Source organism: Arachis ipaensis, chromosome B6, assembly GCF_059453495.1.
Source record: "Arachis ipaensis isolate K30076 ecotype BB chromosome B6, ASM5945349v1, whole genome shotgun sequence".
Lineage (NCBI taxonomy): Eukaryota > Viridiplantae > Streptophyta > Magnoliopsida > Fabales > Fabaceae > Arachis > Arachis ipaensis.
Window position 1 is genome coordinate 115,139,933 of NC_142441.1, and position 72,089 is coordinate 115,212,021.

Genomic DNA, 72,089 nt, shown 5'->3' on the forward strand with positions numbered 1-72,089 from the left:
ACGCCCACCTGAGACCCTTTTCTGGAGTAAAACGCCCAAACTGGCACCAGAACTGGAGTTAAGTGCCCAAACTGGCACCCAAGCTGGTTTTTAACTCCAAGGATGGCCTATGCACGTGTAAAGCTCAATGCTCAGCCCAAGCACACACCAAGTGGGCCCCAAAAGTGGATTTCTGCACTATCTGCACTTAGTTACTCATTTTCTGTAAACCTAAGTTACTAGTTTAGTATAAATAGCACTTTTTACTATTGTATTCAAAGATCTGGATCCAGTTTTCATACTTTGGAGCTGAGACCATTCTTCACATTTGGGAGGCTAGCCATTCGGTCATGCCTAAACTATTTTCACTTATGTATTTTCTACGGTGGAGTTTCTACACCCCATAGATTAAGGTGTGGAGCTCTGCTGTTCTTCATGAATTAATGCAATTACTACTATTTTTTATTCAATCACGCTTGATTCTATTCTAAGATACTCACTCGTACTTCAATCTGGAGAATGATATGATCCGTGACACTCATCATTATTCTCAATTCTATGAACGCGTGCCTGACAACCACTTCCGTTCTATCTGAGCTCAACGTAGTCATTGGGCGATAGCTTGAGTGCGTATTTCTTGGGTATCTAATACACGGACCAAGTCTGTGAGATTAGTATCTTCGTGGTATAGGCTAGAACCATTGGCAGCCATTCCTGAGATCCGGAAAGTCTAAACCTTGTCTGTGGTATTCCGAGTAGGATCTGGGAAGGGATGACTGTGACGAGCTTCAAACTTGCGAATGTTGGGCGCAGTGACAGTGTGCAAAAGGATGAGGGTCCTATTCCGACGCTAGCGGGAATCGACAGATGATTAGCCGTGCGGTAGCTGTACTTGGTATTTTTCATCCGAGACGAGAAATCCGACAGTTGATTAGCCGTGCAGAGATCGTACCTGGTATTTTTCATCCGAGAGGATCATACTGCTTGCCATGGAAGGGAGCACGCATGATTGGAAGAAGGCAATAGGAAAGCAGAGGTTCAGAAGCAACAAAGCATCTCCAAACGCTTATCTGAAATTCCCACCAATGAATCACATAAGTATCTCTATTTTATTTTATGTTTTATTTATCTTTTAATTATCAAAACCTCAAAACCATGACTGAGATTTACAAGATGACCTTAGCTTGCTTCAAGCCGACAATCTTCGTGGGATCGACCCTTACTCACGTAAGGTTTATTACTTGGACGACCCAGTGCACTTGCTGGTTAGTTGTGCGGAGTTGTGAAAAGTGTGAATCACGATTTCCCACACCAGAGCATCAAGGAATTGATCACTCTTTTTGGCAACAATGATGGTGGCGGAAATCGACCAGTTAAGAAATTTAATAAATGAATTGCGTTGCAAGTACAGTTCTTAACCAACTAAGATCCGCCTTCTCAATTTAAAAGGGGTTGTCACAAAAATTAAAATTAAAAATACTGGGAGTATGAGTCCCAGGTCGTCTCCCAACGAGTTGCAGGAAAGAGTGCTAATTTATTAATTAAAAATTTTCCAGAAGGTTTGAATTGGATAATGAGTAATTAAAATAATTATAAATTAAAGTAATAAAACTAAGAATTATTATTAATATAAAAAGCCTTGACTGTGGAGTTAATTAATTAGAAGTTCTATCCTTGTTGGAATCTTCTCATGTGTAATGTGAAGCGGTTGTTGTTTTTACTTAGTTAACCCTTACTGAGTAAAGGAAAGTCAAGTGACTGGACTGATTCTTATCCGCAGATCCTAGTCCTTTCCCTTGGGAAGGTCTAGCGTTAGTAGATATAGAATTAGCCAACAATGTTCAAATCAACTAATCACTTGAGCATTCCAACTCAAGTGTCTCCTCTTAATCAACCCCCATGTCAAGTAGAAAATCTACTCCATTGACATGGAATTAATATTCATAAAAATATAAGAAGACATAATAAATTAAATAAAATAAAATAGAGAATTAAAATTAATTAAAATTAAAAGTAACTCTATATATTAATAAATTCAAAATGCAACATACTTAATTGAATAGGGTCAATGAGCAATGAATAAAAGTAAAGGAATAAGGAAACAAACTAAAGTAATGTCTTCACGGAGGTAACGATTCTTCAGCATCCAAAATCCAAAGAAAAAGCATAAATTATCAATGTAAAACTAATCTAGATTTAGATCTAAAACTAAGAGTAATCCTAATCTCGATGTATCTGAATGTGTCTGGATGCCTGTTGAGTTTTTGCATGTTCCCTAGCTTTAGTATGTGTTTCTGGGCCGAAAACTGGGTCAAAATGTGGCCCGAAATCGCCCCCAGCATATTCTGTTATTTTTGCAGATCGGGCAGGTCACGCGTACGCGTCATGCACGCGTTCGCGTCATTCAGCGATTTTCCTTGTCACGCGTTCGCGTCGTCCACACGTTCGCGTCATTCGTGCAGACTTCAATCCACGCGTTTGTGTCAGGCACGCGTTCGCGTCGCTGCGATTTCTTCTTTTCGCGTGCTCGCGTGAGCCATGCGCTTGTGTCATTGTTCGCTGGTCATCTCCTTGGTTTCTTGTGTTCCTTCCATTTTTGCAAGCTTCCTCTCCATTCTCTAAGCCATTCCTGCCTTATGAAGCCTGAAATACTTAACACACGGATCACGGCATCGAATGGGATAAAGGAGAGTTAAAATACATAATTAAAAGATCTCTAGGAAGCAAGTTTTCAACCATGGAATAATTTTGGGAAGGAATTGTAATATCATGCTAATTATATGAATAAGTGGGTAAAGACTTGATAAAACCACTCAATTAAACACAATATAAATCATAAAATAATGGTTTATCAACCTCCCCACACTTAAACATTAGAATGTCCTCATGCTTAGTTTTAAGGAGATAAAATGAATGAGTAGGGAAATGTAAAAATCATGCTATGCAATGCAATCTATATATATGGATGCAACTATATGATTCTTGTCTACTTGGTTAAAAGGGAAACAAGCTCTTCAAGACAAATGTAAATTAGATTTCACTAATTCAAATTATATAGTAAAAACATGTAACATTGTAAGAAGACATCTCATGAAAGCAGGAAACATAGAATTAAGCACTGAACCCTCACTGATGGTGTATATGCACTCTAGTCTCTCAAGTGTATAGGGTAATCACTCTACTCTTCTCTAATCATGCTTTCTAAACTTTGTTTTTCACCTAACCCATCAACAATATTTAATGTACCAATGCAACATGATGAGGTCTTTTTCAAGGTTGTAATGGGGCTAAGGTAAGGGTAAGGGTATACATATGGCTAAGTGAGCTATAAATTGAATCTTTGACTAACCTAAGCTCTTATCTAGCATACATACACTCTATATAACTCTAGAATCATGCCTAGCTACCTATAATTTTCACTTTTGCATTATATACTTATGTATTAACTTTTCCTTAAATTTTTATCACATATGCATTGATCTTTGAACTTAACTTAACTTATAATTGGGGTAATTTTGCCCCCTTATTTATTTACTTAATTACTACTTTTTTTTTACTAAGAAAATGAACATAGCTTATTAATGCACATGGATTTTTAATTTTTTTGTAGTTTCACATGAGTAGGTACCCAAATTTCCATTATTTTATTAAGGTAAGAAAATAACATATTCCTTTATTAACCCATGTTCCCACAATTTTCCCATGCTTAATTAACACACAATTTCTATCTTAAGCTAACCAAAGATTCAATTGAGATATTTAATTGTTTTTCTACTTAAGGCTAGTAATGTGGTAAAATATAGAACAAATGGGATTAAAAGGCTCAAAGTGGCTGACAAGGATGATTAAAAGGCTAGACTTATTTGGGATAAGTGAGCTAAACAGTTAATGGCCTCAATCATATGCATGCATATAAATACATTAAACATTGGACATATAGGATGAAACAAAATAAAGATTACAATCATAAAGAAGTAAACACACAAGAATAAAATATTTATGGTTAAATAGTGTAACCATGTAATTAGGCTCAAAATCTCACGGGTTGTGTGTTCTTAGCTTTTTAAACTATGTTCCAATTACAACTTCTAACAAGTTTAACACAAAAGATTTATTTTAAATTAGTGAAAATTTTCAAAAATAGGGTCTTAAAAAGAAACTTATTATTTTTTTCAATCAAGTAGAACATGCATGCAACTAATTATTACTATACAATTTATCCTATCCTAAACAAAAAAAAAAAATTAACTAAATATCCTATATTATTGGTGTTTAAAGGAAAAGAAATTACCTCCGGAAGTCAGGTATTGACCGACCTCCCCACACTTAAGGCTTTGCACCGTCCTCGGTGCTGTCTGTCAGGAACAGAGGGGGGCTGGTAGCAGTATCTCCACCATTGGGACCGTCATGGCTCCCTGTGCTGGTAAATGATGTGGAGTCCGGGGTGGGTCTTCTCTAGGTGGTTGGTTACCAACAAGAAGCTCCTTGAGGTATGTAAATCTGCGCTTGTTACGGCACTCTCTTTGCTTTCCTTTCTGTTCAAGCCGGTCTAGCTTCTCAAGGATCTTGTGGAGCAGTTGGTTTGTTGAAGGTGCTTGTGGTGTGGAAGAAGAAGGAATATCTTCTGCTGGTTCTGTGGTCTGGTTGATAGTTGCTGCTGGAGGTCTGATATACTTCCCGTTAGGGACGTATTGATCATCTCGTGGAATCAAGGCCTTGGTGTCCCCATCTCTGTAGGAGACTCCGGCTGCTGAGATGATATCTGAAACCAAGGTGGGAAAAGGTAAGTTGCCCGCAATCTGTACGTGTCCCATAGCATGCCGAATGTGTCTTGGTAAATTGAGGTGCTGGTCTGTAAGGATACACCAGAGTAAAACAGCCATGTCTGCAGTGAAGGAGGACTCGTGAGTGCTCGGAAAGACGTAATGGGACATGATTTGTGCCCATACTCGAGCTTCCAAAGTAAGTGCTGAAGCCAATATGCCCTTAGGTCGGGAACGATGGTATCCGTAGATCCACATGCTGCCAGGTTGTGTGATAACTCTGAGAACGGCGTCCCAGTCAAATTGGTATGTCTGGCGCTTGAGTAAAGCTTCTTGGAATGCGTCCAATCCTTCTGGAGTAGGGAGAAGATCTAAAGCCTCTTGAATGGCCTCTTCAGTTATGGGGACTTGCTTCTGACGGACATAGATAGACTGCATGGTTGGCAAGAAAAAATTTGAGTAGAACTCTACTACCCATGATAGATTAACCTGCCGTGGCTGTCTCTGTAGGAATCTCCATTGTCTTCGCTCTATGCAGGGCTCAACAAATTCAGCAATGTTGGTTGGGAGGATAAGAAGATACTCATTGTTATAATTCCTTTTAGCCAGGATGGAGAACATCTGCTCACAGTAGCGGTTAGTGAACCGTGCAGTCTCCTTTGCTGAAAGGCTTTCTCTTTTTCATTGACCTTGATGATCCTCTTGATTCGTTTTGTTGAGGGTTTCACCGCTGTTGAAGATGGCTCTGCCATTAGTGTCCTTTTTGTTCCTTTCCTTGCTGGTGGTTTGGGAGTAGCTTTCTCTTTACCCTTTTTGGTGGCCATCCTGAAAGGGAAAAGGTAAGTACTTTTAAAACTTTAAGGGTTAGAGCAAGGAAGAGCAGGATGCGTGATAATCAATGCACGGTAAAGAAGGATATCGTTAACACATGGTCATGACTACATGTGAAAAGTTCATCACTAGAAATAAAGCAAGTGCAGGTGATGACAATTAAATGCAAGATGTTTATTGGCATGCTGGCAAAGGCATGAGTAGCATAGATCAAGCATTAAATGTCCAAGTTAGATTATCAACTCTTTCAAACTAACAACCTATTTGTATTGACAATTATATTTAATCAATAAAATATAAAAGGAGTTTTATGAAAAACAGGCATTAGAGTAGTAGAATGACATAAAAGTAATGCATGATGCCATACGGGATTTTTCACAAGCACTTAGCATGCATGGTAAATATGTTATGGAAAATATTAAATTGAATATGCAAGCAACCGTTTAAGAAGTAATATTTAATTGTAAAACAATTCTACAATAATCCACAAGCAAAATATAGAAGAAAACAATCACCCAAATAAATTTCTAATACCAATTATAGGAATAAAAAGAAAAGAAAAAGAAAGAAAAGAAAAATATAGATAATGAAAGTGAAAAGAAAAAGAAGAAGAAAACATAAATAAAAATAATAAAGGAAAAGTAAAAAGTAAAGAAAGAAAGAAAAGAACCTTGATAATGGATGAGAAAAATAAGGGAGGAGAAATTAAAAAGTGAAAATGAGTAGAGAAGGAAGAAGGGGGAAGAAAGAAATAATAAGGGAAAAGAAAAATTAGGATTTGGGGAAGAAAAGATAAGATATTTTGGCTGATGTGGATAATTTGTGCGCCGCATGTGACGCGGACGCGTGAGTCACGCGGTCGCGTGGTGTGTGATATTTGTCAAGTGACGCGGACGCGTGGGTCATGCGGTCGCGTGACTTGATTTATGCGAATGGTGCGAGGGCAGCCATGCGTTCGTGCAACTCTCTGTTTAAAACCCATTTTGCCAAATTTTAGGGTGACGCGATCGCGTGGTTGACGCGATCGCGTGAATGGCCATGTTTTGAGGACGACGCGGCCGTGTGGGGAACGCAGTCGCGTGATGGGGTTGGTGCTTCCAGCATCATTCCAGCCCAGCTCCATCATAACTTGCTGCCATACACCTCTTTTACGTCGATTTTTAGGGGCACGCGTTCGCGTGAGTGACACGGATGCATGGGAGGCTCGTTTCCAAAATGACGCGATCGCACGGGCATGATTGTGCCTAAGGCACGCCTCCAGCCACGCTTTCGCGTGACTCTCTGTTCAATTTTTTTTTCTTCAGAACGCACATATGACGCGGACGCGTCAGCGACGCTTACGCGTCGCGTGCGTGTGTGTGTGTGTGTTTTTTTTAAGATATGCAGAATGCTAATGCAAATGTGAATGCAGGCTATATGCAGAAATTATGAGAAGAGTCATTAACACCATAAAAATAGAAATGAAGTGAAATAAATCTAAGACTGAAACGGAACGATCATACCATGGTGGGTTGTCTCCCACCTAGCACTTTGCTTTTACGTCCTTAAGTTGGACGCTCATTAGGCTCATTCTGCTTCTGTTGGTGGGTCTTCCAAGAGGAAAACCTCTAGTTCTTTGTTATTTTTCATCTTCTCACCATGATAAAGCTTCAGGCGATGTCCATTGACCTTTAAGAATTTGGAGCTAGAAGGATGACGCAGGGGGAAAACTCCGTATGGCTCTGCTTTTTCTACTCTGTATGGACCTTCCCATCTTGATCTCAGTTTACCTGGCATAAGCCTCAGTCTGGAGTTATAAAGAAGAACTAACTCCCCTGGTCTGAATTCTTTCCTTTTTATGTGCTTGTCATGGACAGCCTTCATCTTTTCTTTGTATCTCCTGGAGTTGTCATATGCTTCTAGGCGAAGATTCTCCAGTTCTGCTAGTTACAGCTTTCTTTTAGCACCAGCTTTCTCAAGATTCATGTTGCACTCCCTCACAGCCCAAAAAGCCTTGTGTTCCACCTCTACTGGAAGGTGGCAAGCCTTTTCGTATACTAGGCGGAAGGGGCTCATCCCAATAGGTGTCTTGTATGCTATTCTATATGCCCAGAGTGCATCTTGTAGCCTGGCACTCCAGTCCTTCCTGTGAGGTTTTACTATCTTCTCCAGAATACGCTTTATCTCTCTGTTAGAGACTTCTGCTTGCCTATTGGTTTGGGGATGGTATGCTGTTGCTACTTTGTGAATTATCCCATGCCTCTTCAGTAATCCTGTTAGTCTCCTGTTACAAAAGTGAGTGCCTTGATCGCTCACGATTGCTCGTGGTGATCCAAAGCGGCAAATAATATGATTTCTAACAAAAGAAACAACAGTGTTAGCATCATCATTACAGGTAGGAATTGCTTCCACCCATTTAGAAACATAATCTACAGCTAACAGTATATAAAAGTAACCATTAGAATTTGGAAATGGACCCATGAAGTCAATGCCCCAAACATAAAAAATTTCACAAAAAAGCATAATCTTTTGAGGCATCTCATCCCTCTTGGATATATTACCGAACCTTTGGCATAGGGAAAAGGATTTACAAAATTCAGCAGCGTCTTTAAAAAGAGTAGGCCACCAGAATCCACAGTCTAGAATTTTTCTAGCTGTTCTTTGAGGGCCAAAATGTCCTCCACTCTCAAATGAGTGGCAGGCCTCCAAAATGGACTGGAATTCTGATCGAGACACACACCATCTAATTACCTGGTCAGCACCACACCTCCATAAATATGGATCATCCCATATAAAATATTTAGACTCGCTTTTCAGCTTGTCTCTTTGATGCTTAGTGAAGTTTGGAGGAAAAGTGTGGCTAACTAGATAATTAGCTATATGTGCATACCAAGGAACTATCTCAGATACTGCATGCAAACTATCAAATAGGAAATTATCATTTATAAGAGTGGAATCATCCTTAATGTGCTCAAGGCAACTCAAGTGGTCTGCCACTAGATTCTGGTTACCACTCCTATCCTTAATTTCTAAATTAAATTCCTGCAGCAGCAGTATCCAACGTATTAGCCTTGGTTTGGATTCTTTTTTAACTAATAAATATTTTAGAGCTGCATGGTCTGAGTACACTACTACCTTAGTACCAAGTAAATAGGCTCAGAATTTATCCAGAACAAAAACAATAGCAAGAAACTCTTTTTCAGTAGTAGTATAGTTAGATTGAGCAGCATCTAAAGTCTTAGATGCATAAGCAATTACAAAAGGCCTATTGCATGGTTGGAAGCATTATACATAATTTCAAATAGCTGGCTCTAGTATGGTCCTCTTACAATTGGAGCTTAAGTCAAAGTGATCTTCAACTTATCAAATGCCTGCATACAATACTCACTGAACTCGAACTCAATATCTTTCTGCAGCAATCTGGATAAAGGCAATGCTACCTTACTGAAGTCCTTAATGAATCTCCTGTAAAAACCTGCATGGCCAAGGAACGAACAGACTTCCCTCACGGAGGAGGGGTAAGGTAAACTAGAAATAACATCCACTTTTGCTGGATCTACAGAAATGCCAGTATTAGACACAACATATCCTAGTACAATTTCTTGTTTTACCACAAAGTGACATTTTTCAAAATTTAACACAAGGTTTGTACTAATACACCTGTCTAATACTCTAGATAAACTATCCAAGAAAAGACTAAATGAATCACCATATATGCTAAAATCATCCATAAAAACTTCCATACAGTTCTCAATAAGATCTGAAAAGATACTCATCATACATCTTTGGAAAGTAGCAGGTGCATTACACAAGCCAAAAGGCATTCTCTTATAAGCATACGTTCCAAAGGAACATGTAAAAGTGGTCTTCTCTTGGTCTTCAGGAGCTATATGAATTTGAAAATATCCTGTATAACCATCTAAAAAACAATAATGAGATTTACCTGACAGGCGATCAAGCATCTGATCAATGAACGACAAGGGGTAATGATCCTTGTGAGTGGCTTGGTTGAGATGCCTATAGTCAATGAAAACTCTCCATGAATTCTGCACCGTAGTTGTCAGGAGCTCTCCGTGCTCATTCTTTATTGTTGTGACTCCAGACTTCTTGGGTACTACTTGTACTGGGCTGACCCATTCACTGTCTGATATGGGGTAAATGATATCTGCTTCAAGTAGCCTGGTCACTTCCTTCTTGACAACTTCTAAGATGGTGGGATTCAATCTTCTTTGAGGCTGACGGATAGGCTTTGCTCCCTCTTCTAAGAATATTCTATGCTCACAAACTTGGGGACTGATGCCTACTATATCCGCCAAGCTCCATCCAATTGCTTTCTTATGTTTTTTCAACACACTGAGCAGTTGCTCCTCTTGTTGAGAGGTAAGTTCCCTTGCAATGATAACTGGGAACTTCTGATTATCCTCAAGGTAAGCATACTTGAGGTGTGGAGGGAGGGGATTTAATTCTAATTTCTGCTCGTAGCTAGGCTCTGGATCATCTGGGGCTGGTGATAATGGTAAAGGGTCTTTATTGTTTTCAGAAAGTGTCCCCATACTTGGACCTTGCTCCATGTCCTTCTCTTCCATTTCTTCTTGGTGAACTTCAACTACAGTTTCATCAATAATGTCGCACTGGAAGATAGAATGATCTTCTGGAGGGTGCTTCATAGCTTTATTTAAACTGAAACTCACTGTTCTTCCATCTATCTCAAAGGAGTAAGTTCCTGGGAATGCATCTAGCTTGAACTTTGAAGTCTTCAGGAATGGTCTTCCAAGCAGGATTGATGATGGTCTTCTTGAGTCATTAGGGGGCATTTCCAGGATATAGAAGTCAATGGGAAATGTGAGCCCCTTAATGCTCACTAATACATATTCAGCAATTTCAACTACTGTAATAATGCTTTTATCTGCTAATACAAAATGAGCTGCCGACCTTTTTAAGGGAGGGAGCCTCAAAGTATCATATAGACAAAGGCATTATACTAACACACGCTCCTAAGTCACACATGCAGTCAGAAAATATTACACCTCCAATGGTACAGTTAACCATACATGGACCTGGATCACTACATTTTTCAGGTATACCCCCCATTAAAGCAGATATAGAATTACCTAAAGGAATAGTTTCTAATTCATTAATTATATCTTTATGTATGCATAAATCTTTTAGAAACTTTACATATTTAGGTACCTGCTGAATAACATCAAAAAGGGGAACAGTTACCTCGATATTTTTGAATATCTCTACCATCTTGGAATCAAGTTCCACCTATTTTCTGGGCTTCCTTGCAAGGTGTGGAAATGGGATAGGGGTGGTATTACTTGCAGCTTCTGCATCCTTTGATGTTTCATTCTGTGGTTGAGCTGCTTCTTCTTTAACTATGTTTTGCACGTCATCTTCTTCTTCAGCATCTTCCACTTCCACCACATCCTCAGCTGGGACGTGTTCTGGTGAGCTTGGCTCCTCATGGTTCCTCTCTTGTAATGTGGTTCCAGACCTTAAAGTGATGGCATTGATGCCACCCTTTGGATTAGGTAGGGGTTGAGAAGGAATCCCACTAGAGCTTGAAGGTTGGTTAGTGGAATTATGTGATGAATCTAATCGGGAGACGAGAGCTTGTAAAGTGGCAGTCATACCATTCAAAGTAGAGTTCAGCTGCGCTTGCATGTCTTGTTGCCCTTGTGCAAGAGAACGGAGCATCTCGTCATTTGATGAGGAATTGGAGTAAGTGATCTGAGGAACCTGCTGTTGGTTGTGCTGGGGTCCTTGGGGCTGTCTTAAGTGAGGTGCTCTGTAAGGTTGGTTCTGATTCTGCTGTCTGTTGTTATTATTGTTATTCCACCTCTGGTTGTAGTTGCTACCCTGTTGATTGTATCCTTGATTTGGGCGGTCATAGAAGTTATGAGTGGCTGCCACAGTGTTATCTTTCTGTTGGAGCTACGGACATTCATCGGTATAATAACTATAATCAACACAGATCCTACACACTCTTTGTGGAACCAACTGTTGGCTTTGATGTGGTGGGGAAGGCTGAGCTTTATGTGTTTATTGTTAGTTTAACTGCATCTGTTTTAGTAGGTTGGTCATTTCACATATACTCTGGGTAAGAGTAGTAGTTTCAACACTAGAGGAGATCTCTGCAACAGCTTTTGAGTGGTTACACCTCTGCCTGTGATTCCTAGTGGACTCAGCTAAGTCGCTGATCAGTTGCCATGCTTCATCTGTGGTCTTGTGCTTTTTTAGGAAACCATTACTAGCACCATCCAGTGTAGTCTTATCCTGGGGGTTCATGCCTTGAGTAAAGTAGCTGATCAATACCAGTCTATCAATCATGTGATGGGGCATGCGTCCAGTAGATTATTGAAGCGCTCCCAATATTCATAGAGGGTCTCAGATTCACCCTGAACAATCATTGAAATCTCTTTCCTCAATCTATCAGTAACTTCAGCTGGAAAGTATTTTTCCAAAAATTCTCTTCTAAGCGTATCCCAGTTAGTAACAGTTGCTTCAGGTTGGGTGTAGTACCATTCCCTCGCTTTTCCCTAAAGAGAAAATGGGAAAGCGATTAACAGAATAAAAGTTTCATCTGCACCATGACGCCTAACAGTAGAGCAGGCTGTTTGGAAATCCCTAAGGTGCTTAATAGGCTCTTGAGCAGATAAGCCATGAAACTTGGGCATCAAGTTTATTAGTGCAGTCTTCAGTTCAAAATCTGCAGCCAGATTTGGATGACGCACTTGATACGATTGCAGTGTAAAATCTGGGGCTCCAGCTTCTTGGAGAGTAATCCTTCTAGGTGCTGCCATGTTACCTGCACGTGAATCAACTGAATCAGTAGTAAATGAGCTTGTCTCGCTCTCAGATGGCGGTTCAGATTCGCCCTCAGATGAGACTGGTGAATCGATAACAATCACTTCACCACCCTTAGAGGCTAACCGACGTCGAGCTCGCCTAATACGTGAAAGAGTTCTTTCAATTTCAGGAACAAAAGCGGCTAAGCTTGGATCAGGCAATGAACGCGTCATTCAATGAGAAAGACATATAGCTCATGGTAACAAAATAAAAACAAAATATGCGAATAAAATAAAATATGTACACTAATTAATAATCTAGCACACTATTGCAACTCCACGGCAACGGTGCCAAAAATTGATGGTGGCGGAAATCGACCAGTTAAGAAATTTAATAAATGAATTGCGTTACAAGTACAGTTCTTAACCAACTAAGATCCGCCTTCTCAATTTAAAAGGGGTTGTCACAAAAATTAAAATTAAAAATACTAGGAGTATGAGTCCCAGGTCATCTTCCAACAAGTTGCAGGAAAGAGTGCTAATTTATTAATTAGAAATTTTCCAGAAGGTTTGAATTGGATAATGAGTAATTAAAATAATTGTAAATTAAATTAATAAAACTAAGAATTATTATTAATATAAAAAGCCTTGACTGGGGAGTTAATTAATTGGAAGTTCTATCCTTGTTGATATCTTCTCAAGTGTAATGTGAAGCGGTTGTTGTTTTTACTTAGTTAACCCTTACTGAGTAAAGGAAAATCAAGTGACTGGATTGATTCTTATCCGCAGATTCTAGTCCTTTCCCTTGGGAAGGTCTAGCGTTAGTAGATATAGAATTAGCCAACAATGTTCAAATTAACTAAGCACTTGAGCGTTCCAACTCAAGTGTCTCCTCTTAATCAACCCCCATGTCAAGTAGAAAATCTACTCCATTGACATGGAATTAATATTCATAAAAATATAAGAAGACATAATAAACTAAATAAAATAAAATAGAGAATTAAAATTAAAAGTAACTCTATATATTAATAAATACAAAATGCAACATACTTAATTGAATAGGGTCAATGAGCAATGAATAAAAGTAAAGGAATAAGGAAACAAACTAAAGTAATGTCTTCACGGAGGTAATGATTCTTCAGCATCCAAAATCCAAAGCAAAAGCATAAACTATCAATATAAAACTAATCTAGATTCAGATCTAAAACTAAGAGTAATCCTAATCTCGATGTATCTGAATGTGTCTGGATGCTTGTTGAGTTTTTGCATGTTCCCTAGCTTTAGTCTGTGTTTGTGGGCTGAAAACTGGGTCAAAATGTGGCCCGAAATCGCCCCCAGCGTATTCTGTTATTTTTGTAGATCGCGCAGGTCACGCATACGCGTCATTCAGCGGTTTTTCTTGTCACGCGTTCGCGTCATCCACGCATTCGCGTCATTTGTGCAGACTTCAATCCACGCATTTGCGTTAGGCACGCGTTCGCGTCGCTGCGATTTCTTCTTTTCGCGCGCTCGCGTGAGCCATGCGCTCGCGTCATTGTTCGCTGGTCATCTCCTTGGTTTCTTGTGTTCCTTCCATTTTTGCAAGCTTCCTCTCCATTCTCTAAGCCATTCCTGCCTTATGAAGCCTGAAACACTTAACACACAGATCACGGCATCGAATGGGATAAAGGAGAGTTAAAATACATAATTAAAAGATCTCTAAGAAGCAAGTTTTCAACCATGGAATAATTTTGGGAAGGAATTGTAATATCATGCTAATCATATGAATAAGTGGGTAAATTCTTGATAAAACCAATCAATTAAACACAATATAAATCATAAAATATAAATCATAAAATAATGGTTTATCAAACAACCTCCTCCGGTTTCTTATATGTTTAATCCAACTCCTAATGCATATCAACCTAATGGATGTGGTGACCCTCATTGTGGGTGTCAACGACAATCACCATATGCATATGACTATTTCCCTCAACATTGCCCTCAACAACCCTACTCACAAGCCTCATACCACCATTCACCTCCATATGATCCTAATCCATATTCATCATACCAACCACCATATGAACCATACCTAGAATCACCACATGTCCAACACCAATACTCCGTTCCAAGAACCACAATTTCCATATACACCACCTCAAGACTTTCACCAAGATGAACCACCTTCCAACTACAATACCTTTCCCTCAAACAATGAACCCTCTCTTCCACCACTACCTTCATTGGACCAATCTCTCCCACCCCCTAATGCAAGAACAATAAGAACTTCTAACACGTTGCCAAAAGCAAGGGAGAAATCGTGGCTAGCTTAACCGAAGTGATGAGCCAATTAGCATCATTGTGCTCAACTATCCAAGACACCCTTATTATTAAATGTGGAGGATTAGTTGATAAGCAGAATGAGAAGGAGAATTTGGAGCTTCAAGGTGGAGAAGAGGAGTTGAAGCAAGAAGTGCAACAAGAGGAGGAAGCCGAGATTGTTGAAAAAGAGGAAGAAGTGGTTGAGGATTTAGGAGATGTTGAATGCAAATAGGAATCTCAAGTTGAAGAACTTCCATGGAGTTTGGAAGTGATGTTAAGGAGGCTAGTGCACAACCTCTAAGGCATAATATGATTGAAGAATTGGAAGAAGTGGGACAAGCAATAATTCCCCCTATTTATGATAATTCTGCATCAACATATGATCCTTTTGAGGTTGATGAATCCTTCCCCATTGAACTTGGAATTGATGTTGAGGTAGAGTTCACTCAACCTCCTATTTATGACTTGAGTGATGGGGAGGAGCTATAAGAAATTGGTGAGGAAGAATGTGAACTTGAGGAAGCTTGGCAAGAGATAGAGTATGAAGCACCTTGTCAAGTGGTGAAAGCCCCTAGAAGAGGATGGACGAGAGTGGAATTCGCCTTGTCAAGATCATTAGAAACTCCTTCACCTAAGTTACCATATAATCCTTCATTTGAGTGGGTGAAAATCATAACACTTAGCTTTATTATCCCACTTGAGTTTAGCTTGCTTGAAACGGATGGCCAACTTAGGACGCTTTGTGGAATGAAGCGTAAGAGAAGGATGTTTAGTGGTTGGCATTGTAAATCTAGGCTCATTATGGTGGGAAGCTCAACACTGAAGAGCAAGGGTTGGACTAGTGCTCAATTGAATGGGTCTAGGAGAGTAGTTTAGTGCCTAAGTGAGAATTCGGCTTTCTTACCACCCGAATGAAACTATGATGATCAATTTGAAGATGGGTGTGAAAACAAAGTTTGGGATCCTGGATTACAAGATGTGGATCAATTTTGGGAGCTCATGGTTTGTGAAGAACTCCATCAAAGTTTAGAGCTATTAATTTTGAATGATGGAGCCTATTGGAGATTCAAGCATTGGTGGATGTTCAAGGATAAATTCAAGCACAAGCCACCTTGATGAGAGCTTCCCATAAGTCCAACTTAAGGACAATAAATAAAAGTGTTAGGTGGGAGACACCCCATCATGGTAAAATCTTTTTCTTTTTTCTTTTTTGTACATAATGGTAAATTAGTTTAATTTCATGTTTATTTTAGTTTGTTGAGTTTAGTTGGTAGTCTAGTATGTTAAATAAGATTTTATGGTGTTTTGGTAGCTGTTTGGAGGTTTGGAATGCTTGGTTTGGTGCTAGAAATTGGAAAATTTTGAAAAACAGAGCACCTAGCCACGCGTACGAGTCACCCACGCGTATGCGTGACTCCAAGAATTTCAACCCCTCACGCATACGCGTGATCCCCAAATTTTCCATGCCCAGTACAAAAACCAGAGAGTTGCACGCATAGTGTGCCGAAATTGTGCCTCTAGCACAATTCTGGCCCACGCGTACGCGTCACCTATCTCTCTCTTCACTCACACGTACGCATCGCCGATGCATATGCGTCGCACCTCAACCATCATCCACCCCTTTCTTTTCTTCTCTTTTCTCCATTTCTTTCTTTCTTCTCTCTTCTCCTCTTTTCTTTCCACCCTTCAACCATCATCCAACACTACCATCCACCATCTACCATTATTTTCTTTAGTTGGTTAGTTATTAGTTGGTTAGTTAGTTATTTAGTTAGTTTGATTTATGTTTAATTTTCTATTTTTCATGATAAGTGTTGGATTATTAATTTTGTTTACTGTTTATTGCTGCTTATTATTAACTTGATGCTATTTTAGCATAACTTTTTGTGATATTCATTGTTAGATTTTCTTATTGAGGTTATAAATTGTCGCTTGGTTTTGAGTTCTTAATGCTTAATTTTGTTCATACCAAGTACATATGACAATGCCTTCAAGCTTTCTAAATCTTTTGAATCGCATGTTTTGGCCACCATGCGATTTAAATTCATTATACATGATGAGGCAATTGCGTATTGTCAATACATTTTTTGTTAGGTGATGCTTGTTTATGATTGAGTTTTATTGACATCACCTATTTCATGTATTGAGATTGTGGAATTGTGAAATTAGATCAAAAGCTTACCTAGTGACATATTTTTGAGCTTTGTAAAGCTTTATGGACCATGCTTGCTATGTGATTAGTTTTAATTTCCATACCTCTTTTCCTAAGTTCCGTAGCACTCATGTCTTCCACTCTATGTCACTTAGGTGTTGCAAACAAATTTCAATATGTGCCATTGTTTGATGTGTGAGCTCTATATTTCATTTGGTTCACTAAGTTTACTTACACATCAATCAATGTCCATTCATTATCCAATTCACAATTGCTTGATTATTTGCTTGAATGATTTTATGCTTCTTTATTGCTTGTTTGGTTGTCTTAACCTTTAAGTTTTCTTTGAAGTATTTCAAGCACACTAGAATGAGTGAAGTGCATGCTTTTTTTGTGTAGTTGTGACATGGCTCTCTATGCTAGTGTGTGTGTTCTAAACCGCATGCAAATTAGAACTCACACACTATTTTTCCTTAATGTCGCACTAATGCACTCACTCAATTCTAGTGATCATCACCTCATTCCAATAATTTACGCTTCCTTGCTTTTGCATTTTCTCATCTTACTGTGCTATTTTCTATCTTTCATGGGTGAGTCATCATAAGCAAAAACGAAAGCGGGAGAAAGAACACGCAGCAACCGGTTGATCCACCAGCTGAAGGTGGCAATCCAGAAAGTCGCCGTACCCCCTTGCTCATCTTTGAATGCACCGAGGATGGTGCAAACTTTTAAGTGTGGGGAGGTCGTCCGACCGATCAGCCATTTTTGGGTGACAAGTTTCTATTCCCAACACTTTCGCATTTCATTTTTAGGTCTTTTAGGATTTTTGGTTGCATTTTCTTAGTTTGTATATATATATATAATAAATTTAGTCAAAATAATAAAATTTTCCAAGGATTTTATCTATAGGCACCCCAATTGATTTGAGAAAATTTTTTTTTATAACTTGCTTGAACTATACATTGTGGAACATGATGTATGAGCTAAGAACACATAAGCATGTGAGTTTTGAGTCTAATTGTGTGGTTACATCATATAACCACTATTTTCATTCTTGTGTGTATTATTCTCTTTCTTTGATTGCAATCTTTGATTTACTTGATTCTTTATGTCCATTATTTTGTGTATGAATGCACTTATATGATTGAGGCCATCGTTTCAAATAGCTCACTTACCCAAATAGCCTTACCTTTTTATCTTCCATTGTTAGCCAACTTTGAGCTTATGCTAAACCCCTTTTGTTCTTAATTTTAGCACATTACAAGCCTTAAAGTGAAAAATAATAAATGTCCCTTGTTTGGATTTTTGATTAGCTTAGGCTAGTGAAAGTATTTATCATTTAATTATGGAAGAGTTGGAAACATTGGGTAGAGATAAAAGTATGTTTTTATATTTTTGTTGAGATTTTGGAAATTGGGTACATACTCATGCATTAAATGTTTAAACCATATGCATTGGTACCTTTGTATATAATTCATCAAAAAGAAAAAGAGAAAAACAAAAGAAAAAAAAGGAAAAATGTAGAAAAAATAGAAAAATAAAAAGAAAAAGAAAAAGAAACCAATAAAAAGGGGACAAAATTCCCCAAAGTGAAGTTCAATAATAATCAATACATATGGGTTGTGATAAAAAAAGAGAATGCATGAGTGTGTGAAAAAAGTGAAAAAATGGGTAGCTAAGTATTGTATTAGAATTGTATAGGTTGTTACATAGGTTAGGTGGGAAGCTTAGGTTAATCAAAGATTCGAATTTCAAGCTCACTTGACCATATGCATCCTTACCTTTACCCTAGCCCCATTACAACCTATGAGAAAGTCCTCATAATATTTGTATGCATGCATTGAATAATTGTTGATTGTTAGATGAAAACAAATCTTGGAAAGCATGATTAGGGGAGAATTGAGTGAATCAACCTGGTGCACGAAATTGTGATCTCAGGCAACGGCGCCAAACACTATGTAAGCACGTCTTAATAAATTGTTTTTCATTCACAACTTTGATACAACTAACCAGCATGTGCACTGGGTCGTCCAAGTAATAAACCTTACGTGAGTAAGGGTCGATCCCACGGAGATTGTTGGTATGAAGCAAGCTATGGTCACCTTGTAAATCTCAGTCAGGCGGATAATAATTGATTATGGAGTTTTCGAAAATAATACTAATTAAACAGAAAATAAGGATAGAAACACTTATGTATATCATTGGTGAGAATTTCAGATAAGTGTATAGAGATGCTTTCGTTCCTCTGATCCTCTGCTTTCCTGCTATCTTCATCCAGTCAGTCTTACTCCTTTCTATGGCTGGCTTTATGTAAGGACATTACCGTTGTCAATGGCTACTTTTAATCCTCTCTGGAAAATGGTCCGATGCGCTGTCACTGCATGGCTAATCGTCTGGAGGCATCACCCTTGTCAATGGCTGCATCCCATCCTCTTGTGAAATGGTCCAAATGCTCTGTCACAGCACGGCTAATCATCTGAGGTTCTCGATCATACTGGAATAGGATTCACCCTCCTTTTGCGTCTGTCACTACGCCCAGCACTCGTGAGTTTGAAGCTCGTCACAGTCATTCAATCCCAGAGTCCTACTCGGAATACCACAGACAAGGTTTAGACTTTCCGGACTCTCATGAATGCCGCCATCAATCTAGCTTATACCACGAAGATTCTGATTAAGAGATCCAAGAGATACTCATTCAATCTAAGGTAGAACGGTAGTGGTTGTCAGGCACGCGTTCATAGGAAATGATGATGATTGTCACGTTCATCACATTCAGGTTGAAGTGCGAATGAATATCTTAGAAGCGGAATAAGTTGAATTGAATAGAAAAACAGTAGTACTTTGCATTAATCTTTGAGGAACAGCACAGCTCCACACCTTAATCTATGGAGTGCAGAAACTCTACCGTTGAAAATACATAAGTGAATATAAGGTAAGCATGGCCAAGTGGCCAGCCTCCTATGGAGGTCTAGAGATCTAAAAATGATCAAAAGATGTCTAATACAATAGTAAAAAGTCCTGTTTATACTAAACTAGTTACTAGGGTTTATAGAAGTAAGTAATTGATGCATAAATCCACTTCCGGGGCCCACTTGGTGTGTGCTTGAGCTGAGCTTGAATGTTACACGTGCAGAGGCTCTTTCTGGAGTTGAACGCCAGGTTGTAACGTGTTTTTGGCGTTCAACTCTGGTTTGTGACTTGTTTCTGGCGTTTAACTCCAGACAGCAGCGTAGAACTGGCGTTCAATGCCCTTTTACGTCATCTAAACTCAGCCAAAGTATGGACTATTATATATTTCTGGAAAGCCCTGGATGTCTACTTTCCAACGCAATTAAGAGCACGCCATTTTGAGTTCTGTAGCTCCAGAAAATCTACTTTGAGTGAAGAGAGGTCAGAATCCAACAGCATCAGCAGTCCTTCTTCAACCTCTGAATCTGATTTTTGCTCAAGTCCCTCAATTTCAGTCAGAAAATACCTGAAATCACAGAAAAACACACAAAATCATAGTAAAGTCCAGAAATGTGAATTTAACATAAAAACTAATGAAAACATCCCTAAAAGTAACTAGATTCTACTAAAAACATACTAAAAACAGTGCCAAAAAGCGTATAAATTATCCGCTCATCACAACACCAAACTTAAATTGTTGCTTGTTCCCAAGCAACTGAAAATCAAATAGGATAAAAAGAAGAGAATATACTATAAATTCCAAACTATCAATGAAACATAGCTCCAATCAGATGAGCGGGACTTGTAGCTTTTTGCCTCTTGAATAGTTTTGGCATCTCACTTTATCCATTGAGGTTCAGAATGATTGGCATCTATAGGAACTCAGAGTTCAGATAGTGATATTGATTCTCCTAGTTTAGTATGTTGATTCTTGAACACAGCTATTTTATGAGTCTTGGCCGTGGCCCTAAGCACTTTGTTTTCCAGTATTACCACCGGATACATAAATGCCACAGACACATAATTGGGTGAACCTTTTCAGATTGTGACTCAGCTTTGCTAAAGTCCCCAATTAGAGGTGTCCAGGGTTCTTAAGCACACTCTTCTTTTGCTTTGGACCTTGACTTTAACCGCTCAGTCTCAAGTTTTCACTTGACACCTTCACGCCACAAGCACATGGTTAGGGACAGCTTGGTTTAGCCGCTTAGGCCAGGATTTTGTTCCTTTAGGCCCTCCTATCCACTAATGCTTAAAGCCTTGGGATCCTTTTTATTACCCTTGCCTTTTGGTTTTAAGGGTTATTGGCTTTTTGCTCTTGCCTCTTGGTTTTAAGAGCTTTGGCTTTTTCTGCTTGCTTTTTCTCTCTTTATATTTTTTTTTTGCCATTTTTTTTTCTGCAAGCTTTATTCTTTGCTGCTTTTTCTTTCTTCAAGAATCATTTTTATGATTTTTCAGATTATCAAATAACATGTCTCCTTGTCATCATTCTTTCAAGAGCCAACATATTTAACATTCTTAAACAACAACTTCAAAAGACATATGCACTATTCAAGCATTCATTCAGAAAACAAGAAGCATTGTCACCACATCAATATAATTAAACAAAGTTCAAGGATAAATTCGAAACTCATGTACTTCTTGTTCTTTTGAATTAAAATATTTTTCATTTAAGAGAGGTGATGGATTCATAGGACATTCATAACTTTAAGACATAGTTACTAACTACTAATGATCATGTAATAAGACACAAACATAGATAAGCACTTAACAGAGAAAACGAAAAACAGAGAAAGTAAGAACAAGGAATGAGTCCACCTTAGTGATGGTGACGTTTCCTTCTTGAGGAACCAATGATGTCCTTGAGCTCTTCTATGTCTCTTCCTTGTCTTTGTTGCTCCTCCCTCATTGCTTTTTGATCTTCTCTTATTTCATGAAGGATGATGGAGTGCTCTTGATGTTCCACCCTTAATTGTCCTATGTTGGAACTTAATTCTCCTAGGGAGGTGTTGAATTACTCCCAAAAATTCTGTGGAGGAAAGTGCATCCCTTGAGGTATCTCAGGGGTTTCTTGATGATGAGCTTCTTCATGTGCCTGTTGAGATCCATGAATGTGCTCTCTTGTTTGCTCCATCCTTTTCTTAGTGATGGGCTTGTGAGATGAATCTTTCCATCTCCCATGGCTCAGAGGTGGAAGAAATTGTCTTCTCTTTCTTCTTTCTTGAGGTTTCTCTGGCCTTAGGTGCCATTAATGGTAATGGAAAAACAAAAAAAGCTCTATGCTTTTACCACACCAAACTTAGAATGTTGCTCGCCCTCGAGCAAAAGAAGAAAGAATAGAAGAAGAAGAAGAAGATATAGAGGAGATGGAGGGATGTGTGTATGGATGTGAGTGGTGAATGGAAAACAGAAGGGATGACCATGAATGGAGAGAGAGAGGGTGAGGTGGGTGGAGATCCTGTGAGATTCACAGATCCTAAGATGATCCTGTGGTGTCCACAGATCTTGAGGTGTCAAGGATTTACATCCCTGCACCCATTAGGCATGCAAAATGCCCTTGCACACAACTCTGGGCGTTCAGCGCCAGATTGGTGCTTGTTTTGGGCGTTGAACGCCCATTTGTTGCCCATTTCTGGGCGTTCAGCGCCAGCTCTTCTCCAGGGTGCAATTCTGGCGTTCAAACGCCCAGATGCTGCCCATTTTGGGCGTTCAGCGCCAGAACCATGCTCTGTTCTGGCGTTGAACGCCAGCCAGATGCTTCTTACTGGCATTTAAACGCTAGTGAGATCCTCCTCCAGGGTGTGATTTTTCTTCTGCTGTTTTTGATCCCGTTTTTAATTTTTATATTTATTTTGTGACTCCACATGATCATGAACCTAATAAAACATGAAAAACAATGAAAATAAAGATTAGATAAATAAAAATTGGGTTGCCTTCCAACAAGCACTTTTTTAATGTCAATAGCTTGAAAATGGGCTCTCATGGAGCCTCACAGATGTTCAGAGCATTGTTGAGACTCCCCAACACCAAACTTAGAGTTTGGATATGGGAGTTCAACACCAAACTTAGAGTTTGGTTGTGGCCTCCCAACACCAAACTTAGAGTTTGACTGTGGGGGCTCTGGTTGGCTCTGTTTTGAGAGAAGCTTACTGTGCTTCCTTTCCATGTTTACAGAAGGATGACCTTGAGTTGTAAACACAAGGGAGTCCTCATTCAATTGAAGGACTAGTTCACCTCTGTCAACATCAATCACAGCTCTTGCTGTGGCTAGGAAGGGTCTTCCAAGAATGATGGATTCATCCTCATCCCTCCCAATATCTAGGACTATGAAATCAGCAGGGATGTAAAGGCCTTCAACCTTTACTAACACGTCCTCTACTTGTCCATAAGTCTGTTTTCTTGAATTGTCTGCCATATCTAATGAGATATTAGCAGCTTGCACCCCATAGATTCCCAGTTTCTCTATTACAGAGAGGGGCATGAGGTTTATCCCTGAACCAAGGTCACACAGAGTCTTTTCAAAGATCATGTTGCCTATGGTACAAGGTATTACGAACTTTCCAGGATCCTGTTTCTTCTGAGGCAATGTCAGTTGATCCAGATCACTTAGTTCATTAGTGAACAAGGGAGGTTCATCTTCCCAAGTCTCAATACCAAATAATTTGGCATTCAGCTTCATGATTGCACCAAGGTACTTGGTAACTTGCTCTTCAGTAACATCCTCATTCTCTTCAGAAGAGGAATACTCATCAGAGCTCATGAATGGCATAAGGAGGTTTAATGGAATCTCTATGGTCTCTAAATGAGCCTCAGATTCCTTTGGTTCCTCAGAGGGAAACTCCTTATTGATCACTGGACGTCCCAGGAGGTCTTCTTCACTGGGATTCACGTCCTCAACCTCCCTTACTGGTTCAGCCATGGTAATTAATTCAATGGCCTTGCACTCTCCTTTTGGATTTTCTTCTGTATTACTTGGGAGAGTACTAGGAGGGATTTCAGTGATCCTTTTACTGAGCTGGCCCACTTGTGCCTCCAAATTTCTAATGGAGGACCTTGTTTCATTCATGAAACTTACAGTGGCCTTAGATAGATCAGAGACTAAGTTAGCTAAATTAGAAGTATTTTGTTCAGAGTTCTCTGTCTGTTGCTGAGTGGATGATGGAAAAGGCTTGCTATTGCTAAACCTGTTTCTTCCACCATTATTAAAGCCTTGTTGAGGCTTTTGTTGATCCTTCCATGAGAAATTTGGATGATTTCTCCATGATGAGTTATAGGTGTTTCCATAAGGTTCACCTAAGTAATTTACCTCTGCTATTGCAGGGTTCTCAGGATCATAGGCCTCTTCTTCAGAAGATGTCTCTTGAGTACTGTTGGATGCAGCTTGCATTCCATTCAGACTCTTAGAAATCATATTGACTTGCTGAGTCAATATTTTATTCTGAGCCAATATGGCATTCAGAGTATCCATTTCAAGAACTCCCTTCTTCATAGGCGTCCCATTACTCACAGGATTCCTCTCAGAAGTGTACATGAACTGGTTATTAGCAACCATGTCAATGAGTTCTTGAGCTTCTGCAGGCATTTTCTTTAGGTGAATGGATCCACCTGCAGAAGTATCCAATGACATCTTAGCTAATTCAGACATACCATCATAGAATATATCCAGGATTGTCTATTCTAAAAGCATGTCAGAAGGACACTTTTTGGTCAGTTCTTTGTATCTCTCCCAAGCTTCATAGAGGGATTCACCTTCTTTCTGTCTGAAGGTCTAAACATCCACTCTAAGCTTACTCAGCTTTTGAGGAGGAAATAACTTGGCTAAGAAAGCCTTGACTAGCTTATCCCAAGAGTTCAGGCTATCTTTAGGTTGAGAGTCCAACCATATTCTAGCTCTGTCTCTTACAGCAAAAGGGAAAAGCATGAGCCTGTAGACTTCAGGATCTACTCTATTAGTCTTAACAGTATCACATATCTGCAAGAATTCAGTTAAGAACTGAAAAGGATCTTCAGATGGAAGTCCATGAAACTTGCAGTTCTGTTGCATCAAAGAAACTAATTGAGGTTTCAACTCAAAATTGTTTGCTCCAATGGCAGGAATGGAGATTATTCTTCCATGTAAATTGGAATTTGGTGCAGTGAAGTCACCAAGCATTCTCCTTGCATTATTGTTGTTGGGTTCGGCTGCCATCTCCTTTACTTGTTCGAAATTTTCAATAAGGTTGTCTCTGGATTGTTGTAATTTAGCTTCTCCTAGTTTCGTCTTCAGAGTCCTTTCAGGTTTTGGAACAGCTTCAACAAGAATGCCTTTTTCCTTGTTCCTGCTCATAAGAAAGAGAAGAGAACAAGAAAAGAAGAGGAATCCTCTATGTCACAGTAAAGTGGTTCCTTATTGTTAGTAGAAGAAGAAAAGGAATAGAGGTGAAGAAGAATGAAGAATCCAAACACAAGGGTAAGGATAGGAGCAGTGATGTGAGATGAAGAGAAGTGTTAGTAGATGAATAATTAATTAGAAGGAGATGAGGGAGAAGGATTTTCGAAAATTATTTTTGAAAAAGGGTTAGTGATTTTCGAAAATAGTTTTTGAAAAAGGTTAGTAGTTTTCGAAAATTAAAATCAAAAATTAAAATAATTAGTTAATTAAAAAGAAATTTTGAAAAAGAGGGAAGGGATTTTCGAAAATGAGAGAGAGAGAGAGTTAGTTAGGTAGTTTTGAAAAAGATAAGAAACAAACAAAAAGTTAGTTAGTTAGTTGAAACAAATTTTGAAAAGATAAGAAGTTAGGAAGTTAGAAAAGATATTTTGAAATCAAATTTTTGAAAAAGATAAGATAAGAAGATATTTTTTTTTGAAAAGATATGATTGAAATTAGTTTTGAAAAAGATTTGATTTTTAAAATCACAATTAATGACTTGATTCACAAGAAATCACAAGATATGATTCTAGAACTTAAAGTTTGAATCTTTCTTAACAAGCAAGTAACAAACTTGAAATTTTTGAATCAAAACATTAATTGATGATGTTATTTTTGAAAATTATGTGATAAAGATAAGAAAAAGATTTTTGAAAAATATTTCAAAAATTTTCGAAAATAAATAAGAAAAGTGAAAAAGATTTGATTTTTGAAAAAGATTTTGAAAAAGATAAGATTTTTAAATTGAAATTTGATTTGACTCATAAGAAACAACTAAATTTTAAAATTTTTTGAAAAAGTCAAATCCAATTTTCGAAATTTTAAGAGAGAAAAAGGGAAAGATATTTTTTTTTATTTTTGAATTTTTAATGATGAGAGAGAAAAACAAGAAAAATGATGCAATGTATGAAAATTTTGGATCAAAGTATGTGATGCATGCAAGAATGCTATGAATGTCAAGATGAACACCAAGAACACTATGAAGATCATGATGAACATCAAGAACTTATTTTTGAAAATTTTTATATGCAAAGAAAACATGCAAGACACCAAACTTATAAATCTTTCATGTTTAGACACTATGAATGCAAAAATGCACATGAAAAACAAGAGAAGATGCAAAACAAGAAAACATCAAGATCAAACAAGAAGACTTACCAAGAACAACTTGAAGATCATGAAGAATACCATGAATGCATGAATTTTTCAAAAAATGAAAGATGAACATGCAATTGACACAAAACTTTAAATCTGACTCAAGACTCAAACAAGAAATACAAAAAAAAATTTTTGATTTTTATGATTTTATGATTTTTTTTTGTATTTTCGTTTAATTTTTTTCGAAAATCATTTTGAAAAAGAAAAATAAGGATTCCAAAATTTTTAATATGAATTCCAGGAATCTTGCACACTTATTCTAAAGCTCCAATCTGAGGGTTAGGCATGGCTTAATAGCCAGCCAAGCTTTAGTATGTAATATGAGAGTAATTCATTCAATTTTAAGCCAAAACCTCAGTCCAAAAGAATTTAGACATGGCTCTACAGCCAGCCAGGCTTCAACATGCTTCATGAAACACTAGAATTCATTCTTAAAAATTCTGAAGAAAATTATATTTTTGAAAACAATTTTTTTTTCAAAAACAGATGAGAAATTTTTGAAAGGTTTTTGAAAAATTTTTGAAAATAAAACAAAAAGAAAATTACCTAATCTGAGCAACAAGATGAACCGTCAGTTGTTCAAACTCGAACAATCCCCGGCAACGGCGCCAAAAACTTGGTACACGAAATTGTGATCCCAGGTAACGGCGCCAAACACTATGTACACACATCTTAATAAATTGTTTTTCATTCACAACTTTGATACAGCTAACCAGCAAGTGCACTGGGTCGTCCAAGTAATAAACCTTACGTGAGTAAGGGTCGATCCCACGGAGATTGTTGGTATGAAGCAAGCTATGGTCTCCTTGTAAATCTCAGTCAGGCGGATAATAATTGATTATGGAGTTTTCGAAAATAATACTAATTAAACAGAAAATAAGGATAGAAACACTTATGTATATCATTGGTGAGAATTTCAGATAAGTGTATAGAGATGCTTTCGTTCCTCTGAACCTCTGCTTTCTTGCTATCTTCATCTAGTCAGTCTTACTCCTTTCTATGGCTGGCTTTATGTAAGGACATTACCGTTGTCAATGGCTACTTTTAATCCTCTCTGGAAAATGGTCCGATGCGCTGTCACTGCATGGCTAATCGTCTGGAGGCATCACCCTTGTCAATGGCTGCATCCCATCCTCTTGTGAAAATGGTCCAAATGCTCTGTCACAGCACGGCTAATCATCTGAGGTTCTCGATCATACTGGAATAGGATTCACCCTCCTTTTGCGTCTGTCACTACGCCCAGCACTCGCGAGTTTGAAGCTCGTCACAATCATTTAATCCCAGAGTCCTACTCGGAATACCACAGACAAGATTTAGACTTTCCGGACTCTTATGAATGCCGCCATCAACTAAAATATGTGCTTACCTTTGGAGCAACTAAAGCTTTTACTCCGTGCTTCGGCTGTATTTTTTTGGAAGTTGTTTTTCTTGCAGCTTGACGTGATTGGCCTTTAAGGTCTTCACTTTTTTCCTCTCTCGCTATGAGACATCCCTGATTTAAGACATCCAATGAATTAGGAAATTAAAATCTAACTTATAAATAAGAAATAACATCCAGTTTGTTGCTAAAAGAAACAACAAGTACCAATCCTGCATAAAAATAAATTATCCACAACAAACTTTCATGAATGTCAGTTATATTAAGATCCATGCATAAGATACATATGGCAAAACATGTTAAATACCAGAATTATGTTATTGATGTCGGTGGAGAGTTTCACAGTTCAACATAAAGAAACACTCGCATAAGTGAGTACCTTGGAAAGGATATATGTCACCTTCTTTTCTAGTTTTTCGGTAGTTTATGCAGCGATCCATGGTCTGCCTCATAATAGTTATCCAGCAGACCGTGCTTAAGTCGCTGAAAGTATAGTACCTAGACAGAAGATTGATACAAATTATGCTCTGCAACGTAAATAATATGCTCAATCTACTAATACTAATTCAATGCAACCAGCATGACGAACATGCAGCATTTACAGGTTTTGTTTCTTTTAAGCTTATATTTCTCGACTCCCATGTCCAATCACTTTAGAGTATGCAATGGCCAATTGAATGTCCTTGGATAAGAAACATCCAGGACGGGATAAATGTGCCATGGCAAAATTACCTATTGTATTGTTGGGCACAAGAACATTTTTAGGACCACTAGTATGAAATGTTTTCTAAACTCTATCCTATCTGATTCCGTTTCCATAGCGCAGCTGTATACAAAATTGTGGAGTTCAGTGCTTATTCATCTTTGGTACTATTTGTTGATGGCCACGTGTGCTGGATTTTTTTATACAGGGATGAGAATTTATCGCCTACAACATATCCGTGTGACACACTTTTTGAATGCGATAGAGTTTATTTTTTTTAGAAAACCATCTGTTATCTAATGATAGCTGTAACACCCTACCACACAGAGCTTTACACCTAGGATGTAAAACAGAGGTGGTGAGGTGCTACGACTTCTAAAATAAAATGTATACATATAATAGCAGAATGAATATAATAAACTAGGAGCCTTGAAAAGTGAGTAAAACAAAATAACCAGTAACCACTTCGCTCCGGGAGTCCAGAGGCCTAACGAGTTGCCTCTCGACCTGCATCTGAAAAACAACAACATAGTATGGGATGAGAACCAGAGGTTCTCAGTATGGTAAATGTGTCATACACATAATATATAAGGTCCTGGGAATACCACATGCAATCCTAGAACACCGACACTCGGATTATAGAGCTTAAAGTATTAAACAGAAGCCATAAAATGTGGTTTTCTAAGAGTATCTAAGCCTAACTTAACCTTAAAATCTAAGCCCCGTACTGCCATTCCTCTACACCTCCATCTCCGTCAGCATTTCACAGACAAATAAATAGATAAAAGCAAGCACAAGAAAGTAACAAATACTGCAGGTAACAAATATACATTTAGCATGGCAAGTACAGTTAGGCACACCCAGTTAATGCACAAACAAGTAATTCAAGTAGTAAGCATATGATGCATGCCTGTCCTATGGCTGATGAAGCTCATCTGTCGGTTATCCAGCCATCCCGACAAGTCCGAAAACCTTAGACTGTCCCTCGACGTGCATCCCCAAGAGTCTATGCATAGCTTTTTCTCAAATAATCACTATTGCTCAATGGAGGTTAACATTCCCAGTAATTTATAAGTGCCCGGTAACCCTTACGTCGTAGGGTCAACAGAGTATCGAGCTTTCAACCTGGTACACGTGGTGGCAAGCCACGATACTTTACCCAGGGAATCTCGTATCTCAGATCATTTAATCATTCAAGCCAAATATCATACATGCTCATTCATTTGATTATCAAGCCAAGTTTCGTACATGATCATCCGTAACATTTCATAGTCAATTCATCACTTTTCAGCTTTACTTTACCTCCAAGTTATCCCTATTTCCTACCTTCATCTGAATACTAGGTTTAATACTATTATTAATGACTAAAGGAGTAAAAATAGAGGTTTAGAGGTTTGAAATAAAATTTAAACTCCAAAAATAATATTTGCTATAATAGGGGCCACGCGTACACGTAGCTCACGCGTGCGGGCGGGAGTGTGAAATTGCAGCTCGCGTCCGCATGGGTTAAAACTTCATGTCACGCGTGCGCGGGGTCACACGTACGTATTGCCAAAATTCCATGCCACGCATACGCGTGGGTCACGTGTACGCGTGGGCGTACGTTCTTTAAAACAAAGAGATTCAGTGGCAAAGCTGCAGAATTGAAATAAAAATCAGTTTTGAGTTCCAGTCTTCCAACACCTATAATTTCTTCGATTTACAATATTTTTCACCCGTTCTTCAAACGGCATAAACTTCATAGTCCCAATTTTCATTTTAAAACAAGTTAGAAGCAAATTGAGGGCCCGAAAGCCAAGTTATGCCTTGCCAAAGTTTAGCCAAAAACCAAATTTTGCAAAACTCTTTAACCTCCATTTCATTGTTCTCTTTCAATCACAAATTAACCATTTTACACTTGGTATCAACCCTATTACGTGCTACACCCTAGCCACATAATCTCTTGCCATTTCTTATCATCCAACACACAACAACATAGCTCAATTCCACACCTTAACAATCTCTCTATACATTTAATTAATGTAAACATAAACATCATCATCAACTCAATAATTATCATATTATTGTCCATACATTCACAATTACTATCACCTATCTATCTTCCACCATAAATATCAAGAATACTAAACATTATACATTTCCATGGGTTTTCACTTATCCTAAGGTCATCTAGCCTAAGTTTTCACAGAACATTATATATTAAATGCAAGAACCCTAAATCATACCTTGGCCGATTCTCACGTAGCGACCAAAGCAATTTTTCCAACACAAACACAGCTACAAAGCTCAATCAAAATACTAATGTTCAGCCTCCACCAAAATTCCAACGTGCACAATTTCAAGCTCCGATCATTTATTCACAACCTAATACATATTTATAACACATATATACCCACTTTAATATCCAAATCATAAATTTAGTAAAATTAAAATGGAATTATTATATGCTCACCTTATCCAAGCTTCATATAAGAGTGAACGTTTTTCTCAAGCTAATTGGATCCTAAAACATCAAAGAACAAAGAAATTCAATACCTCCACTCAAATTTCTGAAAAATTGGGGAAGAAGAGGCTGATAATAAAAAACAAGTTACCTATAAAATTGTTCTGGTAGAAATGTAGAGCTCGACGCGGTGGTTACGTGGCTGCAAACGGTGCGGCGATCGGAGCTCGGACGGAGGAGCTACGACGTTTTGAAATCACCGTAAGGGTTATGGCATTCTTCTCCTTCCCTGGAGCTTTCAGCAATGTTCAGATGAAATGAAGAAGAGAAGGGCATTGGGCTCATTTAAAAAGGCTGGCCCGGTTGGGCCCACGGCCCAATTTGGGCCCGATTCAACCGGTTTGGTCCGTTCGGTCCATTCTTGGACCGTTTTCTTCGAAATTAGTGTCAAAATTCTCGTTTCGATGAGCTCTATCCTAATTTAATATCATATTTGCATTTCTAATCTTCTTGATTAAAAACTAATTTATTGACTAATTATCTACTAATTTAACAGGGTTTACATCCTACGCACCTAACAAAGAATTTTGCCCTCAAAATTCAGATATAGTTACCTGAAAAGAGTTTTGGGTAGTTCTTCCACATATCTGACTCGAGTTTCCAAGTGTGTTCCTCAATACCAGCTCGACACCAAGCTACTTTTACTAATGACGCTTCCTTTTTGCATAATCGTTTGATGCTGGTGTCATCAATTCTCACTGGAATTACTGGAAGTGTTAGATTTTCTCTCACTTGAATTGGTTTCAGTTCCAGTACATGACTTGCGTCAGGAGTATACTTCCGAAGTTGTGATGCATGAAACAAGTCGTGCAAATTCGAAAGATATGGCGGAAAGGTTATTCTGTAAGCCATTGGTCCAATTCTTTTCAGGATCTCAAACGGTCCAACATAACGGGGATTTAGTTTCTTAGTCTTAATAGCTTTTCCCACTCCCGTAGTTGGTGTAACCTTCAGAAAGACATGCTCTCTTTCTTCATACTCGAAAGGCTTCCGCCTTTGATCAGCATAGCTCTTTTGATGGCTTTGGGCTATAAGCATTCGTCTATGAATCTTCTTTATCTGCTCAGTAGTTTCAGCTATCATCTTAGGCCCTAATAAACTTCTTTCTCCAGTTTCATACCAACATAGCGGAGATTAACATTTCCTGCCATATAGAGCCTCATATGTAGTTATTCTGATGTTCACATGGTAGCTATTATTATAAGCAAACTCCACTAATGGCATATACCGATCTTAGCTTGCCAGCTGGTCTGAAACACAAGCCCTTAACATATCCTCCAAGGTCTGGTAGTTCTCTCTGATTGACTATCTGTTTGAGGGTGATACGCAGTACTTTAACTCAACTGAGTCCCAAATGCATGCTGAAAGGCTCCCTAGAATCTTGATGTGAAATGAGGATCTCTGTCAGATACAATGGTGAAAGGCACGCTATGCAACCTGACAATCTCTTTCTTATACATTCGACCCAATTCTTCCATTGTGCAACTTATTCGGATGGGGAGAAAGTGAGCTGATTTTGTTAATCGGTCAACAACCAGTCCGAGTTCTAGGCAAACCTGTCAAAAAGTCCACTACGATACTCTCCCATTTCCATTATGAAATCTCTAAAGGCTGGAGGGTTCCTGATGGTCTCTAATGCTCAATCTTAACATTCTAACACATTAAACATTTAAATACATCCAATGCTACATCATTCTTCATTCCTGGCCACCAGAACATCACTTTCAAATCTTGGTATATTTTGGTACTTCCTAGATGAATTGAAAGCCCGCTCTTATAAGCTTCCTTTAAGATACTCTGTTGCAGACCTCCAACATCTGGCACAACAATCCGGTTCCTAAACCTCCATAAACCATCCTTATCTTCTGACACTCTCTACTGTCTTCATTGTTCAATTGCTGGCAATACCTTACGTAATGCTTCATCATTTTGATGAGACTTCAGAAGTTTTGATTTAAAATCACTTGAAATTTGCAACTGATTCAAACACGGAATTCCAGATTCTTCCCTAATTTCCAGGTTCAAACCTTGAAATGCCTTTAGTAACTCTTCTTCTTATAACATCATCCAAGCTGCATACAAAGACTCCTGACTCAGGGCATCCGCCACAACATTCGCTTTTCCTGGATGGTAATTCAATTCAAAATCATAATCCTTTAGAAGCTCCATCTACCTTCTCTGACGCATATTCAACTCTTTTTGCCTAAGGAGATACTTCAAACTCTTATCATCTGAGAAGACATGAAACTTCATGCCATAGGGATAATGCCTCCAGGTTTTCAAAGCAAACATAATAGCAGTAAGTTCTAAACCGTGAGTCGGATAGTTTATCTCATGCGGTCTTAATTGCCGTGAGGCGTATGCTACAATATTTTGGTGCTGCATCAGAACGCACCTTAAACCCTTTAATGACGCATCACAGTACACTTCAAATGGTTCACTTGGCTCAGGCAATACCAACACGGGTGCAGAAGTCAACCTTTGCTTCAATGTTTGAAAACTTTCTTCGCACTCCGAAGTCCAGACAAAAGGTGTACCCTTCCTAGTCAACTTAGTTAAAGGTAGAGCAAGCTATGAAAATCCCTTAATAAATCTGTGATAATACCCAGCCAAACCTAGGAAACTTATGATCTTTGTCACTGAAGTTGATCGCTCCGAATTCATTATTGCTTCCACCTTAGCAGGATCCACAGCTATTCCCTGCTTACTCACTACGTGACTAAGAAACTTCACCTCATTCTTCCAAAACTCACATTTAGATAACTTAGCATATAACTTCCTGTCTCTTAGAATTTGTAGCACAGTTTACAAGTGATCAGCATGTTCCTCCTTAGTCTTAGAGTAAACAAGAATATCATCAATAAAGACAATAACAAACTTGTCCAGATACGGCTGGAGAGTCTTGTTCATATAATCCATGAATATTGCTGGAGCATTAGTTAGCCCGAAAGACATCACCGTATACTCATAATGATTATAACGTGTCCTGAATGCAATTTTTGGAACATCTTCATCTCTAATCCTTATCTATTTTAAACCTAACATCACTCTAAACCGATCCCCCTTCTAAGTTAAGTAAACATTACTCCGTCTTAACAACTAATAGCCTTCGATCAGCCATCAACTTGGGCTTTACAATTATCAATGCACGTCATATATTACGAATGAATATCACATATTGATAATATGCAAGGAAGTTCGAAATTCAACTGCTAGTTTATGGTTATCTCGGGTCTGAGAATCGGATTCGGCTGCATCCCAGCGTTTCCTGTGCGAACAGTCTCGAGCCATATGCCCCGGCTTCCTGCACTCGTAGCATTCACCTAACTCGGCTCTATACGGCTCATTTGGAGTAGTCTCTTGACGTGGCGGAAAATTACCGATTAAGAAATTATAATAAGAATAGCGTTGCAAGTACAGTTCTTGACCGACGAAAATTTCGCTTATCAATTTAAAAGGGTTGTCACAATTTAAGAATAAAATACTGGGAGTAGAAATCCTAGGTCGTCTCCCAACGAGTTGACAAAAGAGTGCTATTTTATTATTCAGGAATTATCTGAGAATTTTTAGAGTTGGAGAATGGGAAATTAAAATAATTGCTAATTAAGGCACTGGAAATTAACAAAAGGTTTTATGTATTTAAAATAAAAAGCCTTGACTGAGAGAAGATTAATTGGAAGTTATATCCTTGTTGGATTCTCCCAAGTGTAATGGTAATAGGTTGTTGTTTCTACTTAGTTATCCCTTACCGAATAAAGGAAGGTCAAGTAACTGAACCAGCTCCAATTCACAAGTCCTAGAGAGCCAGCCAACAACTTCCAGTTCCCAATTACACTTGAGTATTCCAACTCAAGGGTCTCCTTTTAATCAACTCCCAAGTCAAGTTGGGAGTCTACTCCATTGACATGAATACCACTTTCACAGGCATATAAAGGGAATAAAAAGAAGACATGATAAACTAAATAAAATAATAACTGAAAATCAATTAAAGATAAAAATAGTTCTTTGCATTAATAAATTCCAAAACCATAAACATCCATATCTGAATAGGGTTAATGGGTGATTAAAAGAGTAAGAGAATAAGGAAACAAACTAGAATAATAGAAACTTCAATGGAGGTAGTAACTCTTCTCAATATCCAAATCAAAAGCATAAAACTCTAAAACTATGAATGTGAAAGAACCTAGAGGAAGTAGTGTTTCTTTCTAAGATTCAAAAACTAAAAACTAAAAACTATACGAATGAGAATGTGTCTCGAGTCTCTGCTTGTCCCCTGGCTCTAGTATGTGTTTCTAGGCCAAAAATTGGGTCCAAACTCAGCCCAAAATCGCCCCCAGCATCTTCTGTGTTTTCTGCACGTAGTGCACGTCACGCGTACGCATCAGGTACGCGCACGCGTCGCTTTGCAAATATCCAATTCACGCGTACGCGTCAGGTACGCGCACGCATCGATCCTCGCTGGTTATCTCCTTTATTTCTTGTGTTCCTTCCATTTTTGCAAGCTTCCTCTCCATCCTCTAAGCCATTTCTGCCCTATATAGCCTGAAAACACTTAGCACACAGATCACGACATCGAATGGTATAAAAAGGGATTAAAATACACAATTTAAAAGCTTAGGAAGCAAGTTTTCAACCATAGAACAAAATTGGGAAGGAATTGTAAAATCATGCAAATTGTATGAATAAGTGTGCAAAGACTTGATGAAAACCACTCAAATTAGCACAAGATAAACCATAAAATAGTGGTTTATCAATCTCCCCACACTTAAACATTAGCATATCCTCATGCTAAGGTAAAGGAGATAAAAGAATGAATGGGGGAAAGTAAGACTCATGAGATGCAACCTATGTATGTGAATGCAACTATATGCTAAGATGTTTCTATCTACTTGGTTGAAAGTAAACAAGTTCTTCAAGACAAACATAAATCAAATTCCACTAATTCAAATCACACAATAAAAGACAAGTAAACTTGTAAGAAGATAGCTCATGAAAGTAGGGAACATAGAATCAAGCATTGAACCCTCACTGGTAGTGTATATGCACTCTAATTACTCAAGTGTCTAGGGTTAATCACTCTACTCTTCTCTAGTCATGCTTTCTAAAACTTTGTTCTTCATCTAACCAATCAACAAATATTTAGTATACCAATGCAAACACCATGAGGTCTTTTCAAGGTTGTAATGGGGCTAAGGTAAGGGTGAGGATATACGTATGACCAATTGAACTATAATATGAATCTTTGACTAACCTAAGTTCTCGCCTAACACATAACACACACACACACACTCTATGTAACTCTAATATCATGCCTATCTACCCAAAATTTCCACTTTTGTATATTTCACATACTCATGTATCAAATTTTCTTTAATTTCATCACATATGCATTGATCTTTTATTAAACTTAACATTAGGGTGATTTTATCCCCTATTTATTTATTTATTTATTTATTTATATTGTACTATTTATTTATTTAATATATTTATTTATTTATTTATTTATTTTAATTAGAAATATGAAAGCAAACATAACATATCAATGCACATGGTTTTTCTGGTCTCACATGAGTATGCACCCAAATTTCCAATATCTTGTCAATAAAACTCAACACTTTCTCATCAACCCAAGTTCCCACAATTTTCCACACTTAATTGATACACAATCTCTATCTTAAGCTAACCAAAGATTCAATTGGGGTAATTAATTGTTTTTCTATTTAAGGCTAGTGATGTGGTAAAATACATAACAAATGGGGATTAAAAGGCTCAAGGTGGCAAACAAGGTTGACTGAAATGGTAGGCTATTTGGGATAAGTGAGCTAATAACAAATGATGGCTTCAATCATATGTATGCATGCAAATATACTAAACAATGGACATATAGAATGGAACAAACTATAGATTATAGTCATAGAGAAGAAAACACACAAGAAAAAAAAATCATGGTTAAATAATGTAACCATATAATTAAGCTCAAATCTCACAGGTTGTGTGTTCTTAGCTATCAACCATGTTCCAAATTATAATCTTCAAACAAGTTTAACAAAAAGTTTTAATTTAAATTAGTGAAATATTATAAAATAGGGTCTTGAAAAGAAACTCATTACTTTAACCAAGCAAAACATACATGCAAACAACTATTATCATGCAATCTATCCTACCTAATAAAAGAAAAACTAAAATGTTGGTGTTTAAGAGAGAGAAGTTACCTCCAGAAGTCAAGGACTGACCTCCCCATACTTATGGCTTGGAACTGTCCTCCGTGCCATCAGTAAGGAGCAAGACAGCGCTGGAAGCATCGCCTCCGCTGTCTGGTTCGCCATGGCTCCTTGTGCTACTGGATGAAGGAGAGTTCGGGGTGTCTTTTTATTCTAGAGGTGGGTTAGTACCAACTATGAGTTCCTTTAGATAGTTGTATCGGTGCTTGTTGCGGCGCTCCAATTGCTCCATCCGCCGGTCTTGCCGATCGAACCTCTCAAGGATCTAAAGGAACATCTGATGGGTGGATGGTGCTTGTGGTGTGGATGATGGTGGAGTATAAGAAGGGGGAGTGTCCAAATATGGGCCCATAGTCCGGCTCGTAGAGGAAACTGATGGCCTGATGTACCTTCTATTCGGGACATACTGGTCGGCCCTAGGGATCATGACCTTCGTGTCTCCTGCCAGATATGACACACCTGCTACAGAGACTAAATCTGAAATCAAGGCAGGGAAAGGTAGGTTACCCGCAATCTATACGTGTCCCATGGCTTACCGGATGTGTCGGGGCAGGTTGAAGGGTTTCTTTGTCAGGATGCACCAGAGGAGAACAGCCATGTCTGCTGTGAAGGTCAACTCGTGAGTGCTCGAAAAGATATAGTGGGACATAAACTGTGCCCACATGCGAGCCTCCAAGGTAAGTGACTGAGCTGAGATGCTCTTGGGTTTTGACTGATGCGGCCCATAGATCCAGGTACTGCCAGGTTGGGCTATAACTCCAAGGACGTTATCCCAGTCAAACTGATACATCTGGCACTTAAGAGAGACTTCTTGATATGCATCCAATCCCTCTGGGCTAGGTGGAAGATCCAGTGCTCGCTGTATGGCACTCTCGGAGACAGGGACTTGTCGTTGACGAACATAGACAGTCTGCAGGGTAGGCGAGTAGAAGTTGGATTAGAATTCAACTACCCTTGATAAGTTGACCTCCCGCGGCTGCCTCCTCAAAAATCCCCACTGTCTCCTCTCTATGCGGGGCTCCACAAAATCAACAAAGTGTGTTGGAACAATAAGTAGATGCTCATTATTGTAGTTCCTCTCGGCTAGGATGGGGAACATCTATTCGCAGTAGCGGTTAGTGAACCATGTGGAGTCCCGTGCGGAAAAGGCTTTTTCTGATTCATCAACTTTAATGATCCTCTTCACCCGCTTTGTTGGCGGCTTTACGCTGGTAGATGGAAGCACTTTAGCCAGTGCTCTCTTGGTTCCTCTCCTTGCTGGTGCTTATCAGTGGCTTTCTCTTTTCCTTTCTTGGTACCCATGCCTAAAGAAGAAAGTAAGAGGAAGATTGTTAAATATATATATATATATATATATATATATATAACTAAAAACAGGAGGGAGAAAATTCCAAGTGATAATGAATGCCAAAGAAAAGATAATAGCTTAAATACATGGTAGCTACAACATGTAGGTAAGACATCAATTAAGATCAAGAAGGCAATTCAGAATAATTAGATGCAAGAGGGTAAAAGCATGCAAGTAATAGGCATGAGAGGCATAACTCAAGCATTAAATATTAAATATGCCAAGGAAAGAACACTTGTTATGATGACAACTGTGAATGATAATTCCAAATACATGTGGAGTACAAGTGTTGTGAAAAAGAGGCATTAAAGTGTAATAGTAAAATAAAATAGGATTCAAAATGCCATAAAAGTTTTTTCACAAACACTTGGTATGCAAGTTAAAATAGGAATAAAAATAATGTATCCAAATGTATATGAGAGCCAAAATTAAATGTCAATTGTCAAATTACTCCTCATAGTATCCACAAGCTTAATTATAATAAGGTACTACCCAAATAAAACTCGAATACCAACATAAAAATGCACGAAAAAAAAGAATGAAAAAGAAACCATAAATAACTAAGCATAAAAGAAAAAATTAGAAGAAAAAAAATAAATAAATGCAATAATTGAAAGAAGAATGAAAGAGTAGAGGAGAAAAGAAAAGAACTTGATGTAGAGGATGAAAAAGGGAGGAAGAAAGTAGTAGAAAGGAAGAAGGAATAAAGAAGAAAGAAGGAAGAAGAAAGAAGGAAGAATTAGGAATGAAAAAGAATTAGGATTGGGGGAGGGAAGAATAGAAATCAGGCGGCGTACTACTTTAATTGTGCGTTGCATGCGACGCGTACGCGTACGGCACGCGTACGCGTGGGTCGCGCGAATTTGATAATGGCGCGTAAGCGTCGGGCACGCGTGCGCGTGCCTTTGATTGTGCGAATCACGCGAAGGCAGCCACGCGCACGCACAACTCTCTGTTCATTCTGGGATGGGGGCCAAAATCGCATGCGACGCGTGCGCGTCAGGCACGCGCACGCGTGGATGGTCATTAATTGAAAATGACGTGCATGTGTCAGGGAAGCATACGCGTGGTGGGGTTTGTGTTTCTAGCATAGTTCCAGCCCCACACCAATACAACTCTCTGGCCAAACACCCATTTACGCCGATTTCCAGGGTCATGCGTATGCGTCAGGGACGCTTACGCGTGGGCTGCTGAAAGCGCAAGTGACGTGCACGCGTGAGGGATGCGTACGCGTGGGCTTGCTTGTGCGCAAAGCACACTTCCAGCGCCACTCCTGCCCAACTCTCGGGTCAATTCCTTGGTGGTGCGAAATCACGCATGACGCGCACGCGTGAGGGACGTTTGCGCGTCGAACACCCCCTTTTTTTATTTTTTTATGCAGAATGCAGAATGCAGAATGCAGAATACAGATAATTATGCAGAAATTATGAATGAGTACTGTAAAAAACAAAATAAAACTAGGAATGAAAAGGGACGATCATACCATGGTGGGTTGTCTCCCACCTAGCACTTTGCTTTTACGTCCTTAAGTTGGACGGTCCATAAGCTTAGTCTTCTTCTGTTGGTGGATCCTCCAAGAGGAATATTTCCAGCTCCTTGTTGTGCTTCATCTTCTCACCATGATACAACTTCAAGCGATGTTCATTGACCTTGATGAATTTAGAGCTTGAGGGATGACGCAGGTGGAAGACTCCATATGGTTCTGCCTTCTATACTCTATAGGGGCCTTCTCATCTTGAACGCAGCTTGCCTGGCATGAGCCTCAATCTTGAGTTGTAAAGGAGAACTAGCTTCCCAGGTCTGAACTCTCTTCTCTTGATATGCCTGTCATGCACAGCCTTCACCTTCTCTTTGTATAGTCTGGAGTTGTCATATGCTTCGAGTCGAAGGGTCTCCAGTTCTGCTAGTTGCAGCTTCCTTTCAGCACCAGCCTTCTCAAATCCCATGTTGTATTCCTTTACAGCACAGAAAGCCCTATGTTCCACCTCCACTGGGAGGTGACAAGCCTTTCCGTATACTAGGCAGAAGGGACTCATCCTGATGGGTGTCTTGTATGCTGTTCGATAAGCCCAGAGCGCATCTACAAGTCTGGTGCTCCAGTTCTTCCTATGGGCTTGAAAATCTTCTCCAGGATGCGCTTTATCTCTTTGTTTGACACCTCTGCTTGCCTATTGGTCTGAGGGTGGTAAGCTATTGCTACCTTGTGCACAATGCCATGTTTCTTTAATAGACCTGTTAATCTTCTGTTACAAAAGTGAGTGCCTTGATCACTCACGATTGCTCGTGGTGATCCAAAGCGATAGATAATATAATTTCTAACAAAAGAAACAATGACGTTAGCATCATCAGTACGGGTAGGAATTGCTTCCACCCATTTAAAAACATAATCTACAGCTAACAATATGTATAAGAAACCATTAGAGTTTGGGAATGGACCCATGAAGTCAATGCCCCAAACATAAAAAATTTCACAGAATAGCATAAGCTGTCGGGGCATCTCATCCCTCTTGGATATATTTTCAAACCTTTGGCATGGGGAACAAGATTTACAGAAGGCAGTGGCATCCTTAAAAAGAGTGGGCCACCAGAATCCACAGTCTAAAATTTTTCTAGCTGTTCTTTGAGGGCCAAAATGTCCACCACTCTCAGAGAAGTAGCAGGCCTCTAAAATTGACTGGAATTCTGATTGAGGTACACACCTAATTATCTGGTCAGCACCGTACCTCCATAAATATGGATCATCCCATATATAATATTTGGACTCGCTTTTCAGCTTGTCCCTTTGGTGCTTAGTAAAATTAGGAGGGAAGGTATGACTAACTAGATAATTAGCTATAGGTGCATACCAAGGAACTACCTCAGATATTGCGTGCAAGCTATCAAAAGGAAAAGCATCATTGATAGGAGTCGAGTCACTCTTAATGTACTCTAGGCGACGCAAGTGGTCCGCCACTAAATTCTAGGAACCAGTCCTATCTTTGATTTCTAAATCAAATTCTTGCAGCAGCAATATCCAACGTATTAACCTTGGTTTGGACTCTTTTTTAGCTAACAAATATTTAAGAGCTGCATGATCTTAGTATACTACCACCTTAGTACCAAGTAAGTAGGCTCGGAATTTATCCAGAGCAAAAACAATAGCCATAAGCTCTTTTTCAGTGGTAGTATAATTAGACTGAGCAGCGTCTAAGGTCTTAAAAGCATAAGCAATTATAAAAGGGTCCTTACCTTCGCGTTGAGCCAGCGCCGATCCTACTGCATGGTTGGAGGCATCACACATAATCTCAAATGGCTGGCTCCAGTCTGGTCCTCTCACAATCGGAGCTTGAGTCAAGGCAATCTTCAGCTTATTAAACGCTTCCATGCAGTCCTCACTCGGCTCGAACTCAACATCCTTCTGCAACAGTCTGGATAAAGGCAATGCTACCTTACTGAAGTCCTTGATAAATCTCCAGTAGAAACCTGCATGACCAAGGAATGAATGGACTTCTCTCACGGAGGAGGGGTTAGGTAAACTAGAAATTACATCTACCTTTGTTGGATCCACATAAATACCAGTATTAGAAACATGTCCTAGAACAATATCTTGTTTTACCATAAAATGACATTTTTCAAAATTTAATACAAGGTTTGAACTGACATACCTGTCTAATACTCTAGCTAAACTATCCAAGAAAAGGTTAAATGAATCACCATACACACTAAAGTCATCCATGAAAACTTTCATACAGCTCTCAATAAGATCTGAGAAAATACTCATCATGCATCTTTGGAAAGTAGACGGCGCATTACATAAGCCAAAAGGCATCCTCTTGTATGCAATTTTCCAAAGAGACATGTAAAAGTAGTTTTTTCCTGATCTTCAGGAGCTCCGTGAATTTGAAAATAGCCAGTGTAACCATCTAAAAAACAGTAGTGTGATTTACTTGACATGCAATCAAGCATCTGATCAATGAATGGCAGGGGGTAGTGATCCTTGCGAGTAGCCTGGTTGAGGCGCCTATAATCAATGCACACCCTCCAGGAATTTTGCACTCTAGTTGTCAGGAGCTCTCCATGCTCATTCTTTACTGTGGTGACTCCCGACTTCTTGGGCACCACTTGTACTGGGCTGACCCATTCACTATCCGAGATTGGATAGATGATGTCAGCATCAAGCAGCCTGGTCACTTCTTTCTTGACAACTTCTAAGATGGTGGGATTCAGCCGCCTTTGAGGTTGATGAACAGGCCTTGCTCCCTCTTCTAAAAATATCTGGTGCTCACAAACTTGAGGGCTGATGCCTACTATATCCGCCAAGCTCCACCCAATTGCTTTCTTGTGTCTTCTCAGCACACTAAGCAGTTGCTTCTCCTGTTGGGAAGTGAGTTCCCTTGCAATAATAACTGAGAGCTTTTGATTATCCTCAAGGTAAGCATACTTGAGGTGGGATGGAAGGGGCTTTGATGAGCGGATATTTTATACGCTTTTTGGGGTTAATTTCATATAGTTTTTAGTATGTTTTAGTTAGTTTTTAGCTTATTTCCATTAGTTTTTAGGAAAAATTCATACTTCTGGACTTTACTATGAGTTGTGTGTTTTTCTGTAATTTCAGGTATTTTTCTGGCTGAAATTGAGGGAGCTGAGCAAAAATCTGATTCAGACTGAAAAAGGACTGCTGATGCTGTTGGATTCTGACCTCCATGCACTCAAAGTGGATTTTCTGGAGCTACAGAACTCGACATAGCGCGCTTCCAATTGCTTTGGAAATTAGACATCCAGGGCTTTCCAGCAATATATAATAGTCCATACTTTGCTCAAGGATAGATGACGTAAACTGGCGTTCAACGCCAGTTCTCTGCCCAATTCTGGCGTCCAGCGCCAGAAAAGGATTAAAAGTTGGAGTTCAACGCCAGAAATGTGTCCAAACCTGGCGTTGAACGCCCAAAATGGCCTTATGCACGTGAATTGCTTAAGTCTCAGCCCCAGCACACACCAAGTGGGCCCCAGAAGTGGATCTCTGCACCATCTATCATAGTTTACTCATCTTTTGTAAACCTAGGTTACTAGTTTAGTATTTAAACAACTTTTAGAGACTTATTTTGTATCTCATGACATTTTAGATCTGAATTTTGTACTCTTTGACGGCATGAGTCTCTAAACTCCATTGTTGGGGGTGAGGAGCTCTGCTGTGTCTCGATGAATTAATGCAAGTATTTCTGTTTTCCATTCAAACATGCGTGTTCCTATCTAAGATATCCATTCGCGCCTAACTATGGAGAAGGTGATGATCAGTGACACTCATCACCTTCCTTAATTCATGAACGTGTGTCTGACAATCACCTCCATTCTACATCAGATTGAATGAATATCTCTTAGATTCCTTAATCAGAATCTCCGTGGTATAAGCTAGATTGATGGCGGCATTCATGAGAATCCGGAAAGTTTAAACCTTGTCTGTGGTATTCCGAGTAGGATTCAGGGATTGAATGACTGTGACGAGCTTCAAACTCGCGAGTGCTGGGCGTAGTGACAGACGCAAAAGGAGGGTGAATCCTATTCCAGCATGATCGGGAACCTCAGATGATTAGCCGTGCTATGACAGAGCATTTGGATCATTTTCACAAGAGGAGGGGATGTAACCATTGACAACGGTGATGCCCCAACACACAGCTTGCCATAGAAGGACGTGCGTGCATGAATCAGAGGACAAAGGAAAGTAGAGATTCAGAAGACAAAGCATCTCCAAAACTCCAACATATTCTCCATTACTGCATAACAAGTAACCTTCAACCTATGCTCCCTTGTTTATTCGCAATTCAACTGATAAATACAATTGACTTCCTGACTAAGAATTGCAAGATAACCATAGATTGCTTCAAACCAACAATCTCCGTGGGTTTCGACCCTTACTCACGTAAGGTATTACTTGGACGACCCAGTGCACTTGCTGGTTAGTGGTACGAGTTGTGAAAAGTGTGATTCACAATTCGTGCACCAAGTTTTTGGCGCCGTTGCCAGGGATTGTTTGAGTTTGGACAACTGACGGCTTATTTTGTTGCTTAGATTAGGAAAAATTTCTTTTTTTTTTGTTTTGGGTCTCTTATTGTCGTCGTGTTAGAATCTTAGAATCCTTATTTTCCTTTTCTTAAAATCTTTTTCAAAAAAAAAATAATTTTTCCATTAAATCCTGTGTCAAACTTTAAGTTGGGTGTTTTCTTGTTGATTTTTCTGTGTTTTTTGAAAATTTTAGTTTGATTTTCTAAAAATTTTAAGTTTGGTGTTCTTCTTCATGTTCTTGTGTTCTTGTGAGTCTTCAAAGTGTTCTTAAGTTTTCCTTGTGTCTTGATCTTAAAATTTTAAGTTTGGTGTTCCTTGGTGTTTTCCCTCCAAATTTTCCGAAAACAAGGAGTTCTAAAAATTTTAAATCTTGCGCTATTTTATTGTTTTTCTCTTTCCTCACTAAATTCAAAAATATCTTTTCTCTCTAATTTTAAAACAGATTTTCGAAAATTATTTTTAAAAAAAAATTCAGATTTTTTTTAAATTTAAAACCTTTTCCAAATCATATCTTTTTCAAAACTTCCTTACCACTTTCTCTCCCCTCATTTTTTCGAAAATCTTCACCTATTTTTATTTATTTTATTAATTTATTTTATTTTCGAAATAAATAAATAAATAAATAAAATATTTTCTCTATTTTACATCATCTCCCTTTCTCCATCATGGACCTAAGCGGAAATGAACAGTCCAGGAGGACTCTGGGGTCATATTCTAACCCCTCTACTGCTTCATATGGGAGTAGCATCTGCATACCCTCCATTGGAGTCAGTAGCTTTGAGTTGAATCCTCAGCTCATTATCATGGTGCAGCAAAGTTGCCAGTATTCTGGTCTTCCACAGGAAGAACCTACAGAGTTTCTGGCACAGTTTCTACAGATTGCTGACACAGTACATGATAAAGAAATAGATCAGGATGTCTACAGATTATTACTGTTTCCATTTGCTGCAAAAGATCAAGCTAAGAGGTGGTTGAATAACCAACCTAAGGCCAGCATAAGGACATGGAAACAGCTGACAGAAAAATTCCTGAATCAATACTTTCCCCCAAAACGGATGACACAGCTAAGGCTGGACATCCAAGGCTTTAAACAAGGAGATAGTGAATCTCTTTATGATGCCTGGGAGAGATACAGAGAGATGCTACGAAAATGCCCTTCTGAAATGTTTTCAGAGTGGGTTCAGTTAAACATCTTCTATTATGGGCTTACTGAAGGAGCTCAGATGTCTTTGGATTACTCAGCTGGTGGATCTATCCACATGAAAAAGACAATTGAAGAAGCTCAAGAGCTCATTGATACAGTTGCTAGGAATCAGCATCTGTACCTAAGCAGTGACCCTTCCATGAAAGAAGAGGTTAAAACAGCAACTGCTGAACTCAGTCTTGTAAAACAAGCTGTTGAATTCAATCAGCAATTGGACTTTCTAATAAAGCAGTTAGCCGAATTCAAAGATAGACTACAAGAGACAAGGATGGCTAATATACATCTGGACGAACAGTTTAAGCAAACAAAGCAACAGCTGTCAAGGCAAATAACAGAAGAATGCCAAGCAGTTCAACTAAGAAGTGGAAAAACATTAAATACCCCACCTCAAGGTAGCAAAAAGCTAAGAAATGAGCAAACCACCCAAAATTCACCTGAGGACAGTAAGAGCCCAGGGAAAAGTAATACTGGAACTAAAAAGCCAGAAATTTGGTGGAAGGCTGGCGCTGAACGCCCAGATCATGCTCAGGACTGGCGTTCAACGCCAGAAACAAGGCAGGACTGGCGTTCAACGCCAGAAATAGGCAAGGATCTGGCGTTGAACGCCCAAAATGGGGAAGATCTGGCGCTGAACGCCCAAAATGGGCACAGTTCTGGCGTTCAGACGCCAGGAACAGACAAGGAGCTGGCGTCCAATTTCACTCCAGCTTCTAACTCTGGCACTCAATTGCCAGTGAGGGATTAGACACACACAAATGCTGATAACAACCCCTCTAAGAAGGCTTCTTCAACCACTTCTGTAGACAATAAACCTGCAGTAACTAAGGTTGAGGAATATAAAGCCAAGATACCTTATCCTCAAAAACTCCGGAAAGAGGAGCAGGATAAGCAATTTGCTCGCTTTGCAGATTACCTCAGGACTCTTGAAATAAAGATTCCATTTGCAGAAGCACTTGAGCAAATACTTTCTTATGCCAAGTTCATGAAAGAGATCTTGAGTCATAAAAAGGATTGGAGAGAAACAAAAAGAGTTCTCCTCACAGAAGAATGCAGTGCAGTCATTCTGAAAAGCTTTCCTGAAAAGCTTAAAGACCCTGGGAGTTTTCTGATACCATGCATATTAGAAGGTCAATGCACCAAGACAGCTTTATGCGATCTTGGGGCAAGCATCAACCTAATACCTGCATCCACTATCAGAAAGCTTGGCTTAACTGAAGAAGTTAAACCAACCCGGATATGTCTCCAACTTGCTGATGGCTCCACTAAATACCCATCAGGCGTGATTGAAGACATGATTGTCAGAGTTGGGCCATTCGCCTTTCCCACTGACTTTGTTGTGCTGGAAATGGAGGAGCACAAGAGTGCTACTCTCATTCTAGGAAGACCCTTCCTAGCAACTGGACGATCCCTCATTGACGTCCAACAGGGGGAAATAACCCTGAGAGTCAATGATGATGAGTTTAAGTTGAACGCTGTCAAAGCCATGCAGCATCCTGACACATCAAAAGACTGCATGAAAGTTGATCTTATTGACTCTTTGGTAGAAGAGATCAACATGGCTGAGAGTCTCGAATCAGAGTTGGAAAACATCTTTAAAGATGTTCAGCCTGATTTAGAGGATTCAGAGGACATGAAAGAGCCTCTGAAAATTCTTCTGGAAGAAGAAAAACCTCCTAAACCCGAGCTCAAGCCACTACCACCATCCTTGAAATATGCATTTCTGGGAGAAGGTGACACTTTTCCAGTGATCATAAGCTCTGCCTTAAATTCACAAGAAGAGGAAGCACTTATTCAAGTGCTAAGGACACACAAGACAGCTCTTGGGTGGTCCATAGGTGACCTTAAGGGCATAAACCCATCTAGATGCATGCACAAAATCTTATTGGAGGATAATTCTAAACCAGTGGTTCAACCACAGAGGCGGCTAAATCCAGCCATGAAAGAAGTGGTGCAGAAAGAGGTCACCAAATTACTAGAGGCTGGGATTATTTATCCTATTTCTGATAGCCCCTGGGTGAGCCCTGTCCAAGTCGTCCCAAAAAAGGGAGGCATGACAGTGATTCATAATGAAAAAAATGAACTGGTTCCCACAAGAACAGTTACAGGGTGGCGCATGTGTATTGACTACAGAAGGCTCAATACAGCCACCAGAAAGGATCATTTTCCTTTACCATTCATAGACCAGATGCTAGAAAGACAAGCAGGTCATGATTATTACTGCTTTTTGGACGGCTACTCAGGCTATAACCAGATTGCAGTAGATCCTCAGGATCAAGAGAAAACAGCATTCACATGTCCATCTGGAGTGTTTGCTTATAGAAGGATGCCATCTGGGCTGTGTAATGCGCTTGCAACCTTCCAGAGATGCATGCTCTCTATTTTCTCTGATATGGTCGAAAAATTTCTGGAAGTCTTCATGGATGACTTCTCAGTATATCGAGACTCATTCAGCTCCTGTCTTGATCACCTGAAACTTGTTCTGAAAAGATGCCAAGAGACCAACCTAGTTTTAAACTGGGAAAAATGTCACTTCATGGTGACTGAAGGGATTGTTCTTGGGCATAAAATCTCAAACAAGGGAATAGAGGTGGATCAAGCAAAAATAGAGGTAATTGAAAAATTACCACCCCCTGCCAATGTTAAGGCAATCAGAAGCTTTCTGGGGCATGCAGGATTCTATAGGAGGTTTATAAAGGATTTTTCAAAAATCGCAAAACCTCTAAGCAATCTGCTAGCTGCTGACATGCCATTTGTGTTTGACACAGAGTGCCTGCAGGCGTTTGAAACGCTGAAAGCTAAGCTGGTCACAGTACCAGTTATTTCTGCACCAGACTGGACATTACCATTTGAGCTAATGTGTGGTGCCAGTGATCACGCCATTGGTGCAGTGCTGGGACAGAGGCATGACAAGCTTCTGCACGTCATTCATTACGCTAGTCGCATTCTAAATGATGCCCAGAAAAATTACACAACCACAGAAAAAGAATTACTTGCAGTGGTTTATGCCATTGACAAGTTCAGATCATACTTAGTATGATCAAAAGTGATTGTGTACACTAATCATGCTGCTCTTAAATACCTACTCACAAAGCAGGATTCAAAACCCAGGCTCATCATATGGGTGTTGCTTCTGCAAGAGTTTGATATAGAAATAAGAGACAAAAAAGGGACAGAGAACCAAGTGACTGATCATCTATCCCGGATAGAGCCAGTAGAAGGGATGCCCCTCCCCTCTCTTGAGATCTCTGAGACTTTCCGGATGAGCATTTATTTGCCATTCAGGAAACACCATGGTTTGCCGATATTGCAAACTATAAAGCTGCAAGGTTCATACCCAAGGAGTACAACAGGATACAAAAGAAGAAATTAATTACTGATGCAAAGTACTACTTGTGGGATGAACCTTATCTCTTTAAGAGATGTGCAGACGGAATAATCCGTAGGTGTGTGCCTAGAGAAGAAGCACAGAGGATCCTGTGGCATTGCCATGGATCTCAATATGGAGGCCATTTCGGAGGTGAGCGAACAGCCACCAAGGTCCTCCAATGTGGCTTCTATTGGCCCACACTCTATAAAGATTCCCGAGAGTTTGTACGTAACTGTGACAGCTGCCAAAGAGCTGGTAATCTGCCTCATGGTTACGCCATGCCTCAACAAGGAATCTTGGAAATTGAGTTGTTTGACGTATGGGGAATTGACTTCATGGGACCTTTCCCACCATCATACTCAAACACTTACATTTTGGTGGCAGTTGACTATGTATCAAAATGGGTTGAAGCCATTGCCACACCCACCAATGATACTAAAACAGTGCTGAAGTTCCTCTAGAAATATATCTTTAGCAGATTTGGTGTCCCTAGAGTACTAATCAGTGATGGGGGCACTCATTTCTGCAATAAACAGCTTTACTCTGCCATGGTTCGGTATCGAATTTGCCATAAGGTGGCTACTCCATATCATCCACAAACTAATGGGCAAGATGAAGTCTCTAACAGAGAATTAAAGAGAATCCTAGAACGGACAGTAAGTACCCGTAGAAAGGATTGGGCACGGAGCTTGGATGATGCTCTGTGGGCTTACAGAATAGCATTCAAGACCCCTATAGGAACCTCTCCATACCAACTTGTGTATGGTAAGGCATGTCACCTGCCCGTGGAACTGGAACATAAAGCCTACTGGGCAACCAGATTCCTAAACTTTGATGCCAAATTAGCAGGAGAAAAAAGATTGCTCCAGCTAAATGAGCTAGAGGAATTCAGATTCACAGCTTTCGAAAATGCCAAGCTTTATAAAGAAAAATAAAAAAAGTGGCATGACAGAAAGCTGTCATCTAGAATCTTTGAGCCAGGACAGAAGGTTCTGCTGTTTAACTCTAGACTCAGGCTATTCCCCGGGAAATTGAAATCCCGGTGGAGGGGCCATACGTGATTACAAGTGTATCACCATATGGTTATGTGGAGCTTCAAGATATTGATTCTGATAAGAGGTTCATTGTCAATGGACAAAGAATCAAGCATTATCTTGAAGGCAACGTTGAGCAAGGGTGCTCAAGGCTGAAGCTAGACTAAACGCTCAGCAAGGTCCAGCTAAAGACAATAAAGAAGCGCTTGCTTGGAGGCAACCCAGCCATGGGGCATCAATCCTCCAAGCATTTTGCCCCATTTCTATTTCTATTTTTATTTGTTTATATAGAGTTCATTGATGACAAGGTAAAGAATCAATTGCATAAGTTCACAGGGTTACAGAAGGAATCTGCACACAAAACAGAGAACAAGAGCTCACTGGCAAGAAAACGCCAGTAAGAGCCTATTTTGGGCGTTCAGCGCCCAAAAGGGGCAGCCAGTGGGCGCTGAACGCCAGTAAGGATAGCAATCTGGCGTTCAATGCCAGAAAAGGGTAACAACTGGGCGTTGAACGCCCAGGAGATCAGCATTTGGGCGTTGAACGCCCAAAACAGGCAGTGTTTGGGCGTTCAAACGCCAGGATGATGGGGAGGAGGCAAAATTCATTTTTCTTCATATTTTTTTCATTCAAATCTTGATTTTCATACTTCAATTCATGATTTCTTGCATAAACATGTTAAGAACCCTGATTTTTAAAATCCCTAATTTCTAAAAAACCCTACCTTAAAAATATCAAATATATCTTAATTCATAAGCACAAACCCTCTTTGCAAATTCAATCCAACTCTTTTCAAATCTTTTTAAAAAACAAATCTATCTTTTCAACTCATCAATATCTTTTTCAAAATCTAGATCTATCTTTTTTAAAAATCTTCTCTTATCATATCTTCTATCTTATCTTTTCCAAATCAATCTTTTTTATCATATCTTTATCTCTTTTTTCGAAAACCCACCCTCCCTCCCTTTAAATTTGGGTTCGGCCTCTCTCCCCTTCCATCAACAATTGCACCTAGCTCTCCTTCTATCCCTCTCCTTTCTTTTCTTTTGCTTGAGGACAAGCAAACCTCTAAGTTTGGTGTGTTTATCCGCGATCACTAAGATCATGGCTCCTAAAGGAAAACAACCCACTCCAAGAGGCAAGAAAGAGAGCATTCCAAAACCACTTTGGAACCAAGGGAAGTTCTTATCTAAAGAACATTCAGACCATTATAACAAAATAATGGGTCTGAGATCAGTGATCCCGGAAGTTAGATTCGATCTGAAAGAAGATGAATATCCGAAGATCCAGAAGCAAATTCGAATCAGGAACTGGGAAGTCCTAGCTAATCCTGAAACAAAAGTAGGGAGGAATATGGTCCAGGAGTTCTATGCTAATATGTGGCAGACTGACAAGCAGAAACTATCTGAAGCTGCTTTCTATGAATATCGGACCATGGTCAGAGGAAAGATTGTTCATACCATCCCTGACAAGATCAGAGAGATCTTAAAGCTACCTCAGCTGAAAGATGATCCAGACTCCTTCAACAGGAGAATGATGAGAACAGACAAGGGCCTGGATAAGATTCTAGAGGACATATGTATCCCTGGAGCCAGGTGGACCACCAACACAAAGGGTGTCCCAAATCAACTCAAGAGAGAGGATCTCAAACCAGTCGCCAGAGGATGGCTGGACTTCATTGGGTATTCTCTGTTACCTACTAGCAACCGTTCTGAAGTCACAGTTAAAAGAGCAGTGATGATCCATTGTATCATGATGGGAAAAGAAGTGGAAGTTCATCAGCTGATCTCAGCTGAATTCTACAAAATTGCTAACAAAAACTTCTAAAGAGGCCAGGTTGGCTTATCCAAGCGTGATTTCTCTGCTCTACAAGGACGCCGGGGTAAGGATGGGAATAACTGAGTATATCTCAGTTGAGAAACCAATCACCAAAGCATCAATGGAAAAACAAAAAGCCCAGGATGATCCCACTAAGAAGAAAACACAGGAATTTCTCCCAGAAATCTCTCAATCTGAATACTGTGAGTATCTTGAGACATCTGTCACCAAGAAGCTATGGAGCAAATAATAAAAGAACAGAAGGAACACAATCAAATGCTAACCTATATGTTTAAAGAACAAGAGGAGCAAGGGCGTGACTTAAGGGAATTGAAGCGCCAGAAGTTATCTCTTGAAGAATCAAGCACCCCACGGATCAAAGGAACACCCATTTCCCAGAACAAAGGTTGTTAAATTCCAATTTCTGCTTTAACTCTGTGATAATGTCATTAGAGAAGTTCACCTTAGGAGTCATATAGTAGTAATTAGTATCTATTTTGATTTTATCTTCAATTAAGCCATAGTTTATTTTTCTCATCATCAGCAAACATGAATAAAATAGTAGATCTTTTGAATAAGAGGCAATAAAATTTCGAGTTTTAATAAGAGAAATTCTAATTAGTTACATGTGGTGGCAATACTTTCTGTCTTCTGAATGAATGCTTGAACAGTGCATATGTCTTTTGAATTTGTTGTTTAAGACTGTTAAATATGTTGGCTCTTGAAGGAATGATGAACATGAGTCATGTTATTGATAATCTGAAAAATCATAAAAATGATTCTTGAAGCAAGAAAAAGTAGCAAAAAAAAAAGCCAATAGCCCTTAAAACCAAAAGGCAAGGGTAATAAAAAGGATCCCAAGGCTTTGAGCATCAGTGGATAGGAGGGCCTAAAGGAATAAAATCCTGGCCTAAGCGGCTAAACCAAGCTGTCCCTAACCATGTGCTTGTGGCGTGAAGGTGTCAAGTGAAAACTTGAGACTGAGCGGTTAAAGTCAAGGTCCAAAGCAGAAAGAAGAGTGTGCTTAAGAACTCTGGACACCTCTAATTGGGGACTTTAGCAAAGTTGAGTCACAATCTAAAAGGTTCACCCAATTATGTGTCTGTGGCATTTATGTATCCGGTGGTAATACTGGAAAACAAAGTGCTTAGGGCCACGGCCAAGACTCATGAAATAGCTGTGTTCAAGAATCATCATACTGAAATAGGAGAATCAATAACACTATCTGAATTCTAAGTTCCTATAGATGCCAATCACTCTGAGCTTCAATGGATAAAGTGAGATGCCAAAACTGTTCGGAAGCAAAAAGCTACTAGTCCCTCTCATCTAATTAGAATCTGAGCTTCACTCAAAAACTCTGAGATATTATTGCTTCTCAACCTATTAGTCTTCTATTTTATTTGTCTAGTTGCTTGAGGACAAGCAACAGTTTAAGTTTGGTGTTGTGATGAGCGGATATTTTATACGCTTTTTGGGGTTAATTTTATATAGTTTTTAGTATGTTTTAGTTAGTTTTTAGCTTATTTCCATTAGTTTTTAGGAAAAATTTATCCTTCTAGACTTTACTATGAGTTGTGTGTTTTTCTGTAATTTCAGGTATTTTTCTGGCTGAAATTGAGGGAGCTGAGCAAAAATCTGATTCAGGCTGAAAAAGGACTGCTGATGTTGTTGGATTCTGACCTCCATGCACTCAAAGTGGATTTTCTGGAGCTACAGAACTCGAAATGGCACGTTTATAATTGCGTTGGAAAGTAGACATCCAGGGCTTTCCAGCAATATATAATAGTCCATACTTTGCTCAAGGATAGATGATGTAAACTGGCGTTCAACGCCAGTTCTCTGCCCAATTCTGGCATCCAGCGCCAGAAAAGGATTAAAAGTTGGAGTTCAACGCCAGAAATGGGTCCAAACCTGGCATTGAACGCCCAAAATGGCCTTATGCACGTGAATTGCTTAAGTCTCAGCCCCAGCACACACCAAGTGGGCCCCAGAAGTGGATCTCTGCACCATCTATCATAGTTTACTCATCTTTTGTAAACCTAGGTTACTAGTTTAGTATTTAAACAACTTTTAGAGACTTATTTTGTATCTCATGACATTTTAGATCTGAATTTTGTACTCTTTGACGGCATGAGTCTCTAAACTCCATTGTTGGGGGTGAGGAGCTCTGCTGTGTCTCGATGAATTAATGCAAGTATTTCTGTTTTCCATTCAAACATGCGTGTTCCTATCTAAGATATCCATTCGCGCCTAACTATAGAGAAGGTGATGATCAGTGACACTCATCACCTTCCTCAATTCATGAACGTGTGTCTGACAATCACCTCTGTTCTACATCAGATTGAATGAATATCTCTTAGATTCCTTAATCAGAATCTCCGTGGTATAAGCTAGATTGATGGCGGCATTCATGAGAATCCAGAAAGTCTAAACCTTGTCTGTGGTATTCCGAGTAGGATTCAGGGATTGAATGACTGTGACGAGCTTCAAACTCGCGAGTGTTGGGCGTAGTGACAGACGCAAAAGGAGGGTGAATCCTATTCCAGCATGATCGGGAACCTCAGATGATTAGCCGTGCTGTGACAGAGCATTTGGATCATTTTCACAAGAGGAGGGGATGTAACCATTGACAACGGTGATGCCCCAACACACAGCTTGCCATAGAAGGACGTGCGTGCGTGAATCAGAGGACAAAGGAAAGCAGAGATTCAGAAGACAAAGCATCTCCAAAACTCCAACATATTCTCCATTACTGCATAACAAGTAACCTTCAACCTATGCTCCCTTGTTTATTCGCAATTCAACTGATAAATACAATTGACTTCTTGACTACGAATTGCAAGATAACCATAGATTGCTTCAAACCAACAATCTCCGTGGGATTCGACCCTTACTCACGTAAGGTATTACTTGGACGACCCAGTGCACTTGCTGGTTAGTGGTACGAGTTGTGAAAAGTGTGATTCACAACTCGTGCACCAGGCTTCAACTCCATTTTCTGCTCATGGCTAGGCACTTGATCATCTGGAGCTAGTGATGGTGGCAAGGTGTCTTCATCTTGTTCAGAGGGCTTCCCCACACCTGCATCTTTCTCCATGTGAATCTCTTCTACTTCTTCGTGGTGAACTGCAGCTACAGTTTCATCAATGATGTCGCACTGGAAGACGGAATGATCTTCCGGAGGGTGCTTCATAGCTTCATCCAGGTTGAAACTCACTGCTCTGTCATCTCTCTCAAAGGAGTAAGTTCCTGAGAATGCATCCAATTTGAACCTTGAAGTCTTCAGAAATGGCCTTCCAAGGAGGATGGATGATGGTCTTCCTGAGTCATTAGGGGGCATCTCCAAAATATAGAAGTCAATAGGGAATGTGAGCCCCTTAATGCTCACCAGCACGTCCTCAGCAATTCCTACCACCGAGATTATGCTTTTATCTGCCAAAATAAAACGTGCTGCCGACCTTTTTAAGGGAGGGAGCCTCAAGACATCATATACAGATAATGGCATAATACTCACACACGCACCTAAATCACACATGCAGTCAGAAAATTTTACAGCTTCTATAGTAATAGTAACCATGCATGAACCTGGATCACTACATTTTTCCGGTATATCACCCATTAAAGCAGAAATAGAGCTACCTAGAGGAATAGTTTCTAAATTCTGTATTTTATCTTTATTCATTCATAAATATTTTAGAAACTTAGCATACTTAGGTACCTGGCGAATGGCATCAAAAGGGGGATGGTTACCTCAACCTTTTTGAAGATCTCCACCATCTTGGGGTCTAGCTCCATCTGCTTCCTGGATTTCCTAGCAAGGTATGGAAATAGAATGGGAATGGCTTCTCTTGTAACTTCATCTTCCTTTGGTGCTCTATTCCCTGGTTTAGCTGCTTCTTCTTCAACCATGTCATGTACTTCCTCTTCCTCTTCAATATCCTCTACCTCAACAATGTCTTCAACTTGAATGCCTTCCTTTGAGCTTGGCTCCTCATGACTCCTCTCTTGCAGTGTGGTTCCGGACCTCAAAGTGATGGCGTTGATTCCACCCTTGGGTTGGGTAAAGGTTGAGAAGGAATTGCACTGGAGCTTGAAGGTTGATTGTTGGGGGTAGATAATGATTCCATTCGGGAGACGAGCGCTTGTAAGGTAGCGTTCAAACCGTTTATGGTAGAGGTAAGTGTATTCTGAATGTCTTGTTGTCCTTACGTAAGAGAGCGAAGCATCTTGTCATTAGAAGAAGAAGTGGGGTAAGTAATTTGAGGGGCCTGCTGTTGGTTGTTCTGAGGCACTTAGGACTACCTTTGGTGAGGTGCTCTGTAAGGCTGGTTTTGGTTCTGCTGTTGGTAAGGAAGATTCTGCTGTCTGTTGTTGTTGTTGTTCCACCTCTGATTTCCATTGTTGTCTCTGCCTCCTCGGTTGTAGTTGTCCATCCATCCTTGGTTGGAATTATCTCTCCACCCTTGGTTGGAATTGTCTCTCCAGCCTTGGTTGGAGCTATCTTGCCAACCTTGATTGTAGTTCCCACCTTGGTTATAATTGCCGCCTTGTTGATAGTATCCTTGATTCGGGCGGTCATAGAAATTATGAGTAGCTGCCAAGGTGTTGTCTTCTTGTTGGAGCTGCAGACACTCATCAGTGTAATGAGTATAGCAGGCACATATTCCGCACACTCTCTGAAGAACCAACTGTTGACACTGTTGTTGTGGGGGAGGCTGAAGTTGTTGTTGATTCAGCTGTAGCTGCTTCAGTATGTTGGTCATCTCTCCCAGAGTCTGTGTGAGAGCAGCAGTCTCATTACTAGAGGAAACCTCCGTAATAGCCTTGGGATGGTTGTTCCTATGCTTTGCATTCTGGGTAGACTCAGCTAGATCGATGATCAGTTGCCAAGCTTTTGTCGCCATCTTGTACTTTTTCAGAGAACCATTACTTGCAGCATCTAGTGTAGTCTTGTCTTGAGGCTTCATGCCTTGTGTGAAATAGCTAATCAACACCAACTGATCAATCTTATGGTGGGAACATGAGTCTAGGAGATTCCTGAAGCATTTTCAATATTCATAAAGGGTCTCTGATTCGCCTTGGATAATGCAGGAAATTTCTTTCCTCAGTCTATCTGTAACTTCAGCTGGAAAGTATTTCTCCAGGAACTCCCTTCTGAGCAGATCCCAATTAGTAACGACTGCTTCAGGTTGAGTGTAGAACCACTCTCTTGCCTTTCCCTCCAGAGAAAACAGGAAGGCATATAGCCAAATAGTAGTCTCATCTGCACCATGATGCCTAGTAGTTGAGCAGGCTGTCTAAAAATCCCTGAGGTGCTTAATAGGTTCTTGAGCAGGTAAGCCATGAAACTTGGGCAGTAAGTTGATTAGCGCAATCTTCAGTTCAAAATCTGCAGCCAGATTTGGGTGACGCACTTGATACGATTGCAGTGTAAAGTCTGGAGCTCCTTCCTCTTAGAGAGTAATCCTTCTGGGATCCGCCATATTACCTGCACGTAAATCAATAGAATCAATAGAAGAGGAGCTTGTTTCTTCCTCAAATGGCGCTTCAGATTCGCCCTCAAAGGAGACTGGTGAATTGGTAGTAACCACTTCACCACCCTCAGAGGCTAACCGACGCCGAGCTCGCCTAATACGTGAAATAGTTCTTTTAATTTCAGGATGAAACATGGCTATGCTCGGATCAGGTAGTGAACGCGTCATACAATGAAAGAAACATACAGCTCATGGTAATAAAATAAAATAAAATATGCAAATATGTAAAATTAAAAATATTTACACCAACTAATAATTTAGCACACTATTTCAACTCCCCGGCAACGGCGCCAAAAATTGACGTGGTGCAAAATTACCAATTAAGAAATTATAATAAGAACAGCGTTGCAAGTACATTTCTTGACTGACAAAAATTTCGCTTATCAATTTAAAAGGGTTGTCACAATTTAAGAATAAAATACTGGGAGTAGAAATCTCAGGTCGTCTCCCAACGAGTTGACAAAAGAGTGCTATTTTATTAGTCAGGAATTTTCTGAGAATTTTTAAAGTTGGAGAACGGGAAATTAAAATAATTATTAATTAAAGCACTGAAAATTAACAAGAGGTTTTATGTATTTAAAATAAAAAGCCTTGACTGGGAGAAGATTAATTGGAAGTTCTATCCTTGTTGGATTCTCCCAAGTGTAATGGTAATAGGTTGTTGTTTCTACTTAGTTATCTCTTACCGAATAAAAGAAAGTCAAGTAACTGAACCAGCTCCAATTCACAAGTCCTAATCCTCTCCTATGGAAGGATTAGCGTTAGTCACTAGAGAGCCAGCCAACAACTTCCAGTTTCCAATTACACTTGAGTATTCCAACTCAAGGGTCTCCTTTTAATCAACTCCCAAGTCTTGTTGGGAGTCTACTCCATTGACATGAATACCACTTTTACAGGCATATAAAGGGAATAAAAAGAAGACATGATAAACTAAATAAAATAATAACTAAAAATCAATTAAAGGTAAAAATAGTTCTTTACATTAATAAATTCCAAAACCATAAACATCTATATCTGAACAGGGTTAATGGGTGATTAAAAGAGTAAGAGAATAAGGAAACAAACTAGAATAATGGAAACTTCAACGAAGGTAGTAACTCTTCTCAATATCCAAATCAAAAGCATAAAACTCTAAAACTATGAATGTGAAGGAACCTAGAGGAAGTAGTGTTTCTCTCTAAGATTCAAAAACTAAAAACTAAAAACTATGCGAATGTGAATATGTCTCGAGTCTCTGCTTGTTCCATGGCTCTAGTCTGTGTTTCTGGGCCAAAAATTGGGCCCAAACTCAGCCCAAAATCGCCCCCAGCGTCTTCTGCATTTTCTGCATGTGGCGCACGTCACGCGTACGTGTCAGTCACGCGTACGCGTCGATGGTCATCTTCGTGTGTCACGCGTACACGTCAGGTACGCGCACGCGTCGATCCTCGCTGGTTATCTCCTTTATTTCTTGTGCTCCTTCCATTTTTGCAAGCTTCCTCTCCATCCTCTAAGCCATTTCTGCCTTATATAGCCTGAAAACACTTAGCATACAGATAACGACATCGAATGGTATAAAGGGGGATTAAAATACACAATTTAAAAGATTAGGAAGCAAGTTTTCAACCATAGAATAAAATTGGGAAGGAATTGTAAAATCATGTAAATTGTATGAATAAGTGTGCAAAGACTTGATGAAAACCACTCAAATTAGCACAAGATAAACCATAAAATAGTGGTTTATCATCTCTCCATAGCCTTCCTGTAGTATTACCCACTTCATGGAGTAATTTTCTACGAATTGACACTTGTTAACCAGTTCAGTGAAATTCGTTAACCTTTGCGAATATACGTAGTTAAAGATGTCTCTCCTAAGTCATTTCTCATACTGAGCACACTTCCACTCCTCATAGTTGGCTGGATTTCCTTGACAAACTATTGAGAGACGGCACAAGTTGTCGAATTCACGGGTATAATCAGCCACAGACATATTCTTTTGCTTCAGCTGCATTAACTCTAACTCCTTTGCAGTGCGCAGCACAAGCAAGAAATATTTCCCGTAAAATTCCGTCTTGAATCTATTCCAAGGGATATCTGTTAACTCCATCTGCAAGGCATGATATAACTCCTGTCACCATTTCTGAGCATTCTCCTCCAACATATAGGTCACTATCTCCACTGACTGTACTTCAGGAACGTGCTGAGTGTACAAAAACCTTTTCACATCTGGAAACCACCGATCAGCCTCCAACGTATTGCCATTTCCATTAAACTAAGGTGGACCATTCTTGAGGAAATTAGCAAGGTTCATAGACCTGTAGTATTGACCTACATTGCTTGTACCAGCACCCGAGCTTCCATCTCGAGGTCTTTGCATTGGTTCGGTCCTAAGATTTTCCCTCTAGGCACCTCGCTCGGATCCGCGAGATGATATTTGGTCCCTATTCACACCAAATATTTGATATTAAGGTGATCAGTCTCAATATCTAGTTTAATGCTTTAAAGTCCCAAATACATGCTCATGAACATGTATGCTACACATACCAGTCGGATATCCTAGGAAGCACACACAGAGTATGCACAGAAGTATAATCAGTCTGTCTCTTAGGCTCTATAGGAATGAATTGCTCTGATACCATAATGTAACACCCTACCACACATAGCTTTACACCTAGGATGTAAAACAGAGGTGGCAAGGCGCTACGACTTCTAAGATAAAATGTATACATATAATAGCAGAATGAATATAATAAACTATGAGCCTTGAAAAGTGGATAAAACAAAATAACCCAGTAACCACTTCGCTCCAAGAGTCCAGATGCCTAACGAGTTGCCTCTCGACCTGTATCTGAAAAACAACAACATAGTATGGGGTGAGAACCAGAGGTTCTCAGTATGGTAAAGGTGCTATACACATAATATATAAGGTCCTGAGAATGCCACAGTCAATCCTAGAACACCGACACTCGGATTATAGAGCTTAAAGTATTAAACAGAAGCCATAAAAGGTGGTTTTCTAAGAGTATCTAAGCCGAACTTAACTTAACCTTAAAATCTAAGTCTCGTACTGCCATTCCTCCACACCTCCATCTCTGTCAGCATTTCACAAACAAATAAACAGATAAAAGCAAGCACAAGAATGTTACAAATACTGCAGGTAGCAAATATACATTTAGCATGGCAAGTACAGTTAGGCACACCCAGTTAATACACAAACAAGTAATTCAAGTAGTATGCATATGATGCATGCCTATCCTATAGCTGATGAGGCTCATCTGTCGGTTATCCAGCCAACCCGACAAGTCCGAAAACCTTAGACTGTCCCTCGACGTGCATCCCCAAGAGTTTATGCATAGCTTTTTCTCAAATAATTAATATTGATCAATGGGGGTTAACATTCCCAGGAATTTATAAGTGCCCGGTAACCCTTGCGTCGTAGGGTCAACAGAGTATCGAGCTTTCAAGCTGGTACACATGGTGGCAAGCCACGGTACTTTACCCAGGGAATCTCGTATCTTAGATTATTTAATCATTCAATCCAAATATCATACATGCTCATTCATTTTATTATCAAGCCAAGTTTCATACATGATCATCCGTAACATTTCATAGTCAATTCATCACTTTTCAACTTTACTTCACCTCCAAGTTATCCCCATTTCCTAACTTCATCTGAATACTAGGTTTAATACTATTATTAATAACTAAAAGAGTGAAAATAGAGGTCTAGAGGTTTGAAATAAAATTTACAACTCCAAAAATCATGTTTGCTAAAATAGGGGCCACGCGTGCGCGTGGGAGTGTAAAACTGCAGCTCGCGTACACGTCCCTTTGTCATGCGTACGCGTGGGTGAAAACTTCATGTCACACATGCGTGTAGGTCATGTGTACATGTGGGTCATGTGTACGTGTGGTGTATGTTCTTTAAAACAAAGAGATTCAGTGGCAAAGCTGCAGAATTAAAACAAAAATCTGTTTTGAGTTCCAATCTTCCAACACCTATAATTTCTTTGATTTAAAATATTTTTCACCTGTTCTTCGAACGCTATAAACTTCATAGTCCCAATTTTCATTTTAAAACAAGTTAGAAGCAAATTGAGGGTCCGAAAGCCAAGTTATACCTCGCCAAAGTTCAGCCAAAAACCAAATTTTGCAAAACTCTTTAACCTCCATTTCATTGTTCTCTTTCAATCACAAATTAACCAATTTACACTTGGTATCAACCCTATTACATGCTACACCCCAGCAACATAAGCTCTTGCCATTTCTTATCATCCAACACACAACAACATAGATCAATTCCACACCTTAACAATCTCTCTATACATTTAATCAATGTAAACATAAACATCATCATCAACTCAATAATTATCATATTATTGTCCATACATTCACAATTACAATCACCTATCTAACTTCCACCATAAATTTCAAGAATACTAAACATTATACATTTCCACGCGTTTCCACTTATCCTAAGGTCATCTAGCCTAAGTTTTCACAGAACATTATATATTAAATGCAAGAAACCTAAACCATACTTTGGCTGATTCCCACGTAGTGACCAAAGCAATTTACCCAACACAATCACAGCCACAAAGATCAATCGAAATACTAATGTTCAGCCTCCACCAAAATTCTAATATCCACAGGTTCAAGCTCCAATTATTTATTCACAACCTAATACACATTTATAACACATATATACCCACTTTAATATCCAAAACATAAATTCAATAAAATTAAAATAGAATTATTATATCCTCACCTTACCCAAGCTTCATATAAGCAAGAGTGAACGTTTTTCTCAAACTAATTGGATCCTAAAACATCAAAGAACAAAGAAATTCAATACCTCCACTCAAATTTCCAAAAATTGGGGAAGAAGAGGCTGAGAATAAAAAAAGAGTTACCTATAAAATTTTTCCAGTATAAATGTAGAGTTCGACGTGGTGGTCGCGTGGCTGCAAACGGTGCGTCAATTGGAGCTCGGACGGAGGAGCTACGGTGTTTTGAAATCACCGTAAGGGTTATGGTGTTCTTCTCCTTCCTTGGAGATTTCAGCAATGTTCAGCTGAAATGAAGAGAAGGGCATTGGGCTCATTTGAAAGGCTGGCTCGGTTGGGCCCACAGCCCGATTTGGGCCCAGTTCAAGCGGTTCGGTACAATCTTAGACCGTTTTCTTTGAAATTAGTGTCAAAATTCTCGTTTCGATGAGTTCTATCCTAATTTAATATCATATTCGCATTTCTAATATTCTTTATTAAAAACTAATTTATTGACTAATTATCTACTGATTTAACGGGGTTTACAATAGCAACATCCAATCGCTAGTTACATGTAATCTCTGTTGATGCTGCAATTTTAAATGAACATATGCAGCACAGACACTTAAACCTATACATTTAATTTAGACAACAACATTTAGCAATTCAACAAAATTAAATCACCTATAGAACACACCCTACAAGAACTTGTACAAAAATAATCAAATAAATTTTAACTATGTTGCCATAAAATGCAACATACACAAAATCAGATAAATAATTATTTGCATACATAGTAAAACGAACCTCCTTTTGATGTGATTAGAAATATCTGAAAATTAGAGAGAAAAAACGAGTCCCGATTCACCATGTTTAGATAACTGCATCAATTGTAATTGTGTAGTTAGATTTCAATTCATAATAAACCACATACAACCCAATTAACCATGTATCGGTAGAGTCAACTAAATTACAACTATTCGCAATAAATTTGAAAACCATCCACATACATGTTAAAGTTGACATCCATGTTTTGAAAAATCAAAGTTACAAAGTAGTCGCTAATTTAGTAGGAAATAATATGTAGTCAATTAGTTGCAATACTATCACAAATATCATGCAAATTCCTTTTAAACTAGTAATAAATTGATAGATATCTCACAAATATTTCAGTCGCAATGAAGTCTTTAATTTGTCACCATCATCAATAGCAAATATGTCGTTAATATTTCCCAGAATATTAGTTAGAATACCAATTTTGTCGCTATTCCAAAATAGACCTCATTATTTTTTTTTATTTTAGTCATTTAACTAAAAAATTATAACGCATATAAATAAAATTAGTTCATCAAAATTATACATATTTAAAAAAAATTCAAATCATGTTTAAAAATATTATTAAAGCTTAACCCAATAATAACCAAGCCTTTGAGTTTGATTAAATGCTATTTTATCTATTCAATAGCTCTAGAAAATATGACTTAATTAATAAACTAACAAAGAAAAAGGCTCAATTATAATATAATGTAAAAATAAGTACTCACTCAATTCTTTAGAGATGTTTCAATCTGGCTGCACAAATGTGATCATGCTTCTATAAAATTCATTATACATTACACATCTCAGTTTCTTATTGCACATTGAAAATAGAAAAATAAAAAATACAAACAACACCTAAGACTTGACATATCAATTGCATAAAGAACATGTCACTAGTTTCACCTTCAGTTTCACCAATGTTGTCACTTATACTATGATCAAACTACAAAAATATCAAAGAAAAATAACATCTTAGAGAAAGGCTCATTAAAGAAAGGCTCCAAATGCATCTTAGAGCAATTACCTAACACCAACAATATCACGAAATTCATCATCCATGCTTCGAAGCATATAGTTGGAGAAATCATATGTCAGGGGAAGCTCATGATTCTAAAGAACAATAGAAGAAAAGTATATACATATAGCAATAAGAAAATGTAGAAATATTAGCTTTTTCATATGTTTTCAAGAACAAAAGAATAAATAACTAAATACAAAATAATCAAACAATGATATGATGGAAACTAGCTGCCACGGCAACCCGTTGCACTTACAATGTAACATATACAAATGGACAAGTTCAAACTCATTAAATTGTTATTTGTTATTAGCAAACGAGATACTACGAGTAGATTTGCATGCTTACCGCACCATCTATGGACTCAATAGCATTGCTGACCTCTTCAGAGATGTTGTAAGTCACAAATCCAAAGCCTATTGATCTTCCACTTTTCCTGTCAGAGATTACCTTGGCCTCTAAAATATTCCTTGTTCACGAAACAAGTCCTCAAATGCTAAGTGGTCAACACCCCTCAAGATTATCAACATGAACACGGTTTTTGTTATCCGAAGAAAAATCAACCCTAGAATAAAATCTGAAATGGGAACCCTCATTCTTAGCACTGTCAAATTTTAACATAAATAACTTCACAGAATAAAAGATGTAATAATCAGAAAGAAATATAAACAGTAAGATGTGCTATCATCAATCATAATACGACCAACTTACATAGCCATCGAATTTTTGTTTAGCAGCTTCAGCTTCCTCAATCGAAGACATGGTCACGAAACCAACGCCCCCTACTTCTTCCACTCATCTTATCATAAATCACCTGTCAAAAGCAAACAACTTCATCTCGTGCACCCAACCCAAGAAAAAAAAACTTTCTTTGCAATTCAATTCGCTAACCCTAGAATGACTAAATTGAAAATGGGGCATATAAGCTAAATTAAAATGCAAGCCTTGTGTCTTGTAAGAAATTATCTTTTGGTTTTCAAAAATGGATAGCAGGACAAAACACAAGATAAATGATTCCACATGCATTTTATCATTCAGAGACATCAAATTCATTTTACTGAAGAAGTCTATCGTTTCAAAATACATAGGAATTCTTGACAACAAAAAAGATTGATGGATGAAACAGATGAAGTGTATAGTGTATAAGAATGCATCTACACAAGTGTAGCATGTAATCACTAACTTTTTGTTAACTAATTTAAAGGGATATTAAGCATAACAAATGGGAATAGAATGCTACAAAGATGGGAAATAACAGGAAGGCAATAGGCCAATTGGAGTACAGTTCACCTTACTTATCAATTCTTAGTATGAATAACTATAATACCTAAAGAAGAAGACATAACAAATAGTGCAATATTGTTTGTGCTTGAGGATTGAGCTCAAAACATGGAAATTCTAAACCAGCTGGAAATGATATTCTCTGAGAAACACCAACTACTACACCAATATTTGGAAGAAGTTCTAGAGGGTATACTTTATGATCAAACTCCATCTCTGGATACAACTAAAATATTGAGTTCCAAATCAGCAAATTTAACTGATTCCAGAATAAAGGAATGGTTGAATTTTTTCAATGGCTAGAAGTATTGTTTATCTTGATAGTAAATATATCTAACAAATATACTTAAGTTGATGAGAGTATCTTTCAATAAACATAAGCAGAAAGAAACAAAATAGAACATCACAACTTCCTAACCAAGTGAATAGCAGCCATCAGAACAGTAGTGAAGATAAAAAAAAAATTAAAATTAAGAACAAAAATAATAGAACAAATAAATTAAAATCAATAACAATTAACAAATTCAAAATAAAAATAACAGTAGCAACAACCAACAGTAGTGTTGAACAACAAATTAAAAATCAACAACAAAATTCTGATTATAACAATAAACACCTAATGAGAACAATAATCAAATACTAAAACAGGAAGAACAATAAACACCTAATCAATAATTCCAATAATTAAAAGTCAGAATAATAATCAAAATTCTGATTAGAACAATAAATATCTAATCAGAACAAAATCAAAACAAAACACTAAAACAAGAAGAATAATAAACACCTAATCAAGAGTTCCAATAATGAAGAGTCAGAACAATAATAAAAATTATGATTAGAACAATAAATACCTAATCAGAACAATAATCAAATACTAAAACAGGAAGAATAATAAACACCTAATCAAAACAATAATTAAAATCCCTAATCAGAAGTTCCAATAATCAAAGTCCCTAATCAAATGTTCCAATAATTATTTGCCGGAGCTCGAGCAGAGGTTAGAGAAGAAGAGGACGACCGGGGGTAGCACCATTGTGACCGTGAGGGGAGAAGCAGTTGTCGTTGTTGATGGTCGTCGTCACTGAGAGGCGAGAAGCAGTGCAGTACTGTCGTGACTTTGAGGCTGATGAGTGGTGATGAGAGCCATGACGGTGGCTAGTGAGAGACAGAGAAAGTGCTGAGAGGGAAAGGGTGACAACGGTTGGTGAGAGACAGAGAGATGGATGAGAAAGGAAGGGTGGCAGCGCCATTCGTGAGGGGAAGGGTGCGTGGCTGCATCCCCGTCGAGTGCATACTAAGAGAAGAGGGCTGTGTGGTTACTATGGTTGCCTTCCTTGCCTTGTGCGCTAGGGGTGTGCGTGGCTGCGTACCCTAGAGGATTTTTTGTAATAGAATTACTATAGAGATAATGAAATTTTCAATTTTTGATTTAAAGTACTGGTAATGGTGCTTATACACAATTTTTTATTTGAAATAATGGAAAGGGCGCTTATACATGCGTTTTCAATTTTTGGAATTAAACGCTTTTTAAAATTAATATAAGCATATAAGCATATGTTTTTGTATGTTTTAGATTGAATTGGTTTAAAAATTATGTAATTTGAAACATTTAAATTATTGATTTTAATTTTAGTTTTTAATTTTAATATCTTTTTTACCATTTACATGTGTGTGTGAATATATATTTTCCGTAAAAATATAAAATGTGCTAGTGATCTATATTATTTTGACATGTATGTGGCCACACCTTAGGTATGATATTTAAGAGGCAAATGCTTAAATTTTGTTCATGAATGTTTGGTCTATTCCATTACATGCAATGGGTATTGTGTGCAACAATTTACTATAATGCCTTATAATTTATGATGTAAAGTAAAAGATAACCAATATATGTTGCTTGAATTTGAATATTACAAAGTAGGTATTTACCTCTTTTGAAATCAATATATTTTCTCTACATGCTGAGGAATTGAATTCATGAAAAGAAAAAAAAATAAAAGATATATGTTGAGGGTTTTTGTTGTTGTTAAGAATTAATTACAAAAAACTAAATACATATCTCTATAACTCAGTTCACAATAACCAAATTTTAAATGTTTTTATATATTTTTTAAGAGAATAATTAGAATCAATTTAGATAAATTAGTATTATTTATATTTAGGGGAGTTCTTTGGTGGCCAAGAAGTTAAGGTAGCTAATATGACCTTGTGATGTGTGTTGTGTTTTTTGTACACACGTGCAGTGAAAACTTGGGGTTGACCAACATTACGACCAAGTGAATTTACTAACTACAGTAAAAATAATAATAGTTGGTAATATGAATGGAGGGCAAAATCAGGAAATTGAAATTTCTGTTTAGAGAAAAATTTATTGGAAAAAATAAAAAAAAATTGAAAGATACAGTTAGGGTTCCAACTTCAAATAGAGGACTTAGTCTAAGGGTGGTGTAGTGAGTCAGATGAAGTGGTTGTTGTTGAAGGCTCTTGACCTCCTTGTGTGGCCGGCGGTCGTCTGGTGAAATCCAGGACAATCGTTTTGGGTCGTTGGCATGACACCTGTTAAGCATTGATCGGAGAAGGTGATTTGCATGAATTCTTCGATCAAGGTGTCGGAAGTGGGGGCTATATCATGGGTGGCGTTGAATGGAGCTTTTCGGAGGTGAAATCGGGAAACAAGCGTCGTGGGTCGTTGGCGTCCCACCTGTTAGGCACAGATTGAAAAAGGTTGTGCGCGTGGATTTGAACATAATGTGTCAGGAGCAGGTTGGTGCAACGGGTATATCAGTGGCATTGGCAGTCACTACATTCATAGGTATGTTATCATCCTTTTTCCATTTTCCCCTGCCATTCTTGTTGAGCCCTCTATTTTTGTTGTTAGTATGTTGAATAAGTATGGATCTTAGAAGCATGTTACTTGGCCATTTTTAGATTATTATTGAAACTTCAATGAAAGTGCCCATTTCTTTTGGTTTCCAACATGGATAAATTCAATAGAGTACCAAGATATGTCATGTAATTGTAGGAAAAGTTTAACAATAATGTGTGTATATTTTTCAGCATTCATAAATCGAATTTTTTCCTCACTTTGTTCCTATCTTTTGAAAGTATTATTGGTTAGGTTGGTTAGCTTGTTGCTGTCGGGAAGATGCATGTATCATACCATTTACTTATATGGCTCATGCCTTTACATTAGTTGTTTAGAGAGAGTCATTAGCCATAAAAAGTTTTCGTTTTAGAAACTTTTGTTGGAAGGGTCGAAAGAGATTTGAGTACTTCTCCACAAATGCCACTACAAGCTATGATCTTACGTATCTATTTGAGTTTTTCTTATTTTATTTTATTTCAATTTCAAATTATTTTCGCACAAAATAAACCTTTTACTTTTTATGTTCTTTCTCTCCTTTTGTTGGAAGTGTTGAAGGAGATTTGAGTATTTTTCCACAAATGCCACTGCAAGCTATGATCTAATGTATCTATCTGAATATTTTTAGTTTCTTTTATTTTGAATTCCAATTTTTTCGCACAACTCAGACCTTACTTATTTTCGAGTTATGCTTTAGTTTTAACAGTACTCTTTCTTTTTCGATATCCTGGGTTCTAATAAACCCATGTTTATCTTCTTTCTCTCATTTTTTTGTTGAAAGGGTTGAAGAAGATTTGAGTATTTCTCCACAATATGAATATTAATTTTTTAATTTTAGAATAAGAAACTAAAGATAGTAATAATATAGAGTCTTTGTCAGCCTCCAAAAGAAAAGTGTAAAACATAATATAGCACAAAAGATAGATGTACAAGCAGAAGTAGAGTTCCCACAATTTATAAAGCAAGGAAAACAATGTTAACATCATATCCAAAATTGTAGAGCACAAGCTAAAAATAATAACTAGAGACCATCATAACAGTATTAAGGATATATGTCTTCTATATGTGAGGAAAGCTATAATTGAAACCTCATCATAAGTTAGAAGAACATCAATCATTTTGAGAAATTGGTCAAGAACTCTTTGTTGTTCCGTAGTCCTAGTGGTTCAGGATCAAAGAATCTTGATGTGCTAACATCAACAGCATAGTCCACTGCTGAGATCACTAAACTAGGAGAGAGCTCATCAAAGCCATATCTAGAACAAAACCTTTGAATTACTGATAGCTAGTTTTACTTCTCTACTTAGTGTGATCATCTAATGAAATGCAGGTTCCTTGCTAAAATATGCTCGACTAATATATAAAAGGTGTTGACTTAGGCCCTTTGAAAACGAATGTTTAAGAATAAATAAAAGCATTAGAAGTAATTAAAGTTTACCTCCAAAATTGTAATGTATCAATAAGAACCCAGCATAGTACTCAAATACACACTCCTGTTTATCTTCTTTTTCTCGTTTTGTTGGAAGAGTTAAAGGAGAGTTGAGTACTTTTTCACAAATGCCACAGCAAGCTATGTCTAATGTATATATTTTAATTTTTCTTATTTTAGTTTATTTCGATTTTCAATTTTTTTTCGCAAAGAATAAATCTTTTACTTTCAAGTTATGCTTTAGTTCTACTAGTAATCTTTCTTGTCTGATATCCTGGGTTCAAATTAACTCCCTGTTTATCTTTTTTTGTTGGAAGGGTCGAAGGAGATTTGAAGACTTATCCATAAATGCCACAGCAAGCTATGATCTAATGTATCTATTTGAGCTTTCTTTATTTTATTTTATTTTGATTTTCAATTTTTTCGCACAAAATTAACGTTTTACTTTTGAATTATGCTTTAGTTCTACTAGTACTCTTTCTTCTGCAATATCTGAGTTCAAATAAATCTTCCTATTTATCTTCTTTCTCTCCTTCTTCTTGTGGAAGGGTTGGGGTACCAGACCCATCACAAGAATTGATGAGGCAAATAAAAGACATGTACCTTTCTTTGTTGAATTTATTCCCTTATGTATAAAGTTGTTGCTTTTTGTATAATTAGTCCTACAGGTATTAAAGGCTTTATATTATCTTCAAAGCATTAGGAAAGCCGATTAGTACTCTGTTATTTTTCTGATTTAGTTTGAAGAGAATTGAAATTCTCATGAGAATTGAATATTATACTTTTTTGAATTGGCATCCATGTTGTGAATCAAATGTTGGAGTTTTATGTTATCTTCGGTGTTGTCAGTGTGTTTAATTTTGAATTGTGTAATGCTGGTACTTAAGAACACCTTGGAATGGATAGTGGGAGCGAAGGGAACTCAAACTTTTCGGGTCAATGGACTGATGGATGGAGTAGTGACTCCGACGAGGAAGAGGTCTGGAAGGGGTTAGATTCACCATCATGAGTGAGCAAGGAAAGAGAGCCGGTAAAGAGAGTTGATGTATCTCGTTTAAGGGACGAGGGTGGCACAGTGCCTTCATCGGAGTCACTAAGTGGTTCAGGCGATCAAATAAGTGATTATGTGAAAACTTCCATGCTTTCAAACGTGGTTGCATTGGATGATGCCGAATTTCATGGGGTTGAAGAGGCTTATGCAATATATGTGGTGTATGAAAAGGCGACTGGATTTGCTATTCGAAAAAGTGATTCCATTAAAGATGATGAAGGCAATGTTGTGAGGAAATTTTTCTATTGCAATCGACACGGCTTGCGGGAGAAGAAGCATTATGAAAAGGTGGATAGGAAGAGGGCACATAAGACAGAGATTACGACCAACTGCAATGCGAAGTTCGTTGTGTTCTTAGACAAACAGAGTGGCAAGTGGAGGATGAAGACCTTTGTTCAAGATCACAATCATGATTTGGCATTGCCTGCTTTAACTAATGTCATGCTAGCCCACTGCAACATCAATGAAGGTGATAAAGCCCACATTCATAGCATGCATGAAGCAGGATTCCAAACCAGTCAGATCAAGGGGATCTTTCCATATCTGTCCGGTGGTTATCGAAACGTGCACTTCATAAAGAAGGACTTTTACAACTATATCGATGATGTACGTCACTCTCGGATCGTTCAGCGAGATGCACAGCAGCAATCATTTATCTTAAGGGGAAAACTGAGGTGGATCCATTAGCTGTTGTGATGTACACATATTGTCCCGAAAACCACCTTAGTCACCTGTTTTGGTCGGACGGGGCAATGCAGTATGACTATGAGTGCTTTGGGGATGTGTTGGCCTTTGATTCGACATATAGGAAGAATCTATATAACCGGCCTTTGGTAATATTTTCTGGCACTAATCACCATCGACAGACAATAATTTTTGGTTTCGGGTTGCTGGAGGACGAGAAAATTCCATCTTATAAATGGCTGCTAGGTATTTTCCTTGAAGTAATGCATCAAAAATAGCCCAAAGTTGTGGTTACAGACAGAGATGAGTCAATGAAGGAGGCTATTAGGGCAGAATTCCCTAATGCCACACATCGACTTTACACCTGGCACCTAGCGCGAAATGCTGTTTTAAATATCAAGGATAATGATTTTTGTGCTGCATTTAAGACTGTTGTGTATGGTCATTTTGAGGTGGAGGAGTTTGACCAGTATTGGGTAGACATGTTGCTGCCTTTGTGTTAGAGGAGAACGAATGGATTTGGACAACGTACGAAAGAGGGTACATTGGGCGAATGTGTATTTATGCGACAAGTTTTGTGCTGGGTTGAGAATGACATCAAGATGAGAGGGTATTAATGCATCAGTTAAAAGGCTTATCAAGTCCTCGAATTGCTTGTTGGAGTTGGTGGAGAATCTTGAGTGTGTAGTTAAGGACTACAGGAACAATGAGTTTATTGCGGACTACAAATCTCTATA

General features: G+C 38.6%; 2 non-coding genes and 1 pseudogene across 2 annotated transcripts; all 3 read left to right on the forward strand.

Annotated features, from left to right (window-relative positions):
* Positions 1-11,883: 11,883 nt before the first annotated feature.
* Positions 11,884-11,986, forward strand: LOC148562390 (small nucleolar RNA R71). Its single transcript, XR_015887184.1, has one exon. It is a non-coding gene; the product is annotated as a small nucleolar RNA R71 (small nucleolar RNA).
* Positions 11,987-24,426: 12,440 nt separating this feature from the next.
* On the forward strand, positions 24,427-24,534 carry LOC148562391 (small nucleolar RNA R71). The gene has a single exon (XR_015886440.1). It is a non-coding gene; the product is annotated as a small nucleolar RNA R71 (small nucleolar RNA).
* Positions 24,535-67,968: 43,434 nt separating this feature from the next.
* The window catches only part of LOC107647145 (protein FAR1-RELATED SEQUENCE 5-like), a 4,924-nt pseudogene continuing 803 nt past the window's right edge, over positions 67,969-72,089 (forward strand).